This window comes from Talpa europaea, assembly GCF_964194135.1.
Source record: "Talpa europaea genome assembly, chromosome: 5".
In the NCBI taxonomy this organism is placed as follows: Eukaryota; Metazoa; Chordata; class Mammalia; order Eulipotyphla; family Talpidae; genus Talpa; species Talpa europaea.
Window position 1 is genome coordinate 101,490,623 of NC_140071.1, and position 72,089 is coordinate 101,562,711.

At 38.9% G+C, this 72,089-nt stretch overlaps 1 protein-coding gene and 1 pseudogene across 2 annotated transcripts; both read right to left on the bottom strand.

The window, feature by feature from the left end:
• Positions 1–5,981: 5,981 nt before the first annotated feature.
• On the bottom strand, positions 5,982–17,767 carry LOC311170587 (cytoplasmic 60S subunit biogenesis factor ZNF622-like; annotated as a pseudogene). The gene is made up of 5 exons: positions 17,678–17,767; positions 9,295–9,448; positions 8,844–8,979; positions 8,626–8,708; positions 5,982–6,520 (listed from the first exon to the last, which is right to left on the bottom strand). The product of its transcript is annotated as a cytoplasmic 60S subunit biogenesis factor ZNF622-like (transcript).
• A 3,426-nt stretch (positions 17,768–21,193) lies between these two features.
• Positions 21,194–21,803, bottom strand: LOC311170588 (C-X-C motif chemokine 6-like; the record flags this gene model as incomplete). Its single annotated transcript, XM_084232982.1, has 3 exons — positions 21,194–21,284; positions 21,426–21,561; positions 21,698–21,803. 3 exons carry the CDS (start codon positions 21,801–21,803, stop codon positions 21,194–21,196), a joined length of 333 nt encoding a protein of 110 aa, XP_084089108.1.
• Positions 21,804–72,089: the final 50,286 nt, after the last annotated feature.

A 72,089-nucleotide genomic window follows, 5' to 3' on the forward strand; every position in this document is an offset into this window, starting at 1 on the left:
AGGAGGGTGAGAGAATTCACCAGAGCCAGAGCGGGGAACAGAACAGACAGATCAACCGAAGTACACTGCTGAGGTCTGCGCGCCATCTGCGACCCTCGCCTGGTGGCCGGGGATCGAACTGGTGCTGCAGAGGCTGCAGGCAGCTTCGCAACCCAGCGCTCAACCACTGCGCCACCGGGGAGGCCCTCTTTCCCAATGTCTTGATGGCTTTGGTCTGGAGTGGGGGTGGAGTCCACAAAGCCTGTATGGAATTAGCTCAGGACATCCTTTCTGCCTACCACCACCACCACCTCACCTGTGAACCTTTACCACAGTGCTTTGTGCACTTGCCTCCCCTGTTTTGACCTCTCTCCCTCCCAGCTGTATGCCTCAGATCTAAGGTTTGGCTTATAAGGGGAACATAAGGAACCTCAGAAAGTATTTCTGAGTAGCGAGTAAAGGTCACCGGGCAGCCCTTGGCACAGTACCTGCACGCTGGCAAATGCTTAATAAAATATAGCTGGTATGAGGCTTCAATACTCCGGCCCAGCTCCAAGGATTCCTGGACATTCTGCCCCATCCCTCCAGGCCAGCTTCTTTCTGTTCTTACCTCCAGGGAGGGCCAGTGAGGCTGGCAAGAAGAGCAGGCCTGGCAGCAGTAGCCCTGGACTGGGCCAGGAAAAGGAGGCCATGGAGACTTCTTGAGGGCTCATGTCCCAGGGAGCCAGCAGGAGCCGAGAGCAGCTGGGCTGGGGCTCTATAAGCGGGTGACTCCAGAGATTCTCCAGGCTGGTTTTATCCCCACTGTCGGCCTAGTGTGGAGACAGGGAGAGAGGGTGAGGAAATGTGGTGCAGCTGCTGAGACACTTCTGGGAAGAGTTGGGTGTAGTCAATATTAGAAAAAAAAAAAACCAATAGCCTGTGGCCAGCTCTCTGGCTGGGAGCTGGTAGTAGGAGCCACATGCCCTTGCTAAATTCACATATCTGCACATTTGTACAGTTAGAAAAGTACTTGAAGCCTGTAAAATATATGTTGTCTTTGTCTGTGTAATAGATTCCCTGCAGTCACCATTTTGCAATTTATAGTTCTTTAGGACTGAGAGTCTGGTTTCCTTGCCAGCACCCAGCTGCCTTATCAAGAAGGGTGCTTTGGCTCCTGCTTTTCTTGTTGATTGCCAGGGAGTAGCATTTGGCAATTGTGTGTTTTAGGTATGTGGTATCATTACTAAATTAAAAAACTGAGCCCCTACTCCTTGCCCAGCAGGCAAGTTTGGGAGGCTTGAATGGGTAGAGGGAGTGAATGTGACTGCCATGGAAACCTGGGCATTAAGCTGATGATCTGAAGACCTGATTATCTGATCTGCTATTCTAATTAAAATCAGTCAGGACACACCCAAGAGTCACTCTAACCAATCAGTGATGCCTTGAGTATAAATAGAGCCTGGAGACCTTCAGTGTACATAGATCCCCTTCCGTCTTGTCCTCTGCTCTTCTTCAAATGTCTTTCAATAAATCTTTTGTCCCATGCATTTGGCCTACACCCAATTCTTTCTCCACACTAGGGTGTGCTATTCCTTTTTAAAAAGGGGCAGGCCAGGGTCTCACTGGTGGCACAAGGGGTTAAGATACAACCTATGAAGTGATCCACAGCCACTGTAGCATGAGTTTGATCCCTGGGTTGTGGCCAACATATGGCGCAACAGACCTCTCCTGACTCACCCGCTGCTCCCCCAGCAGTGTATTTCAGTCAGTCTGCCTGTTCTGTTCCCCACTCTGTCTCTGGTGAATGTGTTATAGGACAGGGAGAGGGGCAGTCCAAACCCCGCAAACCTGCCTATTCTAAATGGGTTCTGCCATCCGCCGCATCAACACAAAACATAGGAGACTTTAATGGGAAGGAACTTTAATAAAACTAGGAAACAATACAGGTAAGGCAAAGAATCTAGTTTCTAAATGAAGCACCCAAAGTTACCCGTCCCCTCGTGGGTAAAAGTCCATCCATATGGGATCGGCCCAGAGCAAGGCCCCAAAGCCTGCCACAAGTCTAAAGCATCTTCCAGTGGGGACCCACAGAAAAGGGTCACAAACAACCGGACAAGCCCGGAAGGAAAAGAGCAAAATCAACATCAAGATAAAAGCTGCCATTGTCACCTCCCCATGGGTCTCACCCACATCTGTGTCACCCAGTCCACGACCAAAAGACAAGCGCAGTTTCTTTACGTGTCTCTAGGCTCCATGTGCCTCCTCCAGGTCTCCTTCTGGCTCCATCCTGCTTCCTTCCTTCCTCAGTCTCTTCTGCCGCTTCTCCTCTTCCTGCTCAGCTCCACCCTCCCTTGGGTGGGGCAGGGAACCTCCCCCTTTCCTGGGGACCACCCTGTTACAAATGCTCTCACCCCCCAAAACCTCTGGCCAAAAAAAAGCAGGCCCATAGTGGAGTCATTTATTCCAAGTCCTACTGGGATTTAATACCTACCTGACTAGCCTTTCTCCAAAGTGGGATTTTTTTTTGAAGATTTATTTATGCATACAAGCACTGGGATACAGGCCAGAGATGTGGGAGGTGAGAGGATCTGTTATAGGACAGAGAGAGGGGCAGCCCAAACCCTGCAAACCTGCCTATTCTAAATGGGTTCTGCCATCCGCCGCATCAACACAAAACATATGACACTTTAATGGGAAGGAACTTTAATAAAAACTAGGAAACAATACAGGTAAGGCAAAGAGTCTAGTTTCTAAATGAAGCACCCAAAGTTACCCGTCCCCTCGTGGGTAAAAGTCCATCCATATGGGATCGGCCCAGAGCAAGGCCCCAAAGCCTGCCACAAGTCTAAAGCATCTTCCAGTGGGGACCCACAGCAAAGGGTCAGAAACAACCAGACAAGCCCGGAAGGAAAAGAGCAAAATCAACATCAAGATAAAAACTGCCATGGTCACCTCCCCATGGGTCTCACCAACATCTGTGTCACCCAGTCTACTACCAAAAGACAAGCGCAGTTTCTTCACATGTCTCTAGGCTCCATGCGCCTCCTCCAGGTCTCCTTCTGGCTCCATCCTGCTTCCTTCCTCAGTCTCTTCTGCTTCTCCTCTTCCTGCTCAGCTCCACCCTCCCTTGGGTGGGGCAGGGAACCTCCCCCTTTCCTGGGGACCACCCTGTTACAGATCCACCAGAGACAGAGTGGGGAACAGAACAGGCAGATTGACTGAAGTACACTGCTGAGGGGAGCAGCGGGCGAGCCAGGAGAGGTCTGCTGCACCATGTAGGTAGCTCCCTGGCTGGGGATCAAACTCGTGCTGCAGAGGCTGGGGACAGTTTCACCGTGCTGTACTCAACCCCTTGTGCCACCAGGGAAGCCCCCAAAGTGGGATCTTAAAGCAGTCAACCTGGAATTTCCAAATCAGCACTAGTGAGGTCATCTGCATAATAAAATCCCCTCCCCTCCCCTAAGGGAAGGTGACCTTGCCTGAAACAATCCTCTTCTTGTCCCACCTTCTTTTTTTCTACAAAAACTTTAATTTTGTACAACTCCTTGCAGGACCTCTCTGCTTGCTAGAAGTGATGGTGCCTGATTCATGAATCTTTTAATGAAGTCACTTCATTTGGATAAATTTTTGCTTAAATTAATACTTAAAAGTGCTTTTTGATATTTTAAAATGTTAAATTTGGTCTCTAGGTTTGGTTTTGAATTTCACCTGAATGAGAATGAATCCTTTAGTGTCTGCATGGGGTCCGCCTGGCTCTATCAACAAAACTCCAATGGACTGTAAGAAGCAAGGTCTCTTAGCCTCTAGTTAAGGGAGCTACCACCCTCTCCCCTGCCTCTAGATGCAGCCACCCTGGACTAGCTTCCTGGGAGCTGTCAGCAAGACCAAGCAGCCAATGAATCTATAGAATACAGAAGGCAAGTGGGCTAAGAAAGGGCTCCTTTCTCCAGCCTTGACTTGCACCAGTGATACCAAAATTGCAGGTTTTCAGGCCTAGTCCCCGAGGCAGGAATGGACCCCAGGCTACAGGGGTGGCGCTGAGTCCCAGCCGCTAGAGGTTGGTGTCTCCCGAAGCCACAGTAGGAACTTCGCAGACGCTCAGGCAAGCAAGCAAAGAGGCAGATTTATTTAGAGAAAGAAAAAGTTTATAGAGGAGAAAAGGAACAGAAATAAAGTGGAACTCCCAGGCCGGTGGAACCAGGCCTGGGAGGGGCAAGGGAGCCGAAGTGGAGTCCTGCCTCAGGGAATATACACCTTCTTTCCCTAATTATTTTAAAGCCCCATCAGTCTCTTTGTGATTGATTAGTTTCGGTGTTCTCACTCACTGCCTAAATGTCTCTGTGCCCAGAATTAATCTCTGTGTCCCAGGCCTTATCTTTTTTCCTCATTGTCCTTGATTTGGAATGTCCTGTTGACCTTTGTCCTGGGATATTTGATTAGTCCCCATTGGAATTTGTTGCCCTTATCTCCGGAGCCTTCCTTAACTCTCCGAAAGTCCCTGCACTGCCCCTGAGGCTACCTAATTATTCCTAACTTGCCCTCGGACTCACCAGGAACTTGAGGGACTTGGTGGAGGTGAAGACAGACAGCTTAAATATCCCGTCCTCAGAGGGAACTTCCTGACATCTAAAGCTAAAGCTAGTGGTGTTTCCTGTTGTCATGCCTTATAGCACTCACTTTACGTGTTCTCACAGATCTTACACACACACATAATATCTATACACAGATATATTTGTGTATACATGTGTATATATATTTAGAAGTGTTTTAAAGTGTTTTTTCTTCCCAAGTGAAAAGCTCTAAGAAGTGTGAGACCATGTTGTTTATTACTATACTAGTGCACTGGTAAGGACTTAATATTTAAGTACTGCATTGTGAAGATCATACATGTTGAAGATGATGATAATGAGACTGACTCATTCATGTGTCTGTTTCTTTAAGCAATTGAACCTTGGAACATGTGTCACATGAAGTCGTGATTGTCAACTTTTCTGCCTTACCAATCATATGGTGACAATTCTCTGTGACTTCTATCTTATTGAATATCCAGCATCTAACACAATGGCTGGTACAGAACACACTGTATGTAATTCATGCACTGAAAGTTTTTGGAATTGAAATTTGAGAACCCAAATCAGGTTATCAGTAGGGGAAATGGGATGAAGAGTTGGCTTTGGACTGGATGAGCAACATACTGAATTTGTACAACCTTATCCCCCAGACTTGGATATCCATAACGTAAGAGAATCCAGGAATTGGTGAGTAGCAATTAAATTAATTTTTTACTTATTTTAATGTATGCACAGAAGAATAATGACATTTGCATTTTAGGAAGTATTAACCTGGTGCAAAAACTGGGTCATATCTCAGCTGCTGCCCTGTTGGATTTCAGGAAGAAAATTAATGAGAAAGAAAGAGGTGTCTGAACAATTTTGAATTATTAGAGAAAACACAATGAAAATGACAATGACACTTTAATACCCATTTACTGATTTATCACATTTAATAAAATATTACGGATTTTTTTGGTTATTAGTTAACTATATTTATTTTGTAGACAAAACACCTTACGACATTAGACTTATAATGGTGAAGAGATAATAAAAGAAGACCTTAATGTGCAAAGTCTGTGAACTAAATGCTTAACACATGAATGTTCCCCAAAGCCCATCTATAAGTTGGGGTAGGTGAACTTACTTCACCTTTTATAATCATCATAGTATATGCAGTTTTTATTTGTGCATCAAATCTTATTTTGTGTGTCAGTACATGTGATATAAAATGTAATCTTTCCTTAGAGAAAGAAAAATTAAGGTGTGGCACCAGAATACAGGTTTTTTGTTTTGTTTTGTTTTTTTGTTTTTGCCAGCACGATCCTGACTTTTACTATTAGTTAGACCGACCACGACGACGGGTGCAACGAGCAGGCACAGGCTGGTGCACAGGCTGGTGCACAGCCCGGCGCCAGCCAGCCTCGGGCCAGGACTCCTGGAGGCGGGTGGCGCACTCCACCTGGGGCCTCAGAATCGCACTTGGGCCCTGAAGTGCATCTGCTTGGTGGCGTTGTTCTTCATGCCCGTCCTCAGCATCCACTTGGACTTCATCCTCTGCACGTTCTGCATGTCCCGCTCTCGTATCAGCGCCGCCCCTGTGCTGCCAGTCCACCCCAGGGCTCTGTAATGCCGCAGCACTCCGCCCACGGCCTTCTGATTCCTAGCGACAGCCACGGCTCTGGACATGCCAAACCGCTGCTTGTAGTATCACATCAAGGAGCGGTGACCCACTCTGGCACCAGAAGGCAGAATTAACTCCATGGTTTCATCATCATTTTCCAGGGGCTTTTCTGAGGATAATTCCTCAGTCTCATCAGGGTCCTCGCCTTCCTTATAGTCTGGGTAGCTACTCCTAAAATCACAGAAGTGTGCAAATTCCAAAGCAGCATCCCCATCTGTGAAGAGCTTACAGTGGCTTTTGTCGTTCATGTGTGCCTGGACAGCCTCCGTGGAGTAAAAGGATTTCCCTTTCTCATTGCATCAAAAGCAAATGTTCCCAACACCAACTTTTTTTTTTTAAAGAATATAGTTTCAAATTCCCATACTCTCACCTACTTATCAGATCTTGGGACGTATTTCCTAATGTCTCTGAGCTTCAGTTTGCTTCTCTGTAACACTGGGGATGTTAATAGTAATACTAATAATAAGTAATCATATAGTTATATATGGGTCAAATAGTTATATATATAGTTATATATGTATAATATTCAAATAGTTATATATGGGTTATTGTGTGACATGAATTATTTTTTGTAGTTTGAATTTATAGATAAGCATAATCCCATTTTAGAGATGAAGAAATTGAGGCACTGCGAGTTACTCAACTTGTCCAGTTTCATAGTTAGTAAGAGGTATAATTAAGTTAGGCAGTTAAGTTACCATTCTTCTTTCTCCAGAGGATATATTCTTAATCAGGTCATAGCTATCTTGTAAGAATTATTTAATTTTGCATGCAAAACAATATTTTGCTGCGGACCAGCACAGCAGTGGATGATGAGGCCGTCTCAGGGTTGAGAGATTGCGTGGGGTGGTCAGGGAGTCGGCGAATAAATGACACACAGACACACTTCAAGAGAGTGAAAATCTGAGTGCAATTTTATTTGAGTCAGTGGTCAGTATATATATGTTTTTCCAAAGGCATAGGATCGGTTATCAGTGAATTAAACCAGCTGGCTCATAGTTTTAGCTTATCATTGACAGGGCACTGATCTATGTCCGAAGTTACATCTGGACCTAGTCATTTTCTTAAGTAGTCAGGCTAATAATTTTTCTTTTGTTCTATGTAATTACTTCTTCGTTTTAATAACTACTCACTAACTTATTTATTAATTAGCATGGGTGAATATACTTTTCACAAAGTAATATTTTTTCATTAAGATCAAAGCTAACAAAGCCAAGGACACAACAGAGAAATCATAAAACTAACAATTCTATTATTACACAGAGTTTAGTAATGTTTCATTATCTCTTAACAGGCATCCGGCCTATCTAAGCTTTAGGGAGTTTGCTGTTCTCCCCCTGCGCGCATGGTTCCTTGCCCACGCCGGACCTCAGGGACCATGGCAATAGCCATTAGCCCTGAAGGTCACTGCAGGGGGAGGTGCAGCAATATTCGGCATATTAAAGTTACTAATAAAGTTCAATTATTACTATGGTACATTAAAAATGGCTCAGATTAACACTAATGACTTTTGTTTGCCCTATTATGAAATGCCAAAGAGTAAAAACAAACAACTAAACCATTTCCCTCAACACTTATGATAAAATTAATAACATGTAACACAAAGAAACAGCAAATTTTAGTTTTGTGTTAGTGCTTCTATCTAAATAGAGTGAGTATAAATTTAAGGGATTAAGTATGAATGAAAATTCTATTGTTAATAAAACAATAATTAGTAATCTGGTAAAATTTAAATTCTCTGTTGTACATATTTGCAAGGCTGATTCTAGTACCAGAATGATAATCATGCAGATATTAAGTAAATGCAAGTATGCATAAACATACCAGAGTAAAACATTTAACACGAAGCAGAACTTATATTATTATTGTGGTGGTGGTTATAGTTGTAGAAAACATTACTTAAAATGACTTTTATTACAAAAGAAACAAATTTTTTTCAGACACCCTAGAACTAGGACAATGAAAAACTCTCATTAAATTCCTAAATATATTAATAAATATTTGTGAACTGGTGCTTTATGCTGGGCTGCTAATATCACTGATTGTTATAGAATCTATTAACCATCAAGAGCATGTCTAGGCTAGTAGTAAAGCAGAACAAAAGAAGTTAACATGAATGTGATAGGAAAAGATTTTTTTAATAAATAATGCAATGTTTAGCCAAGAGTTAGGGAGTAAACCACATATTATAGTTTGAAACTAGGCTTTCTTACTTTCTTCTTTTCTCTGTCATCTATCAACCAGCCTTCTCAGAATAAAATGTGACTATTTGAGACAGAATTATAAACATTTCCAAAGTTTAATATCACATGACTAGGTGACCTGGACAGGTAAGAACTCTAGCAAATCAAAGCTTCAATATCTTGCTCTTCCTGGGAAATGGTTAAAAAGTTGACAGAAAGTGAGTAGATTAAGCATCTGACCCATCACCTTTCAAAATTTTCTGCATTATTTTCTTGATTCTGGGAGATTCAGGGTCCAGGCAGAGTTTATTTCCATTTTTCAGTGTGGCTCTGCAAGACAGAATATCTGTGAGTGGCCTGGCCTGACTCTCAGAAGGGACCCACAGTGCTGGGTAAAATAGAGTAGGTACAGGTAGAGGTGGAGGGTTTCCCTATTGAGACGGTAATACAGACACAGGGACTTACATCACTTCCACTTTGGCACAGTGGGGTCCAGCCTTGATCACCTCCAAATTTTGGATGTTATTGGGGCGAATGCCAGAGATGGTCCTCAGGCACATGCAGCGAAGTTCTAAGAACAAGTCGCTATCCACATTGTTAGCTAGGGGAAAAGTAACTGTCAGTGCTGATTATTTTAACGATCTTACCTATTGTCTTGTTTCCTTCTTTGTTGATTATACTTCCCTCAAAAGATTATTGTGCATATGACCTGCAAACCTTTGGTGGAATCCGCTAGCACAATGCCTGGCACAGTTTAAGTAGCTGCTAAGTATATCTCCTCCATTTAGAGTTATTGGTAGAAAGAGGCATTACCTGCACCAGGATAAAATTCTTTCCCCCAGCCACAGTCCCAACAGAAGCAGCCACCGCTGCACGAAGCAGAGACACCACCTTCAGCATCCCTAATTTCTCTTACTTTTTCCCATGGTGGAGGGGACCAGCGAGGTCAGGAGCAGTGACAGCAGCAGCAACATCTGTAGCACACAGGATGGGCTGGCCCTGGAATAAGAGAAGGAGAGCGTTGAGGGAAGACTGAGCCGGGAGACCTCAGCGTCAGGGTGAATGGCTGCCTAGAAATCCGCAATGTAATGGTTTTCAGGCTTTCCTGGTATCTTTTATACACACGCCTTCAAAGTTAATAAGGAGAAAAAGGAAAGGGAAGGGGGAAGTAAGGGCATGTGGTGATACATTTATAAGAGTTGCCAAGTGATGAAAACACAGATAAACACCAGGAAGTCAAAGTTCCAGATAAATTTTATTTATGGATCATTTCATGCTCCCATTTCCCGCCTTCTCAATTTCCCTTATGCATATATAACACTTGATACAAGGAGGTAGGAACTGAAGTACAACATATATAAATATTTTTTTAAAGATTTATTTATTTATTTATTTATGCATATAAGAGCTGGGGCACAGGCCAAAGATGTGTGTGTGTGAGAGAGAGAGAATTCACCAGAGACAGAGTGGGGAACAGAACAGGCAGACTGACTGAAATACACTGCTGAGGGGAGCAGTGGGTGAGTCAGGAGAGGTCTGCTGCGCCATGTGGGTTGCTCCCTGGCCGGCCGGGGATCGAACTCGTGCTGCAGAGGCTGGGGATTGCTTTAGTGTGGTGCTTAACCCCTTGCACCACCAGCGAGGCCCTGGACATATATTTTCTTGGTATCACTCATTAATATGCAATTTATAGGTTTAATAGACATTTTATTCCTACATAAAAGCATAGATATGTATGTGACCCTTGGAAAAAAAGAGTTATTGTCACTTTCCAGTTGCCAAAGATGGTCTTATCCCAGTTGTTGATAAATGTCAACATTAATTTGGAGTATATGGATAAAATATGAGCCAATTACCATCAAAGACTCCCTTTTCATATTATTTATGGCCTTTTTTTCTGTTTCCAAATATCTTTTGTAATTTGTCCAGAAACTAGAAGCAACACTCATATTCCCTTTTCTTACGAGGCAAACTCTTGTTTTGAACATATGAGCTTATCCTAAAAGGCAAGACACAGCATATTTATTTTTGCTCTTATTGTTATTTTAACAGGGAAATATATACCTTATTGCAAAAGATTCATATACTGAAGATGAATTTGCAATAAAACCTGCAAGCTCTTCTTTATCATTACTCCACATTCCTGCTTTCCAATGGTAACCATTGGTAACAATTTGGCTTTAGTTTTCTGTCTGCAGAGTGACACACATAATAATAGAGATACACAGGCTTTCTGACTTTCCTCTTTTCTCTGCCATCTATACATCACAGTAGGACAGACAGACAGATTCATACATATAAATGAGATCATGCTGCTACTATCTTTAGTCCTTTGAAAATTGTCTTCAGCATCTTTTCATGCTACCTCAGTATATTTTTGCCCTATCCTTTTCAATAACTGCATGACATCCTCTGGCATAGGGGAATCACTGTCCAACCCATGTCGTACTGGTAACCTTTCAGTTTTATAGGTGTCTAACCTCTGTCTTATTAGTGTTTCAGTTGTGCACAATTACAAATTTCAATAAAATCTTTATACCTCATTTTTAGACCCTAATTGAAGATCATGATCTCAAACCTCACCTGATACAAAGCCCCACAGAGATTCAGAGGTGAACCTACGTATCACCTGCTGACTTATATGCTATCTAGATCTCTGTCCCAGCTATATAACTTGCTATGTGTTTTTGAAGGCAAAGCCAGTCCTAGCATCTTTGAATGCCTCATGTACCCAGTAGCACATAGGATAATGCAATATATGATGGACTTAAACTGTGCTAGTGAATAAACAATGGGTATATATCACATGAAGTAACATTTCTCTTTCCTTTTTATCCAGCCACAATTCTCAAACCAAATGGCCCAAAGTACCTTTGGTGTAGAAAGGTGATTTGGATGAGGCCCTGGCTACAGTTGTCTTCCTATTATAACTACTTACAAATCTTACATATTACACTTTCATTTTCCTTTTTTATTTTTCATGTGCTTAAATTTCTAGAAGAAACTCACAAAAATAATTAAATCTATAAGTTTTCTTTTTATCAAAAAAGTGAATAATTTCCCAATTTTTTTTGTTTAAAATTTAAAACCAATTTTCCCTATTGTTTGATAGCTACTGACTGTACCTACTTAAGTTCTTAGGTTTTGTTTATTAATATTTTCCTTGTTTTTTCCTACCTATTTGCTTTCCTCATGTAACTTCTAGTCAAGCAACAGAATTTTTGAGATCAAAATTATTTTCCATTTCTCTCGCTCAATCCAAAAGTTTATAGTCTAAAAGCAAGTTTAAGAAAAGATTAAATGGAAAATAAGTATTTACCCTTCTAAGCAAGAACCGAGATGTGGAATGAATTTTCAGATTCTCTGGAGAGAATAGAATTAAGGAGACCAAACTTCTTTTCAGTTCTTCCTGAATGATGACTTTATAGTCTTTTCTCATCATTGTAGTTGAAATACTGTTAATTCACATGTCAGATATATTTTTATTTAATAAAATATATTTCCCTAGCAAGATATAAAGTTTTGTTTTTTTTTTTAAGATTTATTTATTTATTTATACAAGCACTGGGTACCATCAGAAGCGTGGGAGGGTGAGAGAATTCACCAGAGCCAGAGCGGGGAGCAGAACAGGCAGAAGGACCCAAGTACACTGTTGAGGGGAGCATCAGGTGCGGCAGGAGAGGTCTGTGAGCGCCATGTGGGACCCTCACCCTGGGGATCAAACCGGCGCTGCAGAGGCTGTGGGCAACTTCGCAGCCCAGCGCTCAATTGCTGTGCCACTGGGGTGGCCCAAGATTTTTTTTTTCTTTTTGCATTTATTCATAGTATTCTTCCTTTTCTGTCTACCACAACCACCAACATACAATGTTTGCTATATTTACCGGCATCACTGGGCCTTCTCACTCCCAGATTACATACTATCCAAATATCTTTCCAGATTCATTTAATAACAGGAAAAAGGGAGGCATGTAACACAGTATCACCAAGTCATTGTCTTAATCAACCTATGTGTTTTGTCATAAAAGATGCATCATCAAGGAAGCGTTAGTTAAATGAGGAAATTTAACTAAATGCTTAAATTTAGTCACCAAATTTCAAACTGCCACTTCCAGTACAAGGTAAATAAGTTTTGCTAGTTTTCATTTCTCAACTGTTGACTGAGCATTTCCATGAGCCAGGCACTAAAGTCCTCTTTGTTATGTGACTTTGTCGCTTCACTATTTCTTTTTAAAAACTGAGACCTCAAATATTTGTGCAAAGCAATGTGATATAAATACTAACCCACGATAATTGCTCCTGTTAACTGCAATTTCTATCATTTGCATCATTTTCTTTGATTTCCACAAAGAAAAAACATTGCAGACACCAATAAACTGACTATACAAGAAAGGGTAAAAGATATTTTTGAATCAGTGATTCAATGAAAAGAAGACAGCATATACTTCTAAGTATACTGTAAGTACAATATGATACAGTATGATAGTATACTACAGTACAGTACACTACACAATCCCATATTCTACTATACTACATGATGTTATACAAGGGTACACATTTAAGTGAATGCTAGGAAAATTAGACTCAGGGTTCTTGGGTTTTAAAATAGTCTGACAGCCTTTTTTGGAATCATATTGTCACCTTGTTTTGGGGAGTGGACTCTGCGTGTGTGTGTGTGTGTGTGTGTGTGTGTGGTCAGTTACTTTATCTCTTTCCTTTAAAGTCATTATATAAGTAGGAAAGTCATTCAGGAAATGAGCAAGTGTTTTAAGATTCAAAATAGAATTAGTCTGTTAGCTGTTTTCAAAGAAACTATCTAGAGACATTGGGGGACTGTTACCCATGAAAATTAAGGCCTGTATTAACTCTGTCTTCCATAGGACATTTTGAACTGACAGACCTTAAGAATGAAGCAGTAAGCTAACACTTGCTAATCAGTCATAAAATGAATTGGTTCACAAGATCCTAGGGATAAAATGATTTTAGATCTGTTTGTTAAAGCAATGTGGTATAAATACTAATCTACTATTACTAAATGCTGTTAACTACAATTTCTATCATTTGCATCACTTTCTTAATCAATCAATAAATTTAAATACTAACTAATAAAAGTTTCCTATGAGCCCCAAAGTCAAATGTGTTTGCTATAGAATTGAGATGACAAGATCTAGACATGGATTCTTCTGTCATGCCAGTCAAAGAGACCGTATACTGCTCACAGACACTGGGTGTGGGTGAGGATGAAGGAGTTGAGTGGGAAATGTCTTCCTGGATACTATTATATGGGAGCACTACAAAGCTTTGCAGGCCTGAGAATTCTCATTTTAATTATTTATTGATGAGTCTCAATCAGTTGAATATCTAATGCATGATGATCCTCTTCTATTATATAACAAACCAACTTCAAATATAATGGCTTCCACAACAATTTACGATTTTTTGATCATTCCATGTGCTAATAAGAGCGTATTCTGCTGTCAGCTGGCCTGAGCTCACTCAGGTGAGTGTAGTGAGAGGGCAGCTGAAGCTACTGAGAAGAGCATTAAGGCTTCATTCACAGGGAATGTTGCTGCTGCTGAAAAATTTCTGCTAGGGCAGTTTGGTCCTCCTGCACCTCCGCCCCCCCCCTTTTTTTTTAAAGATTTATTTATTTTTATACAAGAAGTGAGATATAGGCCAGATGCACGGGAGGGTGAGAGGATTCACCAGAGCTAGAGCGGGGAACAGAACAGGCAGAGTGACTGAAATACACTGCTGAGGGGAGCAGCGGGCGAGACAGGAGAAGTCTGCTCACGATATGGGATTCTCGCCGGCCGGCCGTCTGGGATCAAACCCTCACTGCAGAGGCTTCGGACAGCTTCACGGTGCGGCGTTCAACTGCCTGCGCCACCAGGGAAGCCCCTTCCCCCCTTTTAGGTAGCGTCATTTTGCTTCTCAGGAATAAATGAAGAAAGGAAGGGTAGAAAGAAGGAGTAAGGGAAGCAAGGAAGCAGAGGGACAGGCAGAGAGGGAGGATGAGAGGAGAAAGGAAGGGAAGAGAAGGAAGGAAAAATACAGAAGTGTTTGTGGCTTTTCTTGTTGGCGATGAATCAACTATCTTTCTCTGTCCTACATTTGAGTGGGGTCAGAAAGTCATTGCAAGCTTGTGAGGCAGAAGTATATTAAGGATGTGGATTATTCAGGGGAAGTGGTTCATGCAGTTTCTCAATATTGAGGAAACAAGACCCTAGACTTAGTAGTAGAAACAAGATTTTACAACTAAACTTTAGGTTTTTCCCTGTCATTATTTCACTCTACTATCTGATGTGTCAACAATCCTTTTCAGGAAAATAATATTAAAATGTGTTGACTAAAAGCAAGCTCAGATCATCAGCCAAAATTGAAATCATGTGCATTCTCCTTGACTTAGTCAGGGAAGCAAATTGAAATCCCTAGGTGCTCCTTATGTCTAGTAAATTTCTCAATTTGTATCATCCAGGAAGGACTTTTAAAGTTATGTACAATATGAGTTACCCACAACAATACATTCCTTATGCAAGAATTAAAACTACGACAGAAAAACAAAACCACTAGTCATATTTTATCATAGACCATGTCATACATTCAGGAATTAAAGGATTATATGAATGTGTCACACCCAGATGCAAGCAGGAAAGTCTGGTAGAATGAAAGCCATTAATTATTCATTGAAAATTGTCTAGATTGGGACAATGGCAGAGTAGATTTTAGCTGACCGTGAGCTTACAACTGGTGGGATCAATAGTAAGAGGTTATTCTATGGTCCACCAACAAATTAAACGTATAAATCTTGCTTCTGGGAAAAAACAAAGAACTTGAGTGATGATAAAGAAAATGTAATCCACAACATCGATTTATTCACAGAATATATATTTTGCCCAGCCAAAGGGCATTAAATGTACTTTTATTATTATCAGGCATTTTTTTCAATGCATATTTGTTGTTGAAATGACAAATCAGGGATTATTTAAAACAGTGAAGTCTATACTTGTTGGGGGGCAGGAAGACATGGAGCAGGATCTCTATGCCCCGAGCAGACGGGGTGAAGGAGAGAGTACTAGAGCCCTTGGTAGCTTTTGCAGGCTTTTATTGGGATTTACCAGGTACACGGCAGGCAGGGATGCTGAGGGGTTGGGGGGCCAGAAGGCTGGCAGGCCTCCCAGTCCCCAGCAAGTCTTCACTCTTTCTGGTCTTTCCAGCGTTCTCTTCTCTCTCAGCTTCTGCTGACGTCCCCATGATGCCACCCTTATAAGCACAGTCTCTCAGCCCAGGTGAATCCCATCTATGCATGCCCACATCCTACTCCAGGTGCCCACCATCAGGCATGCATTCAGGACCGCAAGGATCCATCATTAATCCTAATGGTGGGAGGGCAGGAAAGCCTGACACGTTTTACCTTACCCTACAATACTTCAAACATGTATAGTGATTTGGTTTGTTTATTGTTTCCCCAGGATTAGTGTACAAATCATAGGTTCAAAAGAAACTACTATGTGAGGGTAAAAAGAGGTGACAGATGTTTAGAAGTTCCGTGGTTTTTAAATATTTTTTTAAGAATACTTTTTTTTTTAAGATTTATTTTTATGCAAGAGCTGCTGAAGTACAGGCCAGAGGCGTGGGAAGGTGAGAGGATTCACCAGAGACAGCGTAGGGAGCAGAACAGGCAGACGACAGAAATACACTGCTGAGGGGAGCAGTGGGTGAGATAGAAGTCTGCCGCACCATGTGGGATTCTCACCGACCGGGATCCAGCCAGCACTGCAGAGGCTGCTGGCAGCTTCACAGTGCAGTGCTCAACCGGTTGCACCACCAGGGAGGCCCGGTTTTTAAATTTTTGAAGCATTTTGTGCTTTTCTATATTGCTGAATTTACTCTAGGTTCTCCATATCTTTGTGCCTCTGTTTCTGTTTCTCTTTCCCTCTCTTCTATTGTAAGGGCAGGAATGGACACAGTGCAGGTTTTCTGATCCCATGAAGACTGGGTAAAGGAGGAGTCAGAGTCCTCAGTGGTTTTTTGCAGGTCTTTTATTGGGATTACCAGGTACACGGCAGGCAGGGGTGCTGGCAGCCCCCAGCAAGTCTTCACTCTATCTGGGCTCTCTGGCATTCTCTCCTTCTTTCTCGGCTTCTGCTACTTCTTTCTCGGCTTCTTGGCTTCTACTGGCATCACCGCGATACTGCCCTTAAAAGCATAGTCTTAACCCAGGTGGATCTCATCTACCTATGCCCACACCCTACTCCAGGTGCCCGCCATCAGGCATGCATTCAGGACCGCAAGGATCCATCATCTATCCTGATGGCGGGAGGGCAGAAAAGCCTGACATTTTTCCTTTACCCTACAGTCCACCCCCTCAGGGTTTTCTGCCATATAGTCTTCATATATACAATTTTCCTTAACAAACAAACAATGCAGCCATGGCCCACAAAAGCAAATACATCACAATATAACAAAATACAACAGAACACAAATAAGTCCAGGCAGGGCATCAACCTAGTGGCAAAAGACAATTATTGGTACCAACAGATGATCCACCACTTCTGCTGCCAAAGGCACTGCTCATACGAGGGAAGGGAACCACTCACGGCATCTACTGTAACACACCAGGAGCCGTCAGGCTTCCTGGCCTTCTCTGGCTGTAGTCTCGGCTACAAGCCACACATAGCATCCACCCCCAGGATGCACTCACTCTGGGATTGGCGATTCTATTCTGTTGGGGGTAATTGCCAACCCTCAGGGTTTCTGTCTGCAGTCGCTCCAACATTCAGCCTTCACAGCCACCAATGTGACTTGCAGACCCCTGCACTCAGGCCAACCCACTGCACAAGCACATGGGTTGGAGATCCAAACTCTACATGCGGCTTGGGCTCAGGTTCCCCATGTTCACCCCAAACCACGTTCCCCACCTGTCCCCCAAGGACGGGTTCCTCAGCTCCTCACCCTCACTCGACAACAAGCAGGGCATCACCCACAGGTGATTTTACGAGACTCACAGGTCTTCAGCATACTCATGCTGCTTAGCAGCTGCTCAGGGCTTCCCAAACTTACATCAGCACCAGCTTTTGCCTTCTCAGTTGGCTTTTCTCCTCTGCCTGGCTGCTGGGCATACACAGGCTGCTTTTGGCCATCAAGGCCCACTGGCCACCCCCAGATTCCTAAAAAAGCATAACCTGCCAAGGTCCTCCACCTTCTGGTGGGATTGTCAGTCCAAGTCCATTAGGCCAAGTTCATTGGCCTCTCCCTGAATCAGCACGGGCGAGCTCCAAATTGTAGTCCTCTCTTCTGACGATTCTTGCTGCCTCAGGGGTCATTGGCTGGTCCTCTCGGGTGTCTCCTTCACTCAAGGTCTCGTCCTGTAGCTTCTGGACCTTGTCCATCTCCTGTGCCGCTGTGGTGCCTCCAGTGTTGTCACAGGGAAACACTCTGTTACTCCTTAGTCCCTCCAGGTCTTCGGAGGGCTCCATACCCGTCTGCATGGATCATCTTGCCGACTTACACCAATTGTAAGGGCAGGAATGGCCACAGTGCAGATTTTCTGATCCCATGCAGACCGGGTAAAGGAGGAGTCAGAGTCCTCAGTGGTTTTTTGCAGGTCTTTTATTGGGATTATCAGGTACACGGAAGGCAGGGGTGCTGGCAGGCCTCCCAGCCCCCAGCAAGTCTTCACTCTATCTGGGCTCTCTGGCATTCTCTCCTTCTTTCTCGGCTTCTGCTACTTCTTTCTTGGCTTCTACTGGCGTCCCCGTGACGCCGCCCTTAAAAGCATAGTCTTAGCCCAGGTGGATCTCATCAACCTATGCCCACACCCTACTCCAGGTGCCCGCCATCAGGCATGCATTCAGGACTGCAAGGATCCATCATCTATTCTGATGGCGGGAGGGCAGAAAAGCCTGACATTTTTCCTTTACCCTACATCTATGTAGATATATCAATATATAATAATAGGACACATACAAATCTAATTGATATTTTGTACATTAGGGGATAAATGACAGGATGTAGAATAACTTAGGTTAGCAATAGATATATTAATAATAGAGAAGCACATGTTAATAAATACAAATACATGCAAAAATCAGTAAAAACAATATACTTCTCTAATTGTATATGGTAGACTTCTTCCTTCTAGATTTTTATAAGAATAAGCTATTTACATGAAATTGCTTTTTTAAGTACTAGACAAGCAGTGGGATTTGTTTAGTCTAGACCACTCATCTGTTTAGGCACCTACTATTTAATAAGCAGTGTCCTAGGAACTGAGATGAACATGATAAGCATTGACCCTGCCCTCCTGGAGTTAACAGTGAAGTTAGAACACACAATAAATGACCACATGTGTATACTTTCAGAAGACTCTCTGATCATATCAGTGATAAAATGTTAAGAAGGAAAAAAATAAAATTTTATGAGAGGAAATTTTAAAAAGGACTTAATCTGGTGGAGGGAAGGGTCCGAGAGGTCCACAGTGGCAAGTAAGTTGACCCCAAAGAAGGATGGGAATTAGTTCGGTGAAAATGAGAGGTTGGTGGTATAGGTTGAGAGGATTGCCTATGTAAAGGTTCTTGTTGGATTATTAATAAAAAGGAAGGAGAAAAGAATTACGATCTACTAAACACCTACCAGGAGTCAACTTATTGATTTAGGATACTAAACAATCTGAAGTTCAGGATAATTTATTAATTCATTAAATCAACTGGTGTCAGATGTTGGAGATGACAGATGAGTGAAATAGGATTGATGTCTTAGTAGAGTAGGGTAAAGAAATGTAGAAGCAAATAAAACAATGTAATATTTATTATTCAAATAAATCCAAATATCTAAAATATCATATGGGAAATATAAACCATAAGTTTTCCTGGGAATTTCATGAAGTTTCTGCAAAGGAAACTTCATGAAGGAGGTATTGTTTGAACTGGGATCTGAAGCTTGAATAAATGTCTTCCTATAGGCAGAAAACCCATGAGGTCCTTCCTGGTAGAATAAGGCCTACCAGATGCAAAGGCCTGAATCAAAGAAAGAACTCACCAGTAAGCAACTAAATTGACTGCATAAGTGTGAGCGAAAAGTGAAGCTGAAGGAGAAATCAGGAGTAGGATGACATAAAATCTTATTTGGCAAGCTGTACATCTTTTATGTCTAGGATATAGGGAGCCAATTAAGGATTGATGATAGAGAAATCTTGCCTATTTGCATTTTGTAAAGAACCAAGGGCTGTTGGTATTATGAAGGAGTAACTGGAAGGGGAGTGAGCTTGTAGAAAAGTTGATAATGCAACAGCATTGAGAAATGAGGGTCCACTTTGTTTCCCAAAGGGAAACAAAGTTATTTTTTAAATAATGCAGAATTAAAAATAAATAAATTTTGTGGTATTATAAAAGGGAAGAAACAACATGAGTAAATTTCACAAATCTTTTATTTTTTTCCAAAGAACAAAAGCCAATGAGACATGCAATAAAAATACATAATTTTAACATAATAAATGTGTTGCATATATAATTGTTAACAAAAATGGTTAAAATATTAAAAGGATACATCTACAGACATCTAAAATCTTAACAATTCTGTGGTTTTATTGGACACTAAATACTGACTTTATATTCAAATAGCCAAAACATGTTCTTAAAACTTTTGGAGAACAGATCATTAGGTTTACTTTTATTATTTAAAAGATGAAAAGACTGCATTTCCATAAACATGAAATAAGGAATTCATCTATTTCCTAGCTTCATTTATCCAAAACATATATGTAATGACTGGAATTATAGTATTCCTAATACAATAGCTCATAAATACCAAATAAAATCAAATGTGAATGAATAAGTCATGACACTATGCCATACCAAGAAGACATCAAATGTCTAAAGTTATAGGAAAAGAATATATCAGCCCTTATAGAACTTATACATTTAAAAGTTCTAAATAAGGAACATATTCTACAGAGATAATTATGATCTACCCAGTTTTTTAATGTGATATAACTTAAATAGCATGCCAGGGTCAAAAGTAACGAAGTTCTCTAACATTCTCCAAGGAACTGTTATTGTTTTTCTATCTCAGAAGAATATGGGTAATGGTTTATTTCAAATACAGCATTCCAATAAAATATTTATGCATCAAATGCATACCTGTGGCAGTAACACTGTAAGGAATATATTTTAGATATAAAATAATCACCCTGAAAAATTAATGGCTGGTGATTCTTGATTCACAATTCAATCAATTGTCAAAGATGTCAAGCAACACAGATAAAATAACAGCAAATAAACAGCAAGAAATACTATGCTCAACCCTTCATAAGCTGAGCAGAAAGCTTATGATCCTTTCCTCTACCCTCTCTTGAAAGCTGGGAATTCATGAAGAACTGCCAGGTTTCACTGAAGAAAATTCCTCTCAGCAGAAAACCTGGGTGATTTTCAACGCATGGTCTTTCTCTTCATTTTTTCTTGTTTCCACTGTTGAGAAAATAATTTTATAAGTTTAACAAAATTTCCACACTCCTGTCTACTCCAACTTGTTTTCAAAACAGAACTTAAGATCACTAACAAAGATGAAGTCAAGGACGATAGCAACAAAAATCCCCTACATTTTAGTAATGATCTCTGTGTAACCTCTTTGGGAATTACAGGTAAGATTGCTTCCATGAATTTTCCCAGGACATTCCAGATTTCTCCCCTCTGTTCCTGAACAATCTCATTCTAAATATAGTCTAGACTGTGGTAGCCAAATCCTATGCAAAAAATAAGGACCTAGAGAAATCTACACTCTCCAAAGAGACTAAGAAACCATGAAAATCATAGTTTGGGTTACCTGTTCAAAATTTTTTGGATGATTTTCTTGATCAAAGGGGCTTCTGGGTCCAGACACACGGATCCTTTCCGTTTCTTCAAGGTAGCTCTGCAGAAAGAAAAAAGAAGAAAAAGATAATAATGATAAAGGAGAGGACGAGGTCTTGAGCTGCAGAGGCTGAAGACCTAGGCTGAGGGACATCCCTCTTGCCAAGCTCAAAAGAAATAATCACAGTTTAAGAGGACTTACACCACTTCCACCCTGGGGCACTGCGGACCTGCGGCGATCACCTGCAGAGTATTGATCATTTTGGGATGAATTCCTGTTGCGGTGGTTAAACAACTGCAACGCAGCTCTCGCACATTAGCAACTGCAACAGGACCAGCTGCGGGAAAAAAGAGACGTATCGTTACAGGCAGGTTCGTGGGAGAGCCCTTTCTCCCGCCCCGCCAGCACGCCAGGCTGGACTAGGCTGGCGCGCCGCTCGGCCCCGGTGCGCGCCGCGTGCCGTGCGCTCTTACCGCTGGCTACAGGCCGGGCCGGCGTTAGCAGCAGTAGCGCGAGGAGCGCGCACAGCGAGCCGGACAGGTGGGGAACGCCGGCAACCTGGTTGGGCCGGAGACTCATAGCCGCGGAGAAAGTGGGCGAGGCTTGAGCAGGCTGGAGGAAGCGCGAGGATTTGAAGCCCCAGAGCACTGGCGTTCCCGAGTCCTCTGCATCCCTTTTATCTGCACTCAACCCTCCACGCTCCCTCCCCTCCCCCCGACAGGAAACTCAGTCTGTGGGATGCTTGGGAAATTCCCTGCACTGAGGGGGCCGGGGAAGAAGGGTAGGGTGGAGGGGGCTGGGTAGTGGGAGTAGCTGCCTGCACCCGGTTCTAGGTGGACGCTGTTGCCTGGGGCGGTGGATGGAGCGGCTGGTCCCGCCAGAGGTGAGGCACGCCCTGCCGGGACTCTAGACCCAGGGCCAGCCAGGTCTAGAGAAGGTCTGCTTCTCCTGAGGAGCAGAGCCCCATGGCAGGTGCCCGTTCTGTCCATCTAAAGAGGAAGAGGACCCAAGGTAGCAGGAGGTTGGAATTTAGAAAATTTCTAATAATAATAACTTGTTATTAAATGTAAGCTGTGAGAACTACATAAACGAAAAGCCCTTCCTCTCCTGCTTGCAGGCATGCCGTTCTAGGGCCATGGAGTTTGTTTGATTTTCTCTGGAATTCAACCAGAGAAGCAACCTTAAAAGCAAGTATGATGAAATCTCTCTATCGTCATACGGAGAAGTCAGTGACAAGAACAGCTTCCAAAATCAAGTCTGCTTATTGGGAATCTTAAGACTTATAATTTTGAAAGTGCAAGTATGTTGAGGTGGTTGGAAAAAAAATCTCTTCAAAAATCACCCAGCAAATTGCCCGGGAGTTCAATACACTATTGAACTGGATGAGGTATGGTATGTATTGGCGGTGGGATGGAATAGGGTAAGTTCAGCCTATAGCAGTGCCAGGGAGCCAACCTGCTCTAGCTGTGGCTCCAGACGCTAGACAGGCATATATAATTGACCGAATTTGGAGAAGCTGAGGGAGGCTGGTATGTCTGAGGGATTCATATGGAAGTTTGGTTTAGGGATGTGAATCAATTATTGGGAGGGGAGAATGCCACACACAAGCTTCTGAAGCTATCCCACTTTACCATGAGTGGTGTGGTTAAGGCTATTTCCACAGACCTGCTCTAGGGAGTGAATCCAGAACTATTCCCTGAACTTGAGAAATGAGGTAGCTTCCAGCTTTCTCTACCTCTCTCTTACCTGTGGAACTACCTAGAACACTGAGGATTTAATGGTCAGAACTGCGCATGTGGGAGCACAGTTCTGTGGGAGCACAGCTATGATATTGGAAGGCACGTAGGCTTTCTTTCATGAACATCTAATAAGTTGTTCTGGATTGTTCTCAATACCTTTGTCCTCACAGTAGGCTCCAAAAGGCAACGGGTCATGACAATGGGAAACCTGTTATGGAATGAAATTCTTTTCCTTGTTTCTGTGACCATGGGGAATTTTATTAGCTCCCTCACACATCTTCTGTGACAGAACATCATCTCTATTGGTGAGCAAGGAAGAGGTGTCATAGATTTTAGAATTTTTAGTCTGAAAGGAAAATTAAGAGATTTTCTTCAGAAAGACTGGGAGTTTTGAACTCACTCTGTGGGAAGCTGCTTAAGAAGTTAGTCCCGCACAGCTTCCTGTTACTGTCCGCATCATACCTGACTCAGCTAATGCAATCCTTCATCCTTCTGGGGAGTGGTAATCTGGGAATAAGCTTAAAGATTTGATTCTTTAGAAATTAGAATATATTAAAAGACAAATGATAAACATCACTCATGTATAGTAGCAATACTTCAAAAATGAGACTGAAAATTTTGGCGAATAACTTAAACTTTACTTCAGGGACTAAACCAGTGTAAGATGACCGGGGAGGGAGGGACTTTAATGAGGTAATTAAGTTTGTGTGTATGAGAGTGTGTGTGTGTCTGTGTGTTATTTCCAAAGCAACTATTTTAAATATAAATAAACATATGAATTAGTTCTGGCACCAAGTCAGAGATCAGAGAAGGTGATGAGGTATGATTTCTAGTTTCTACTGACACTCCTACAGAAATGCACGCTTCACCTGGTTTACACTCTGCATCAAATTACTATGTATTGTTTGTAATTACAGAATATACAATTACAGAATATAAGACAAAAAACATTTTTCACTAGCAGGCCAGGAGATAGTAGAAAGTCCCCATTAGAAGTGAGTAGCTGGATTACTTAACCTAATCAGGAATCACTGTGTACACTTCACCTGGTTCTCATTGAAGTCATTCTAGCTAGTTGCTCACATCCGATTCTAGCTGGACAAATAGGAATGTGGTGGTGCAAAGATTCCCTGCACAAAATGACATCAACAGACTGATAGCCTGAAAGTTTTGCTGTTTGTCAAAAGCAATAGAAATTCAATCTTAATACCACAGAATAACAATTAGAATTACCCATTCTTAATGGCTTGCATCTTCCAAAAACATCATCATGTTCATTATCTTTGAGTCTCATATTGATTCTTTGAGACAGATTCTCCTGTCCTCATCTTTCAGCTGTGGAGAATAAGGCCAGAAAAAGAGTTAAGTGCAAAATCCAGGATTGGAATCCAAGCACTAGAGAAACTGCCACAGGAATTTTTAATGGTTTCCAGATTCCAAACCACTTTCTTCACAGTCACTGGCAAACACCCCAGAGCTCTCCACATCTGGTTAAAAATTTTACTTGTATTGCCCAACCACCTTAATTTAAGCTGTTGAAATCCTCAGTCTATCTACTCCTGGTCTCTGAGGCCACAATGATGTCAAACATCCAAGAAATGTGTAGGTTAATCAGTCTGAAACAGTCACCTGCTTTCTAAATCCCCCTCCTTCTCTTTAAGACCAGTGAAAGACTTGTCTTCTCTGGGAAAGTGTGTTCTGACAAGTCAATTGAAATGTAGCCTTCCCACCTTTGGTCTTTCAGCATGCAATGTACTTACATTAACTAGCTCATGAGACAGAATTTTTTTATTATTCCTCAGTCTAAGTCAAGTCTAAGCTCTTTAAGATGAACATTGATAGCTTATTTTCTCGCATAATCACCCACAAGTTCCAAGTTCAGTAGCAAACAATCAGAACATCAGATGGCAGATAACAATAATTTTCACTTTGAGTGTTTAAGTTACTAGTGGATCTTAAAGTTAAGGAGGAAGGATTGGGTGTTTTATTGTCTTTAACCATTTATTTTTTTTTTTTAAGATTTATTTATTTATTTATACAAGCACTGGGTACAGTCAGAAGTGCGGAAGGGTGAGAGAATTCACCAGAGCGGGGAACAGTACAGGTAGACCGACGAATTACACTGCCGAGGGGACAGTGGGCGGCAGAAGAGGTCTGAGCGCCATGTGGGATGCTCACCTGCGTGCGACTGGGGATCGAACCAGTGCTGCAGAGGCTGTGGGCAGCTTTGCAGCCCAGCACTCAACTGCTGCGCCACCGGGGAGGCCCTATCTTTAACCATTTAAATTCCTCTGTTTAAATTGGCTTTCCCTTTTGTTGGATATTGTTTCTCGGTTATTCTTAGGAATAATTCAAGTAATATTTTCAGTCTTTGGGCTTCCCCGGTGGCGCAGCGGTTGAGCGCTGGGTTGCAAGGCTGCCCACAGCCTCTGCAGCACCAGTTCGATCCCCGGCTGCTCCCCGGCCACCAGAGGAGGGTCCCACATGGCGCGCAGACCTCTCCTGCTGCCCGCTGCTCCCCTCAGCAGTGTACTTCGATCCTTCTGCCTGCTCTGCTCCCCGCTCTGGCTCTGGTGAATTCTCTCACCCTCCCGCACTTCTGACTGTACCCAGTGCATGTATAAATAAATAAAATAAATAAATAAAAATAAATCTTTAAAAAAAATATTTTCAGTCTTTGAAATCTGAATTATTCAGAAGAATATTCAGAAACCAATAAGATTATTTGATATTGAAAGAAAATTCTATAACTAATATAGCAACCAAGCTTCATTTTTTTCTGCAACATACAGATTGTTGGAGGTAAATAAGGGAAAATTCTGATTAAGTTATACAATGTAGAAATGTTTCTCTAAATTGATCTCTTCCCACAAATCAGACTTTTGTTTGATTTAGTATAGGACCTAAGTCTTAAAATCTGTTTTCTATTTCTAAGTTTCTATTTTCCTTTATATCTACTATTCTTTATATTATTTGTAAGCATCACTCTTAACGGTAATTGGAGGTATAATTACTAGATTAAAATATCAAGGATATCAGTTTAAGAATGTATCAATCAGTAAGCATTAAGTGGAGGATAGAATTATTTGCTTGTATGCAAAAGGAAATGAAAAATCAGTTACTCTCGGGTTAACTTTGCATATCAGTGCCGTTGATCTCCTTCCACACTGGACTTGGCAGTCCAATGAAGTGACAGCGTCATGTAATGAATAACTTGCCTTCAGAATTGCCTCCGCTTTACTGTAAAATGTGAAGTCTGTTTTCCCTCTATTAGCTAATTTTCTTTGTTGTCCATTATGTACTAAATCTGTTTGAGAAAGAAGTAGATAATGAACTGTGATTGAGTCCAAACTGAGCTAAGCTTCAAGTCACCATAGATGGGCTGTTCCTTGTCACCTCCTGGATGAATGGAGTTGCTAGTTACTTTGTTGTGCAAGTCTGTGAAAGGTTTTGTTGACAAGAGATGATACATATATAAAAAATTAGATGATTAAAATTTTAAGTGTTTCCCTAAACCTGGGACTTCTCAGAAATAGGAAGTATTCATTATTATCTTAGGCAACAGCACCACCACCACCAAAAATAAAATCTTAGAGCTTAGCTAATTTTTTGAGAAGCTGCTTGTCTGATACTACAGAGGTCCTCTGTGGAGGTTAAACTTCTAATGCTTTAATGATGGTTACTTAATGTCCTGTTTTTGACCACTGTCACCTTCACAACTTCTTTTTTAATTTTGGTTCATGTGTGCATGAACTGAAAAATGGCTGTCATTCTCATTTAATGCATATTAGAACCTCATTGATTGCTGTTTTAATAGTAATAATTGTGACATACTGACCATAGATCTGAGGCATATGACAAGGGCGGGGGAGAGCTTGAGGGACGGTGGTGATGGATCATGAGTGCTGTGGTAATAGGTGAACTACAGAGACTACACCTGGGGGGTAGAAATCAAATACTGTCCAAAATTGGACAATGATGTAGGAAAAGTACTTTATGTAAAAATAAACCAAAAGAAAAAAAAGAGAGAGAAAAATAGGAATAGAAACTTGTAGTTGATTTCTTGTCACAACTCTTTTCATAAATTTATTAATTCCAGTGAATTACTACTTATATGCATTTTGGAAATATCATAGTATTTAAGAATTGGGAATTAGGAAAATGATCCTGTTAACATAAGAGGTATTACAATGCCAAGCCTGAAGTCACAGAATCCTAGAAATTTTGGCTAATGTTGAACTGTAAGTATTTATTAACTAGTTGGGATATTAAATCTTGGCTTCCTCTAGAGCATAAACTGTCCCAACCGCTTCAATAAAATGTTTTTCTTTAAATTATTTTGGTTTCAAAAAATTCAATATTAATAAACCAAATTAGAAGTCATCTTTGGAACAGAATGTTCTTGGGAACAGCTTTTTTTTTTTTTGTCCCTAGTGTGAATTTGAGAACCAGACTGATGAATAATACTATTGCCAAAGATAATGTCACAGAAAAGACAAAAATAGTAGAAGCTAGTGAATTAGAAATGGACCAAAGTTGGTTTCTCTCACAATCTGAATATGAAAAAGTGAGTTCTTTGTAACAGATGTAAGTTGTGAACATTTAATATGAAATCTATCAATTATTTTTTCATGTTGATTTGAAAATGAAATAATAAATTAAGGCAGTACAAAATCCATGAAGTACATGATCACAGAACATCATGCCATATTAAATTTTATGAGTATTTTAAAGCAGTAGTTGTATTTTCTTCCTTCATATTTACTGCCATATAGATATTCGGTTATTCTTGCAACATTTTTTGAAATCTGTTTCCATTGAATTTCCTAGGAGCCATTGCCAAATTCAATCAATGTGTATTTATTTCTGTACTTTGTATGGTTTCATGGATCTATTAATCTTTCCTTACACCAATCCTACTGTGTCCTTATTAAACTGTAAGTCTTGAAAACAGATAGTGGGATTCTTCCAATTTTGTTCTTCTCTTTCAAAACATGGGTAATTATCTATATAAATGTTATAAGGGACACACAATTTTTTTCCAAAAAGAGCTTGCTGATATTCATATTTGATGATGCATTGAATGCGTATGTCAATTTATGGAAAATTTTCATCTCTACAGTACTGAATCTCCCCATCTATAAACATGGCATAGATAACTTTTCATTTATTTGGAGATTTTACCTCTCTGATATGTTTTATACTACATTGTGTAGTACTTTCACAATCTTTTAGTGAGATGTTCAATTTCTATTTCTACATCTCTAATGAATTTATTAAATATTTTATGATTTTGATGCTATAGTAAATAAGTTTTTCATTTCCGATTATATGCTGCTAGATTAAGAAATCAAGTTAATTTTTATATACTGATTTTATATCCTGAAATATTACTATATTCACTTACTAGTTTGAGTAGATTTTAAGAACTTTCTTCCTTTTTTTTTTACTTTCTCTTCTCCTCCTTCTTGCTGTACATTAGACCCCCCCAAACTTATTTATCATATAACTTAATAATGTCTCCCTATATTCCCAGCCCCTAACTCCTAGCATTCACCATTCTTCTATTTGTATGAATTTGACTTTGTCATTGATACCACATATGAGTGATATCATACAGTATTTGTCTTCTGACTTACCTCATTTAGCATAATGCTTTCAAGATCCATCTATGTTATTGTAAATAGTAAGAGTTCGATCCTTTTTTATGATTGAATAACCATTGTGTGCCTACCTGTATCAGATTTTTTTAATCCATTCATCTATCAATGGACCCTAAGGTTGTTCCTTAGTCTAAACTATTATAAATAAAGTTGCAATGCAGATGAACTATGCAGATATCTCTTCCAGATACTGAATTCATTTCTTTCAACAGAATTGAGATTGTTAGATCATTTAGTAAGTTTATTTTTGAAGAACCTCCATACCCTATTCCTTAGTGTCTGTACCAATTTATTTCCCACCATTAGCAAGTGTATAAGGCTTTCCTTTCCTCCAAATCCTTGACAGCTCTTGTTATCTCTTGTGTCTTTTTATTTTAGTTGATTTTTAGGTGATTTACATGGAATGTAATTATTGATGTTGCTAACTTTAAGTCTGCTGTGTGTTTACTAACTATATATTCTTTGTTCTTTTTTTTTGGTATCTGTGCTTACTTTTCAGTCCTATTCAGTGAATTTTTTATTTCTAAAGTTGTACTTTTAAGTTCTAAAATTTCTACATTTTTATAGTTGCCATTTTGTTACTAATGTGTCATCTATTCATCTTATTTTATCCTTTAAATCCCTGAAAATATTAATAGAAATATTAGTAGATTAATTAATCAATATTAGTAGATAATAATATCAGTAGATTAATTTTCAATATTAGTAGATTAATTTTCAGTAGCTCTAAATCCTTGTCTGTAAATTCTAGCATCTGACTTACCTTAGGTCTAGTTTGAGTGACTGCTTCTTTCCTTAAATTTGGGTTCTATGTGCCTGTTTCATTATGTGTTTACTGATGTTTAATTACATTGTATATGTAACCTTGTTTGGAGTTGGAATAATGTTTTTTTCTTTGAAAAGGATTGACTTTTGTTCTGGAAAGCATTATACATTACTGGTAGATTATTTTGGCCCTGTCATAATGGATTATTTTTCTATTTCACTTGGAATTTTATCCTAGGGTATATTCATTGTTTTGGGGACACATTATAGGGTTCTATTTTGCATCTCACCTGAAAACTGGAGATATTTACCAAGCACTCTTTACTCTTTCTATGCTATAACGGCAGCATCTAGCACTGTATGACCGCTGGTAAAATGATCCAGCTGTTAGTTATACAACAAGCAATTTTTTCTAAGTCTCAAGTTTCATTTTGTGCCTGGATACAAGTCCAAACTTTGACCAGAGAACTGTAGTGCTACATTTTCTCCAGTATTTTGCCTCATTAATTGCATCTACTTTAGTAGCCTGCTCTACTGGAGTTTTATTTGGGTTCCTTTTACTCACAAGTTTGAAGATCCTGAATAATGCTAAAAGTAGGTATTCCATGGTGGCAAAAGGAAGGAAGTTTATAATTTTTCAAGAAAACGGATAGATAGTACACATTTGGTTTTTTTTTTTGTTTTTTTTTTAAATAATAAATTTTATTTTTATATCCCCCATACAATTGCAGCCACCCCCATTCTGATCCCAATCCCTCCCCTCCCGCCCCCGCCCCCCTAAAAGTGTCTCTGGTTCATAGTTTTTTGTTGATTTTGATTTTCACTTTCTTATAGTTATTCATTTTCCTGGTCCCTTATTTAAGTTTTCTAGATTCCTGCTATGAGTGAGACCATCCGGTATTTTTCTTTTTCTTTCTGGCTTATTTCGCTGAGCATGATCCCTTCCAGCGCCATCCATGTTGCTGCAAATTGCATGTGTTTATCTTTTTTGAATGCTGAGTAATATTCCATGGTATATATGTACCACATCTTCTTGATCCAGTCATCTATTTTTGGGCATTTGGGTTGCTTCCAAAGCTTAGCTATTGTAAATAGTGCTGCTATAAACATAGGGGTGCAGGTGTTCTTTGGAATGGATGTTTCTGTGACCTTTGGGTAAATACCTAGGAGTGGAATTGCTGGATCCTGTGGAAGCTCTATGTTTAGTAGGTCCAGAAATCTCCACACAGCTCTCCACAGTGGTTGGACCAGTTTGCACTCCCACCAACAGTGCAGAAGAGTTCCTTTTTCTCCACACTCTCACCAACATTTGTTGTTGCTAGTTTTTTTAATATGTGCCATTCTCACTGGTGTAAGATGGTATCTCATGGTAGTTTTGATTTGCATTTCCCTGATGACAAGTGATGTTGAACATTTTTTCATATGCCTGTTGGCCATACACAAACAATAAATCTGAAGAAGAAGAAATCAAAAAAACATACCTTTTTTTATTGAAACAAAAAAAATCAAATATTTGGGAATAAATCTAACAAAAGAGGTAAAGGACCTATACAAAGAAAACTATAAAACACTGTTAAAAGAAATAGAAGAAGATACAAAGATATGGAAAGACATCCCCTGCTCATGGATTGGAAGAATAAACATTATTAAAATGGCCATCCTTCCAAAAGCAATATACAGATTCAATGCTATTCCAATCAAAATTTCAATGTCATTCTTCAAAGAAATAGAACAATTATTGATGAAATTCATATGGAATCACAAAAAACCCCGAATAGCCAAAGCTCTCCTGAAAAAAAAAAGAAGGGCATGGAGGCATCACACTCCCAGACTTCAAACTATACTACAAAGCCATAATCATCAAAACTGCATGGTATTGGAACAAGAACAGACATACAGACCAATGGAATCGAATAGAAAATCCAGAAATAAACCCACAGATTTATGGTCAACTAATCTTTGACAAAGGAGCAAAGACTATGCATTGGAGCAAAGAAAGTTTGTTCAATAAATGGTGCTGGGAAAACTGGGTCGCTATATGCAAAAGAATGAAGCTTGACCACTACCTCACACCATACACAAAAATCAACTCAAAATGGATTAAAGAACTAGACATAAGACCTGAAACCATAAAATATATAGAAGGAAATATAGGCGAAACACTACGTGATTTGCACATCAAAGACATCTTTACAGACACATCACCCAAAGCAGTGATAGTGAAGGCAAAGATAAACAGCTGGGACTACATCAAATTAAAGAGCTTCTGCACAGCAAAAGAGACAATAACAAAAACAAAGAGAAACCTCACCAACTGGGAGAACATTTTTGCACCCAACACTAATGATAGTACACATTTGAATGGAGATGATTTGCAGATTTTAGGTTAGGTACAATGAGGCTCCCTGGAGTAACAATGTCAGAATCTGCTGAATCTGTCTGGTAAGATTGAAAGGAAACACATCAGTTAGTGTTTCAGAAACAGTGTCCTATTGCATAAACCTGTCCCCAAATTACAATAGCTTACCCTATTAATTCTTCAGCTTTAACTTAATTGTACATGACATGATTAACAAGGTTTGCAATTCAGTCTCTCTGGTTTTATATTCACTGGGTATGTCTCTCATTTGCTTTGGATGTCTTCTGCCATTTGATGTCAATCAACCAATTAAATTTAGACTCATCTCAGTTTTAGATTCCGTTCCCTTCCTGGATTATTAAAATTGTATAGCAGTACTGCTAGAATTAAAGATTATACTTGGGGAAAAATTGGTTCTGTTTAATCTGTCTAAAATTTGGTTTTTCTAGAATGATTAAATTTTTATCCAGCTCAGATGCTTTTCTCTATTCTGTTTTCCCTATTCTGTTTTGGCTCAGATTCTTTCATTCTGAGTTTCCTTGGGAAAAAAAAAATTAAACTGAAAAACTCTTCAGTATCCCTTTTGCCATCATCTGACTCATAGTACATGCTGAAATTCCAATCAGTAGAATTGTTAATACATTTATCCAATTGTGCTTAAGTGGGACTGGTAGACAGAGGTAAGGAGAGAAGTTGCTGTCACTTCATATTTGACATAGTCTCATACTGGACATTTTCTCCCAGAATGCATTTGTTGTTACTTTTCACCAAGAAATTATGGAATGGTACACAGATGTTTTTGGGAAAAATCCATAAAATCTCATTTTCTTTATCCTGATATAATAAATTTCTCGAGCCCCGGTGTTAATATTCCTATTTAAGCTAAAGGAAATGTTTAGAACCAATCGATGATAGCCCAGTATGCACTAAAACTTTAAATGTTTTAATGTCTAGCCACAAACATCCTTTTACTATGCTATAAGGTTTGAGGCCTTAAAAATATTCTGCCCAATTGACAAGCAGATATCAATTCATATGAAAATGTATGAGACCCAGAATAGCCAAAACATTTCTGGGAAAGAAAAAAAAATTGGGGCACACAGCTTTCCTGATTACAAAACCTTTTTTTTTTTTTTTTTTTTTTTTACCACCCACAGTAATAAAGACTTTTTAATCCAAGGCTTTCTTTATGTATTATTGGCATAAGAATGATAGATAGATCAGTGCAGTAGAATTGAGAGTCCAGAAAATAAATCCAAACATTTATGATCAATTTATTTTCAATGAAGATGCCAAGATAATAAAATGGGCGGAAAGAATAGTCTTTTCCACAATTGAGACTGGACGACTGGTGGTGCACAGGCAGAAGTATTGAATTATGTCCAAAGTTAACTAAAAATGAACCAAAGTCATAAATATAAGTACTTAAAACTATATAACTTCTGGGCAAAAAAATAGATGTAATAGATGTTACACTTCATTGCTTTGAATTATGCAATATTTTTCTTATATGTGAAACCAGAAAAATAAATAACCAAAGGAAAATATAAATTGAACTTCATCAAAAGTAAACACTTTTGGGCCTCCCCTGGTGGCACAGCAGTTGAGCGCTGGGCTGTGAAGCTGCCCACAGCCTCTGCAGCACTGGTTCAATCCCCGGCCGCCAGCAAGGGTCCCACATGGCGCGGACCTCTCCTGCCGCTCGCTGCTCCCCTCGGCAGTGTATTTCATCAGTATGTCTGTTCTGTTCCCTGCTCTGGCTCTGGTGAATTCTCTCACCCTCCCACGCTTCTGATTGTACCCAGTGCTTGTATAAATAAATAAATAAATCTTTTAAAAAAAATAAAAAGTAAACACTTTTGTGTTTCAAAGTACATTGTAAAGAAAGTGAAAAGACACCCTGCAAGATGGGAGAAAATATTTTCAAATCATATAATAAGTATCTAGTTTCTAGAATATATAAAGAACTCTTACAACTCAATAATAAAACGACAAACAACCCAATTAAAAATAGACATAGTAGGGCCTCCCCTGGTGGCGCGGGCAGTTGAGCACAGCACTGTCAATCTGTCCGCAGCCTCTGCAGGGGTGGTTAGATCCCATGGCATACCTCTCCTCTCTCGCCCGCTGCTCCCCTCAGCAGTGTATTTCATTAGTCTGCCTGTTCTGTTCCCTGCTGTCTCTGGTGAATCCTCTCACCCTCCCATGCATCTGGCCTGTACCTAAGTTCTTGTATGCATGAATAAATAAATCTTTAAAAAAAATAGACATAGTATAAAAATAAATATTTCAGATTGGTTGAAGAATTTAGCACATCTGTCCTCAATATTCTAAGTAAACTTGGTTTACTAGAATCTGCCCTTTTCACTGTCCTCATGAAAAATTTTTATCTTCAGCACATAAAATATTTACATTTTTTGTTGCTTTTGGTAGATACTAAAAATTTAACATAAATATCCTTTTCTCCCTTTTATGTCATTTCTTTTCCCTTTTCTTGTCCTTTCTTATCCAGATTCCAAATATCCATTTGATAGTTTTTAATAGTAAGGTCACAGTCTTAGGGCATTGAAAATTTTTGGTCTTTTTTTTTAAATTTATTTATATATATTCACATCATTTTCATTTTTGTACAATATTTGCTTTCTCTCTCATGTGTAGTCCCCATAAAACTCCCACCACCAATTCACCCATGAACCATCACCATAGTACCATAGTCCCTTGTGTTCTTCCTTCCCCTGTTTTGATTCCTTTTCCTCCCCAGCAGAATGTCTCTGATTTATAGTTGCCAGTTAATTTTGTTTTATTTATTTATTATTATTTTTTCCTGATTCCTTTTTGGTTCACCTATATTTTTCCTAAAAATGAAACCATCTGATGTTTTTCTTCTTCCTTTTGACTTATTTCACTGAACATAATTCCTCCAGCTCCATCCATGTTGCTATGAATGGCATGAGTTTATCATTTTTGATTGCTGAATAGTATTCCATTGTGTATATATACCATATCTTCTTGATCTAGTTATATATTTTTGTTCTTTGAACAACCTGTAGAGGAGAACTTTGTTGTCAGATTTTCACCACTCTCCTCTTTTAATTGATTCTTTTCCTATATTTCTCCAGGATGGCTTAGCCTATTTCCAGAAAGGTGTAGTCCTTAACTACCACCATGACTTTTGATATGTGAAGGATTCTACCCTCTCCAATTACTAGTCTTGAACTATAGCCCAAACTTCAGAATAGTGTGCCTAGAAAGCTAAAGAAGTCTAAGCATATAAATATTAGATAATGTGGCTAAGATATTTACCAATCTACTAAAGACAGAGTGGTGCTTCTAACCAGAGAAAAATATCCTTTTTTTTTTTAAATTTGGTGCCCATAGGTACTGACCGACGAATTAATTCCCTGAGATGATCCTCCATTGCCACCTTGGACAGTTCCCACAACTCTTAGGTCTCCCTCCCTTTCAAATAAGTATTAATCTAAGGGTTCTGATATAGAAAGAAAGGCAGTCTAACTGCTGTCCCATCATCTCTACATGGAATGGTCAGACCAGCAGGCATAGAAGGGCTCAATATAAACTCTTCAGTCCTTTTAACTCACAGAGCATCTTGGTTCACACTTTGGCAGCCATAGAAAGGGTGCTTCCACTAATTCCATGTAGGGCTAGTGATACTTGAGGTAAGGAAATGTGTCTTCCCTTTCCTCCTCTGTGAGATACCATACAACCCCGAAGTACACAATGTTTAAAACCTTAAACATAAGTGTATAGTAAACTAGGTGGGCATTAGGTCTATGAAATGCCATTAAATTACAAAATCTGTAATCTCCTAGAAATGACTCATGACATTATATGTTACCTTATCCTAAACTACTTTTTATAGGCTTCCTTATTCTAAACTATTATCATGGGTGTTAGTTTCCAGGCAGTCAATAAGTTGACCCATTATATTTGTTGTATCAGGATCCAGATCAGCATTTCATAGGGATGATGTGCTGTGGTAGTGTGCTTATTCTTCACGTTTGTCTTGCCTTCCTCAGTGCTAGGCCCATGGTTTTTTTTTGTTTTTTTTTTTTTTCATGATCTAATTTCTTTTTTTTTAATTAATAAATTTTATTTTTATATTCCCCATACAATTGCAATCCCCCCATTCTGACCCCAATCCCTCCCCTCCCGCCCCCCACCCCCCTAATAGTGTCTCTGGTTCATAGTTTTTGTTGATTTTGATTTTCACTTTCTTATAGTTATTCATTTTCCTGGTCCCTTATTTAAGTATTCTAGATTCCTGCTATGAGTGAGACCATCCGGTATTTTTCTTTTTCTTTTTGGCTTATTTCACTGAGCATGATCCCTTCCAGCGCCATCCATGTTGCTGCAAATTGCATGTGTTTATCTTTTTTTGAATGCTGAGTAATATTCCATGGTATATATGTACCACATCTTCTTGATCCAGTCATCTGTTTTTGGGCATTTGGGCTGTTTCCAAAGCTTAGCTATTGTAAATAGTGCTGCTATAAACATAGGGGTGCAGGTGTTCTTTGGAATTGATGTTTCTGTGTTCTTTGGGTAAATACCTAGGAGTGGAATTGCTGGATCCTGTGGAAGCTCTATGTTTAGTAGGTCCAGAAATCTCCACACAGCTCTCCATAGTGGTTGGACCAGTTTGCACTCCCACCAACAGTGCAGAAGAGTTCCTTTTTCTCCACAACCTCGCCAACATTTGTTGTTGCTAGTTTTTTTAATATGTGCCATTCTCACTGGTGTAAGATGGTATCTCATGGTAGTTTTGATTTGCATTTCCCCGATGACAAGTGATGTTGAACATTTTTTCATATGCCTGTTGGCCATTCACATTTCCTCTTCAGAGAAGTTTCTTTTTAGCTCCTCTGTCCATTTTTTGACTGGATTATTTTCTTTGTTGTTGTTGAGTCTCATCAGCTCTTTGCAGATTTTTGTGATCAGTCCTTTATCATTAGTGTTGTGTGCAAAAATTTTCTCCCAGTTGGTGGGGTTTCTCTTTGTTTTTGTTATTGTCTCTTTTGCTGTGCAGAAGCTCTTTAATTTGATGTAGTCCCAGCTGTTGCTAGGCCCATGTTTTGCCTTACGTGAGGAGTGAACATGCTCTGAGACTTTTTCTTAATCATTGAAAGCAATCTCTTTCACTTTTTCCTTTTTATTCTTCTTATCACAGGAAGACTTGCTAATAGAGCTGATCCATTCAGCTGTAAGGCTCTTCTTGCTGCAACTTTAGTTGACTTGTTGATGGTTCTTAAGCTACAGCTGCCCACACAACCAGGCATGTTGTTAACCCTCTTTCTCTCAGATGATCTATACAAGACCTTCATTCCATTCCTCTTCAGAAGAGATATCTTTCCCCAGATTCCCACAGCAGATGTGGGAATTGAAGCACTTTTAAATTGAAGCACTTTTTTCATGTTTAACATGAGAACTTTCTGCTGTGGTGTGTAATTTAAGGATTCCCTTGTTACTGATCAACTAATCCAACATCAGGGCTTATGGAAAACCCCTGATATTTAATGACAGAATAATGGGTTGTCTGTTGATTTAGCAGTATGTGATGTTGAGTCCCAAACTGGAGATCCCCAATGAAAGCAATATTAATGCCCAAATGCGCATTTCCATGTTTGAGAGCTGTCATTTCTGAGCGGTTTTACCAACCTGGTTGCCTTAATCATGCTGATACCTGTGATACAAAACTTGTATTTAATGTTTGGTAAATACTGAAATTATGAACTAGCTTCAAATCTATTCAAGCACACTTATGAATCATAGAAATCTTAGATGGTGTGGTTACAATATTTAAACCAATCAAGTAAAGGCACATTGGGGAAATGGGAAGAATACAGAAATAACACAGCAAATATATCAAAACATTTTCTTAAAGAGTTTTTAATCTCATTATTATAGTTGAATATAAAATATAAATCTTTATTTTCATAATGCTCAAATTCATTTATTGTTTCTCCACTTTTTGAGGTTACAAGATTTCTCACTTGTATTTATCTTCACCATTTGATGGCTGCATTGACAAATGCAGGGATATTACCTCTGGCAATGGTTGCTGATATTGAGTAAAGTTAGTCTTACCTCTCCTTATGCTTCTAGGACACATGATACTGGTTAATGTCCTGCAGAAATAACAGGATGTGGTGTAACATGACGCACTAAATCCTCTGCTGAATCAGTCTTTTCATTTTTTTAAACTGTCTTCCTCTTTTCATTTGGCACTTGATCTGGTTAGGACTTACCTCTCTTCATGAAACTTAAAGGTCTAACTAGGTCAACACTGGAAAGACTGTGACCGCTGGCATTATATTTTCCTCTTATGCTACACAAGCCTTTTAATCAGTAAGAAGGACCTTAGTTATCTAAATATTTGGTGCAGACTAAGCTCAATGTCTTGGCTCTTTCAATCCTATTCTTTCATTAACCTACCACTAACCACTCCTATCCTATCATATAATAATAAACAACAGCTAATATATGGTGACAGCTACATTTAAGAATTATTCACATTTATGAATTATCTTTATTTAAGCTCACAATTAGAGTCTCAATTAGTTCATTTCTGGATAAGCATTTAGAGTTTTATAGAGGTTGAATGGCTTCTCTAAAATCACATAGGAATGTGGTGGAAATGGAGTTCAAAATCAGCCCATCTAACAGTAGAGTCAATACAGGTAACTACTGTCTCATAATCTCTCTTGCCTCTTAGGTCCACTTCACATACTAAAACTTTACCTGCCAGGAATGATGGGATTTAGCTTTTCCAGTGGCAGAGCAGGTGTGTCAGAGGTGCCACTGTGTATGCTTACCATTCATCCCCATTCATTTCTTCCTATGTCTCACCACCTCTTCTCTCCCTGTGCCATTCATTCATTCATTAAATATTTTTTTTAGCTTCTCCTAAGTACTATACAATTCTCCCAGTAATAAAATTGGAGCGATAATTCACTTGTTGCCCCAATGGCGTACATATTTTCTCATAAACTATATTTTCTGAAATTACATTCCTGCATTACTTAGGATAAAAATGTTCTTTCCCACACTGCTTTACTAAAAGTTTCATTTGTGTAATTTGTGATACCAAGTCTAAATTCCTTTATAAGTGATTACTAGACTATAAGTTGTGCCATTCACATTTTATACACAACTTATAAAACATTATACAGTGCTTTACATTGAAGGAACCTTGACTTTTGTAGGGAGGCATCTTTCTTGGGGCTAAAGTAGTACCATCCTGTTCAGGCCCCACATTTTACCTTTTTTCTTGGGGGTAGAATATTTTAGTTTTGAAGTTTAACTGCCTTGAAATTGGGATCAAAAAGGGTTTTTTTTTTTTTTTTTTGAGGAGGGAATGAAGAGAAAGTTCTAAAGAACAGTGAGAGGAAAGAGATCTTAAGTTCCCAGAAAGATTAGTTACTCAAGTTATAGACTCATGTTATTATTATCAAAATACACTTTTAAATTATTTTAAAATAATGACTTATATATATATAGCTATATAGTCAGAAAGTGTCAAATGAGTTATTTAATTCATTATTGAGGGATCTAGAGGGGTTATAAAACTCATTCAAAGGAAGAAAATATGAGATATAGGTAGACAGTGGGAAAAAAATATAATGGAACTAGTTTGTAAAATTAGATAAAAATTGATTAGCATCCCATGGGATAACAAAATTGTAACACATAATGTTATTTTATTCTATTGGACAGAAATCATTTGTATGACTAATGGACAAAAATGATTTGCACATATCCATCCTCCACAAATTAACATCTAACTTCACAGAGGCTGGACAACATCAGTAATAAATAGACACAAAACAAAACAAAATGTCATTCCCTGGGGAGAGATTTAATATATGGGTTTGTTAGGTAATATTCTTGTATGGTTTTGAAAAGTTATGCAGAAATCTTATTTCCAAATTTCAGAATTTTTTTTCCATAACACAATAAATTAACAAAGACCTCTAAATACCAAGGCTGGAATGGGATAAATAAGAAAGGCTATTTTCAGCTGTTAGAAATGTAAGAATTTATGTGTCACAAAACAGGAACAATTGAAAGAATAGTTGCTCTCAGTTTCTGTAGCTTCGGCCTAAAAATTTTGTAAAGATATCTTATCAGTTGATGTGGGAAAGAATAGAAGCAGTCTTGTTAGGTGGTTAACTCAAACTTTATCCTAACCCATTATGGTTTTTCTTATCTAAAGACTTTAAAGTCATAAACCCACACTGTAAGAAGGTGGCCTAGAATCACTCTGTGGCCTGCCTGACAAAGCAATTTATGTTATTGAGATATGCTCTAATTTGTCATCCGTCCACAACATTGCGGAATAAAGAGGTTGGAGTCACCTTCTCCCTTGAAAACAACTAGAGAAAAAACACTAATATTTGCTCCTAGGAAAATCCAGATGGTTGACCCAGCTCTACAGTTCCAGGACGTCTCCAGGGAGCTTCCAAACTAAGACAGGTGGCTGCTAATAGGAAAGAATAAGAGGAAGCGAGGGGGGAACATACCTGGGCTGGGGTGCACTTCCCAAACCACACTGAGGGAAACCCAGGGCATTATGAAATTATGTTGAAGTTTGCTGATAAGAGAGTAGGCCTGGCCTATCTAGGGCAGTGGGAGCTCGGCAGGCTCTGACTCAGGAAATTGGGGTCCCTACAACTGTAATGGCTTAGCCACCGTAAGTAGGTGAAGCCAGGCCAGACTCCATAATATGCTCTACACCAGAAAGAAGGACTTTAGCGTGAACTCACAAATGCCCCAGGAAGGGAAACCAACAGCTCTTATATATCCCAGCCATATACAAGAGGCAGCTAAGGCAAGGGCAGAGATGTGATGGCCATCGTGGGCAGTTATAGTGTTAAGTGTGCAATATCTCTGATGAATGTAGATGCAAAAATTCTCAGCAAAATCCTAGCAAACTGAATACAGCAACATATCAAGAGAATTATCCACCAGAATCAAGTAGGCTTCATTCCAGGGATACAACACTGATTAAATATACTAACTCAATCAATGTCATCTCTTAGATCAACAAAAAAGGTGGACAAAATCACATGATCATCTCAACAGATGCTGAAAAAGCATTTGACAAGATCCATTTATGTATTTATGATTAAAAAATGGATCCAATATCCATTTGCAATTTGACAAGATCCAATGTCCATTTAGCCTCCCCCAAACAAACGGAAACTATCTAAAAATTATGAAAGTCATATATGGCAAATGTACAGTCAATATCATACTCAATGGTGAAAAGCTGAAAGCATTTCCACTGAGAACAGGAAAAAGACAGGGATGTCTACTATTATCACTGTTATTCAACATTGTCCTGGAAGTCCTTATTGCTGAAGCAATAAGGCAAGAAAAAGACACAAAAAGAATCCAAATTAGAAAAGAAGAGGTGAAACAGTCATTTTTCATAGATGACATGCTAATATATGTAGATAAGCCAAAAGATTCTACAAAAAACTTCTAGAAGTAATTAATCCAGTAATGTGGCAGAAACCAATATACAACAATCAGTGGCATTTCTATATGTAAACAATGTATCAGAAGAAATAAGAACAAGGAATACAGTTCCATTTACAATCACAAAAGAATGAAATACCTGGGAATAAACTTAACGAAGGAGGTGAAGTACTTGTATAATGAAAACTATAAAACTATCAAAGGAAATAAAAGAAAACACAAAGAAATGGGAAGACATCCTGTGATCATGGGTAGGAAGAATTAACATCATAAAATGGTCATATTACCCAAAGCAATTTACAAATTTAATACAATACCTATCAAAATATCAGTGATTTTTTTAAGGAAATAGAACAATTAGCAAATTTATATGGAACCACAAAGGGTCCCAAATAGCTAAAGTAATCTTAAAAGTAAAGAAGAAAAATGGAGGCAACACACTTCCTGGCTTCAAAGAATGTTGCATACTAACAGTAATCAAAACAATATGTTACCGTAAAAAAAAACAAAACAAAGTTAGACCAATGGAACAGAATTGAAAGACCAAAGACCAGCTATCTATATCAATATAGATAGCTAATTTTCAACAAAGGAATAAAGATCACACAATGAGAAAAGATAGCCTTTTTAATAAATAGTGTTGGGAAACATGGATAGCCTTAGGCAAAAAATAAAGCAAGACCTATATGTGAAAGCCCACTCAAAGTGGATTAGAGATTTGGATGTAAGAACTGAAACCATAAAGTAATTGAAAGAAAATATTGAGGACACACTACGGGACATCTACTACAAAGATGTATTTGGGAATACAACCCCAGCAGCAAGGGAAATGAAAGCAAAAATAAGCAAGAGGGGCTACATCAAACTTAAAAGCTTTTGTATCTCAAAAGAAATCATCACAAAAACAAAAAGGCAACCTTCAGAATGGGAAAAAAATATTTGCGTACCATACAACTGATAAGGGGTTAATTTAGAAAATTTACAAAATATTTACACAATCCAACAACAAAGAAACAAATGACTTAATTAAAAAATTGGGCAAAAGATCTCAATAGATACTTCTCTAAAAAATACATTCATATGGCCTATAAACATATGGAAAATGTTCAACATCACTTATTATAAGATAAATGCAAATTAAAACCACACCAAGGTACCTTAGCCCTGTGAGAATGGCCCATATAAAAAGAATGGAATTATCAAAATTTCAATGTCATTCTTCAAAGAAATAGAACAATTATTGATGAAATTCATATGGAATCACAAAAAACCCCGAATAGCCAAAGCTCTCCTGAAAAAAAAAGAAGGGAATGGAGGCATCACACTCCCAGACTTCAAACTATACTACAAAGCCATAATCATCAAAACTGCATGGTATTGGAACAAGAACAGACATACAGACCAATGGAATCGAATAGAAAATCCAGAAATAAACCCACAGATTTATGGTCAACTAATCTTTGACAAAGGAGCAAAGACTATGCATTGGAGCAAAGAAAGTTTGTTCAATAAATGGTGCTGGGAAAACTGGGTCACTACATGCAAAAGAATGAAGCTTGACCACTACCTCACACCATACACAAAAATCAACTCAAAATGGATTAAAGAACTAGACATAAGACCTGAAACCATAAAATATATAGAAGGAAATATAGGCGAAACACTACGTGATTTGCACATCAAAGACATCTTTACAGACACATCACCCAAAGCAGTGATAGTGAAGGCAAAGATAAACAGCTGGGACTACATCAAATTAAAGAGCTTCTGCACAGCAAAAGAGACAATAACAAAAACAAAGAGAAACCCCACCAACTGGGAGAACATTTTTGCACCCAACACTAATGATAAAGGACTGATCACAAAAATCTGCAAAGAGTTGATGAGACTCAACAACAACAAAGAAAATAATCCAGTCAAAAAATGGGCAGAAGAGCTAAAAAGAAACTTCTCTGAAGAGGAAATGCAAATGGCCAACAGGCATATGAAAAAATGTTCAACATCACTTGTCATCAGGGAAATGCAAATCAAAACTACCATGAGATACCATCTTACACCAGTGAGAATGGCACATATTAAAAAAAACTAGCAACAACAAATGTTGGCGAGGGTGTGGAGAAAAAGGAACTCTTCTGCACTGTTGGTGGGAGTGCAAACTGGTCCAACCACTGTGGAAAGCTGTGTGGAGATTTCTGGACCTACTAAACATAGAGCTTCCATATGATCCAGCAATTCCACTCCTTGGTATTTACCCAAAGGACACAGAAACATCCATTCCAAAGAGCACCTGCACCCCTATGTTTATAGCAGCACTGTTTACAATAGCTAAGCTTTGGAAACAACCCAAATGCCCAAAAATAGATGACTGGATCAAGAAGATGTGGTACATATATACCATGGAATATTACTCAGCATTAAAAAAAGATAAACACATGCAATTTGCAGCAACATGGATGGCGCTGGAAGGGATCATGCTCAGCGAAATAAGCCAAAAAGAAAAAGAAAAATACCGGATGGTCTCACTCATAGCAGGAATCTAGAAAACTTAAATAAGGGACCAGGAAAATGAATAACTATAAGAAAGTGAAAATCAAAATCAACAAAAAACTATGAACCAGAGACACTTTTAGGGGGGCGGGGGCGGGAGGGGAGGGATTGGGGTCAGAATGGGGGGGCTGCAATTGTATGGGGAATATAACAATAAAATTTATTATCTAAAAATAAAAAATAAAAAAATAAAAAAAATAAAAAGAATGGAATTAACAAATGTTGGTCAGGTTGCAGTGAAAAAGGAACTTCCAACATGGTGGGGATGCAAAATGCTACAGTCCCTGTGGAAAACAATATGAAGATGTCTCAAGAAAATAAAAATAGAAATTCCATTTGACCCAGTAATACTACTATTAGGTATCTATCTAAATAACATGAAAAATTTAACACAAAAAGATCTATGTACACCTATGCAGCACTTTCTACAGTTGCCAAATCATGGAACCAACCTAAGTGCCCTTCAACAGATGAATGATACATTTAATTATGGAGCATATATTCAGTGGAATATTATACAGCTGTGAAGAAAGAAATGCTGGCATTTGCCACAAAATGGAAGGACCTTGAGGTTATTATATTGAGTGTAATCAGCCAACAAGTGAAAGACAGATTTCGGATAGTTTTGCTCATCTGCAGAATATAAACACCCCCAAAAAACCAATGGCATGCAAACAATAAAAGAAAAAAAAAATGAACTGAGCAGAAAAGAATTAATGGTTACCAGAGAGAATAGGGGAAAGGGGGGAGGGGATGGAGCACAGAGAAGATAGGGTTTGGGCATAGTAGTTTAGGGAGGCAGTAAAAAAAATCTCAATCTAGTTGAAGTTTTAAATAGATTAACAAGTGTCTATCAGGTTTAATGCCTGTTATAAAAAAAATAATAATTTGGGGCCTCCCTGTTGGCGCAGCAGTTGAGCACTGGGTTGCGAAGCTGCCCGCGGCCTCTGCAGCGCCGGTTCGATCCCCGGCTGCTCCCCGGCCACAGGAGTAGGATCCCACATGGCGTGCAGACCTCTCCTGCCGCCCGCTGCTCCCCTCAGCAGTGTACTTGGGTCCTTCTGCCTGCTCTGCTCCCCGCTCTGGCTCTGGTGAATTCTCTCACCCTCCTGTGCTTCTGACTGTACCCAGTGTTTGTAAAAATAAATAAATCTTTTTTAAAAAATAATAATAATAATAATAATTTGTCATCTACACAGAGACTTCCAAAATGAAGGTCTAGTGAATCAATAACAGGTGAATGAGAGAAAATAATTAAAGCCAGGTTGATGGGTGAAAGCCCCAGTCATCTGTAAATTGTGTAACTAGGGTAAGTTGAATCCATATACAACATAATCTCTGCATTTTTACATGCATGGTTTAATGGCTTAGAAGCTGTGGAACCTGGCTCTTTCTGGCTGAAAAATGAGTCATGTTTTCACCATATTTGTGTCAGTGTCTATACACCGACTTGGTGTTTTCTCATTCCCATTCCTACTGAAGCCTTGCCTGTTTTCTTTTGAGTTTAGTTATTTCCTCAGGGAGTTCTAAGAATCCAGCTGCAGAGATGAGTTGTGATTCAATGTGTAACCATCATCATATATCAATTACAAAACCCACCGCCACAATCTCCATTCTTGCAAACCAGTCTCAAAACAACAAAAAGATGTTATAACTATATCTAATGTTAGATTAATTTTTTAGGAGATGGCGATTCTAATAAAGATCTTTATTATCTTTTTGGGGATATGGTAAATCAGAGTCTACTCTTCAGTGTATCAATTTGATAGTTCTCCTGGAGAAATTTCCAGAATGATAGCCCCGATATTGCGGAAATATACATTTATTTGTTTACTTTTAAAAATAACCCTGTGATTTATTTTAAACAATCGGAAACTATAAAGTGGAAAATAAAGGAACATACAAAATGAGAATTTTGATAGCCAGTCTGGCATCTTGGGTCACAAAGATTTTTTTCTACTGTCTGGCTCACATCTCAAGATTTTGCTCAATTTCTTATTGTCACTTTGCCATCTTAATCATATGATGGACTGTCCTGACTTCCAAGAACAGTACTGTCTGGCGTTTTCTTTGAAAACATGGATGAATAAGCAGTGTATAAAAATGTCTAGGAGTTTCCATAGAAGAGTTTCTCTTTCTATGTTCTTATAAAAACAAAATGCTCTACCATAAAGGGTAGGGAATATATGGAAGAGGTGAGAGAGCCAAAGCACCCAAAATGTACTTTTAGGAACATCAATTCTTTACTACTATTGAGTAATCATAGAGAGAAAATGGTATGTCTTCTCAAAGAGTAATATTCCAGATTTCTGCACTGAGAATTACCATAAAAGGAGACTTCCTTGCTTAAGCAATCTATTTTCTATATGTTCAGTCAGTAACAATTATAAAGCAAAGCCATACCTGCATTTTCTATCTGCTTAACTGCTTTTAATGATAGAGTTGAATATGTTTGCCTTTAAAAATGCTAATGGTGCTCTTTGGAATTGATGTTTCTGTGTCCTTTGGGTAAATACCTAGGAGTGGAATTGCTGGATCATATGGAAGCTCTCTGTTTAGTAGGTCAAGAAATCTCCACACAGCCCTCCATAGTGGTTGGACCAGTTTGCACTCCCACCAGCAGTGCAGGAAAGTTCCTTTTTCTCCACAATAGCTAAGCTTTGGAAACAACACAAATGCCCAAAAATAGATGACTGGATCAAGAAGATGTGGTACATATACACCATGGAATATCACTCAGCATTCAAAAAAGATAAACACATGCAATTTGCAGCAACATGGATGGAGCTGGAAGGGATCATGCTCAGCGAAATAAGCCAGAAAGAAAGAGAAAAATACCGGATGGTCTCACTCATAGCAGGAATCTAGAAAACTTAAATAAGGGACCAGGAAAAAGAATAACTATAAGAAAGAAAATATCAAAATCAACAAACAACTATGAACCAGAGACCCTCTATGGGAAATGGGGGGCGGGGAAATGAGGGCTTGTCAAAATAAGGGGGTTGTAATTGTAAGGGGAATATAAAAATAAAATTTAAATAATAAAAAAAAGAAAAAAATGCTAATGGGTCTCCCTGGTGCCGGAGTCCAGCTCCGACCTGGGCGGGGTCCTCACCAGGATGAGACAGTGTTGGCCAAGTAGAGGGATGAGGGGAGGGGGAGATGAGGTAGATAAGGTAGTAAGGAGACACTGACACTTGATCAGGGTGCAGACATCTCCTGCTGATAACCTTAGTGGAGCTTTATTTATACATCAGAAATTGTTATTTGATCATTACATCATGCAATCATGATTGATTTTATTTTTACATTGTTTCAGAATTTATTAATGATCATCAATCAGTGCCCACAACCCTTTCTTAATTTTCCCAGTCTATGATTAACTTGGTTGCTTGGTTACATTAACTTGGTTACATATTTTCCTAGGTGATGTATGTTATTCAGAAAATAGAAACAGGTGCTATACACAACATGATTTATGTGTTCAAGCTAGGTAACTAAAACAAGGCTAAGCAGGCACTGTAAGATCAAGGACAGCTTCCTATTTTCTATATAGAACCAAAGGGTCCCGGTGCCATGGGAACAGTGTGTGGTGTGTTTTCTCAGACCATTTCGCCTCCGGGGGTGCCTCAGGGTCTTCTCTAGTGGGGACTTTTACCAGGCTTGATTCCATCAGTTCTATCAAGCATGGTTTGTTAGAGAACTCAGTGTTACTCATGGTAACTGAATTACAAATTGGAGGATGTGGAGAATTATTGGAAACCCTTTAATTATCAATCATTTTGGAAGGTACATTTTTTCAAACTACTGAGGTGTGCATTACCGAAACTGGCATTAATGCCAACACTCATTGTGTTATTCTAAAGCTTATAGAAAATTTCTATGGTTTCAATAACTGCCACAAACAAATGAAAGGAAGTAGCAGGAGCCAGCTGAGGAGTTTTCTGACTTTACAGAAACTTTCCTCATACCTGGACCTTGTCAGATAGCATGGGCTTCCTGACTTTTCAGGGGTTTCCTTCATGCCCAGACCTTGTCAGACAGCATGAGTAGCATGGCCTGCACCACCCTGGTAGTGCAGGGGTTAAAGTCTGAGTGCTATCAATCTAGCACCAGACACTAGGGCATGAGCTTGATACCCAGCCAGGGTGCTGACCCATATGGCACAGGAGAACTGTTCTGTCTCACCCGCTGCTCCCCTCAGCAGTGTATTTCAGTTGATCCACCTGTTCTGCTCCCCACTCTGGTGAATGCTCTCACCGTCACCCCCGCACTTCTAGCCTAGACCCCAGTTCTTATATGCATAAATAAAAAATAATCTTAAAAAATAATAAATAAAAATACTGATGATTTTGCTTCTGATTCTAGATAGGTCAATAAGAAATGGGTCAAATGTTCTTAGGGAGAAACAGGGCATTTACAGTAAAACTAAGGCATAAGTACACACAGAAGCAAGTAGTTGCTAATTGTCATGATCAAGCTAGGGTGGGTGTAGGAACTTCACTTCCCTCTTTTCCTAACCACTGTCTCCAAATCTCTTCTAGCACTTCTCTAGAAGTGCTACTATTGCAGTCCAGCACTTCCCCATTATGATATCACTTGTCTCTGAATTATAAATCAGACATCCTGCTGGGGAGGAGGAGGGAGGGGGTGAGAGGGAGGGAGGGAGGAGCAAAGGGGACTGAGGTGATGGTGCATGGGTGCATTGGGGAAGGAAACTCTATGGGGACTACACCTGAGGTGGGGGGGAGCAAATATTGTTTAAAAATGAATAATGTTGTAAAAAAATAAAATACAAAATAAAAAAATGATATCACTTTTCTCAGTGTATACTAAGATAAAAAAAACTGATCTCAGTCATGCACACCTTTCTGTAAAATTTTATCACTGGATGACAGAGCCATTGTTTTGGTAGGTGGATCCAAGTGTCTATTAGCGAATGAAAAGCAGTTATTCCCCCAAAAGAATTTCAGGCATGTGAGATGGGACATTTGAGGGAGAAAAGAACTTTCAGTTCGAACCTAAAATTGCAACAATTCTGCTAATAGAAAATTCACAAAGCCGGTGTTCTCAGGGTGCCTGGCCTGCTTTGGGTGGGATGTTTGAGACTTCAACAATCTTGCTTTGATTTTTAATCATTTTCTGAATTATTCTCAGGTACACTGATATGGTCATATTTACGTCCCACTTACATCACTATTTCATGATTAATTTATATTTTACTTTCCAAATGGCACACATTCTTTTGTCATTTCCACTGGAAGACAGAAAGCCATTTAAACTGTAAAGTCACAAGTTTTTCTGATCATGCCAAGCAGCTTTCTTTCTCTCTTCCAGCTATGAAGTAGGATCATTTAACTTTTACTCTTTAATTTTTTTCAAATATTTATTTATTTATGCATACAAGAACTGGGGTACAGACCAGAGGTGCAGAGGGTGAGAGGATTCACCAGAGACAGAGTGGAGAACCAGACAGGCAGAGTGACTGAAATACACTGCTGAGGGGTGCAGCAGGCAAGGCAGGAGAGGTCTGCTGCACCAAGTGGGCAGCAACCTGGCCGGGGATTGAACTCATGCTGCAGTGGCTGCGGAAAGCTTCATAGGTTGCGTCTTAACCCCTTGCACGACAGGGAGGCCCAAATTTTACTCTTTAAAACCACTGCCATTTCAAAATGATTATTCTCTATTCTACTGTCTTGGCAGCTGTTTTTCTATCATGTTACATTTATCAAGTTCCCTTTAGATCTCTTGTTTTCCTGTCAAGTCTGATATCATGTGTTGGCTACATCATTGTATGGTACATATCTGTTCTCCTTTAAGAGGCAATTTTTATTTTATCACATATTCCTCTCATGCCCTATTATAATACGCTCCTATAAAAAAGCGCCATTCTCTTCTCTGTATTCTAAGTAATTTACACCATTAAGTTTTAAGTTGTAGCTGCCCAACATATAATTGTTGGATTTAAATAAGTAATGGAGGGCTGAGTATCTTATAAAATACTTGTATCCAAAATATGCAAAGAACTCCAAAAACTCATCAGTAAGAGAACAAGCAATCCAATTAAAAAAAAAGGGGGAGGAGGGTAAAAAATCTGAATAGACACACCTGCAGGGTGAGTGAAAACAACAGTTTTCTCCGTTTCTCAGGCTGATTTTTGCCGCAACCTTCCAGCACAGGTGCCCTAGTAGGTAACATGCACCTTTGAGATGTAGTCTGCATGTGCAGAGAGCAAGTAATATGTGATCCTGATGTATAGTTCTAAGGCGCAAAAATACATTAGACTTGATGGAGGGGTGGGGGGAAGTGGGGGGAGGTGGGGGGATGGGGAGGTGGGGGGGGGACTGCCGCTGCTGGATGCTGCAGCTGTTGCTACTGCTGCCACTGCCACACTATTGCTATTGCTGCCTTTGCTGCTGCCCCTGGGGCCAAGAGAGAGCCCCAAGAGCCTTTCATTAACCAGGCTGCACTGAGCTGTCGCTACTGAGCCAGGCTGCTCCCACCAGGTCAGCAGACAGAAAATGTTGCTGTAATAAAGACTTGTTCCTGGCGCCACATGTTAGCTTCCTGACTTGTTTTCTCATCTGCTGCCATCATAACTGAGAAGCTTGTAGCAGAGACCCAACAACACCTTATTATAGAATACATCCAGCGGCAAATAATGATACATAAAGATGTTCATCATTTGTCAGGAGCGAATTGAAATTAAAGCAATAATGAGACACCAAATATATACCCATTAGGATGGCTAAAATCCCAATGACCGGTTGGCAAGAATATGGAATAATAGAAAATTTCACTCATTGTTGATGGGAATTAAAAATTTCACAGTCACTTTGGATTATAGTTTTTTATAACAGTAAACATCGTCTTCCCAAACTATCCAGCAATCATGCTCTGAGGTATTTATCCAAGTTATTCAAAAACTTATGTCTACAGAAAAACTTGCATAAGAATGTTTATAACACCTGTATTTAGCACTGCCAGAGTTGGAAGCAACCAAGATGCCTGTAATAAGTGAATATATAAACATTAATGTAGCCATATAATATTCTGCACTAAAAGGGAATGAGCTATTGAGCCACATAAAGATTTGGATAAATTCTACACGCATATTACTAAGTGAAAGAAGCCAATTTAAGTTTAAATATTCCTAGCTATCCCTTTTTATTTTTCCAGAGAATGTGCTTATCTGTTTGTTAATATTGAAGTGATGTGTCAACTGTAAAAGAGACCACTATTCTTGCATTTCTTACCTAATGAAGTACAGAAATCACTGAAAATTTTCAAAAGATGTTTGCTGTCAGAGTTCCAAAGGGTTCAAATAAATGTGGCTTGCCAACTCTTCAAACTTTGAGCTCTATACACATGTGTTTATTGCAGCACTATTACAATAGTCAAGAGGCAGAAGCCATCCAACTATCCATCAGAACATAAATAGATAAAATGTAGCATTCTGTACAATAGAATATTATTCAACTATAAGAAAGAAGGAGATACTGACACATGCTACAACATAGTTAATGGTGAAGACTATGCTAAGTGAAATTATCCAGTCACCAGGTTTTGGCGTGGGAAGATGAAAATTTTCTGGCATGGATAATGGTAATAATTGTATAACAATATGAATGTGCAAATGAGCTTAGAGGATGAAATTGTTCTCAGAACCTAAAGCACAAAAGAAAAAAAAAACTTTTCTAAACTTTTCTTTGAGATGTTTTCACCAATAGCAGCCTCAGAATGCAGACATGACTAACTTGAGGTGAGCCCCAAATCAGTCAGCACAGGGAAAGGGGACTCACAGAGTTGAGATGCCCAAGAACAGAAATTTAAAGCTCCAGTTGTCTGAAGAAAAAAAAATCTCTTTATACTTCTCTGTGTATGGGCTGCCCTCTAACTAGTCAATGAACTTCATCCCAGTAACCATTTCTTTGTCCCTACCCCTTCCTCAGTTATTAAAATGTAACTCCTTTATTCTCAACCCCATCGCCCCCAAATGTAACTCCTTCATCTACCTAGAGAGAAAGGTAAATTTTGAGTTTTCTCTTGCATGACCTGTAATAAACAATTTTCCTCTTAAAACCTGGTGTCATAATCAGTTCATGCAGCGAGTCCATTGCTGAGCAGCAAATGTGCTAAATCAATGATATTACACTTAAAAATGGTCAGATTGGAAAATTGTATGTTATGTATACTCTATAACACCCACAATTTAACTTTTTGTTATAAAATATGAAATCCTTTTGCAATAAAATAAGAACTTATTTAGTTATTTAAAAACTAACACATTAAATATTATGTAGTTCTTGCCTTAAATAGAATTCAGCATGTAAAACACCAGATATACTGCTTAGCAGATTGTAGGAACTTAATAAATGATTAAGCTGCATGATATGGCAGTCTGTCATGTGGAATTTTTGATATTATGTTGTTGCTGTATGTGTTATTATATGAAGATGAATTGTTACACCTAAAGGGCCAATATAAGTCTCCAAACTTTGTCGGTACCAATTGTGTCCACTCATTTTTCAAACAGAAAAACTGCAACTGAGTAGGAAATAATTTTGTGAGCTAATGACTGGGAATCTGCCTTTCTGGTTTTATGAAAGCTCTAAGTGCCTCAGAAGGAGCTCTTAGGTTTTACCCTGCAGGTAATAACTCACCTTCCCTGAAATGGAACTGGTTTTAAGAAGTACAAAATTCAAACAAGTCATTTTCAGGGTTATATAAGACTTGGCAAACTAAAGTATTTCTAGAACATTGTTTCTTGGAGACATTCTCTCTCTCTCTCTCTCTCTCTCTCTCTCTCTCTCTCTCTCTCTCTCTCTCTTAAAAACACTAAAAAATGTTTGATTACTTCTCAAATATATTAAGGAAAACCCATATACAGTAACTTGTCCATGTGTGGAGCTAACATAAAAGAGAACTCTCGGGCCCATGGAACCATCATGATAATAGTAGCGAGGGTCATGGTAAGAAGAATTCAATAAAGGGAAATTCAGGAATGGAGCCATGCACTTAGAATTAAATAACCACCTCTTTACACTTTGAACCTTAACCACTACTCAAAGAGGTTCTGTGGTTTGTTTTGTTAAAGGAGGAGATATTTCCTTACATGGCACTTAATCTTTGAAAGAGGGAAGTTTTCAAATTGCTTTAGCCTGATGTTCACATTTTTTTTAGATTCAGATATTTCAAATGAAAATTTTATTTTGCGGGCCTTCCCAGTGGCGCAGTGGTTGAGTGCTGGGCTGCGAAGCTGCCTGTAGCCTCTACAGTGCCAGTTTGATCCCCCGCTGCCGGTGAGGGTCCCTCATGACACCCAGACCTCTCCTGCTGCTCCCGCTGCTCCCCTCAGCAGTGTACTTCGTTTCAGTCTGCCTGTTCTGTTCCCCGCTCTGGCTCTGGTGAATTCTCTCACCTTCCCACGCTTCTGACTGTACCCAGTGCTTGTATAAATAAATAAATCTTAAATTTTTTTTTTATTTTGTAACCTCTTAAATACTTTGCTAAGACAAATTTGCTTCTAAGACATTTCATTTCATAACAACAGCATTTGATTTCATACAAAGAAGTCCTTTGTAAATTCAAAGAGAAAATTACACAGTGAAAGAGTAATTCTTAGTAAGAAAGGGTGTCTCAGATTCTTTTTTGTGTGAAATTCCCTGAAGTGACTCTTGATCTTCTGATCTGCTTTCATTTAGAAGTTTATCATCCCACAGATAGAAAAAGATGAATCATATTCAAAGAATCTGAAAGGCCATACTACTTCTAAAATAATACCACTCTATGCCAATTATTATTTAATGTCATTTATTTGTTCTGAAAACTGATAATCTGGATCCAATTTGAATTGGTTATCTTAAGCTATTAAATAATACAAAAGCAAAAGTGATATCTGAAATGAGCATGAAAATTCTGGGAATCTAAGTGAGTAATTTTAACTAGAAGATCTCTTATAGGAAAAGGCAAGATTTATTTCCATAAAACTGAAATGGCTCAGTAGGCTTTTCTCTCACATATAAGGTGTGTATTATGTGTCCCTTACTGTGTGTCTATTTCTTAAATACACCTGATAATGTATCAGATGGTTTCTTCTTTCTGTTGCCCATCCTTTCAATATTGAAAGGTCCAGGGCCTCCCTGGTGGCACAAAGGGTTAAGACGCAATCTATGAAGCTATCCGAAGCCACTGCAGCATGAGTTGGATTCCCCGCCAGGGAGCTCCCCACATGGTGCAGCAGACCTCTCCTGACTGACCCAATGCTCCCCTCAGCAGTGTATTTCAGTAGATTCACCTTTCTGTTCCCCATCTGTCTCTAGTGAATCCTCTCACCTCTTACACCTCTGGCCTGTACTCCAGTTCTTACATGCATAAATAAATAAATCTTTTTTAAAAAGTCAACTCGTTCAAGTGTCAGTATTTCCCCAAAATTACTAACAAAAGTTAGAAGAATTCAAGAATCAAGCCTTTTTAAGAAAGTCACTGTAGGAGTGACATAACCAAATGAATTCTAGGAGCCCCAGTCTCTGTCTCCCCACAAAGACCAACAATTAGACACCTAGGTATTCACAAACAAAAACTACTCTGGGAGGGTTCTTAAGTCCACAAGAAATTTCGGCAGAACAGAAGCCCAAAGAATAACTACACATAAAAAAAAAGAAGACAGCTTCCTGCATTTTGCCTGCATCCTCCCATCCCCAAGACAGTATCACTCAGTGCCAAGAAGGAACTCCCCAGATCAGAAAAGTCCCCCTCGTCAGGAAAGTAAGAGCAGGATCAGTAATCAGCTTCCTCAGGCTTTAAGGGCACTGCACAAAGGCTGTTTGGGTTTCACCCCACCCAGATGGGCAGAGATGAGACATGTAGAAATGAATAGGAACAAGGAAGAAAAGTAGGCACTATCAGCAGCAGTCACGTAGTAGAAGTCACAGTTTACAGTGACCTGTTCTGCGAACAAACCAAGCATGTTTTATCACAGATGAAACTAATGGCCTGCACAGCTGTTATAGACACCTGCAAATTTTACCACCTTTCACCTGTAAAGAATTCGTTTTCACTAATGCCAGCCACCTAAGTCCCTCTCCACTCTCCCCTGACCCTCGCTATAGCCCAGGTACCACACTGGCCACCAGCTCAGGCTTCTGTGTTTGTGAGAATGCAAGACACCAAGAGCTTCCAGAGCCCTGACTGACTTAGGACTAGTCTTCCAACTGTGCTCTTGTACAAGGCTGGCCCGATGCTTGTCACCAGACTCCAGTGCTGTGCATGTCCCAGGGGACCATGGTATAGTCATGGGAATGCATGTCTAAGACTCCCAAGTTGTTTGTGGACCTAAATCAGCTAGTCTGCACCACCATGGTTACCTGTAACTAGCTCCTTCCATTGTATACCTACATGCCCTTGACCCCTCACAGGCTTCTGTTGCTGTGCACTCCTGATGAGAAGTTACAGCCACAGTAGTGCACACAGATAATCAGGACCCCCTCAGTCTTCCAGAGTGCCCCTGGTTGACCCTGTTCCTTGCTGTCTGCCTTAATTTCCCTCCTCTATTTCCACGTGTGCCTATAGCCAGCCCCTATCATTATGGGGGCACCTGCAGAACACCACTTATAGCCACCACCACTGTTTTTCCTAATCTTTTGGAGCTGGAAGTGCCACTGAAGAACCCCCAAACCATTGCTATCATTGTGGGTCCCTTGCAGTGTTTCCCAAGGACCCTAAAATTTATCACTGAGGACCTCAATAGCCTAAGTAAAATCACATCATGCCTCCCTTAACTTGGGAGTTTGCCCCCGAATTTGCCCCTGAACTCGTATGCCCGTGCCCTTGATACCCTGGGCCCACGGTCATAGCATGCTCCCGAGTGTCCACATCTGCAGATCCACATTTTCCCTTACTGAATCAGTCCTTCCAGTCTGGGAGAGTGGCTCCTTCTTCAAAAAATTCTTCAAAAAAGAATTCAAAATAATTGTTCTAAAGATTAGAAATAGAAAGCTATATGAGTGGATAACCAATTTAACAATAGCAGGGAAACAATATAAGAACAAATGTGAAATTCAACAACAAAATAGAAAACCTTTCAATGACAGAAATTTTGGAGCTAAAGAATACTGAGCTGAAGAATTCATTCAAGAGCAGACTCAGCCAAGTAGAAGGAAAATATTGTTATCTGGAAGGCAGATTAACTGAAATTATCCAGAGTCCAGAGGAGCACAAAGAGAAAAAGAAAGAAGTAATTAACTAGGTCTATGGGACATCTGAGGTAGCTTTAAGAGAAAGTATGTACACATCATCAGAGTCCCAGAAGGACAGCAGAAGGATAAGGGGGTAGAAGTTTATTTTAGAAAATATTTAATGAAAATTACCCAAATCTGGGAAGAGATTTGAACATTCAAGTTCATAAGGTGAAACGATCACTTTAAAACTGCCAACCAAGAATGCTTTAGCCAGTAAACTTTTCCTTCAGAAATGGAGGCAAGAAAAGAATTTCCATAATGAACTAAAGATGAGGGAGTTAATCACCATTAGACCTGTCTTAAAAGAAATGGTAAAAGACTTTTCTCAACCTGAAACAAAAGAACACTAATAAATAGCACATTGGCCAAGGTGAGCACATAGATTCATAATACACTAGTACTATAATACGATGATGTGTTAGCCACAAAGCTATAATATAAACAATAAAGGAAAAATTATTAAAAATACCTATATACAATAATTTGTTAATGAATATACAGCATAAGATAATGCACATCATAACACCAAAACCAAAAAATGGGGAACAAAAGATGGAATTTTTATGTGTGATTGGAATTAAATTGTTGTGGCTGTAAAATAGCCTGGCACTTACCTACAAGTCTCTTAGCAAGTCTTACAGTAAGCAAAAAGTAAATCCTGTGGTCTTAAAAAAAAAAGATAAAGAGTAAATTAAAAGGATGAAGAGAAAGTCATCAAGCACGCCACTATAGAAAATCATCAATTCACAAAAGAAGGCAACAACAGAGGAACAAACTATAAAACAGGAACAAACTATAAAACAAACTATAAAACAAACTATAAAACAAACTATAAAACAGGCTAAATAAGAGGTATCAGGCTTTTCTGCTCTCCTACCATTAGGACCGATGATGGATCCCTGAAGTCCTGAATGCATGCCTGATGGTGGGGACCTGGAGTAGGGTGTGGGCATATGTAAGTGGGTACACCTGCGCTGAGACTGGGCTTATAAGGGCAGCATCACCGGGACAGCAGTGGAAGAGCAGAGAACGAAAGAGGAATAGCAGAACCAGCAGAGAACAAGAGAGAGAGAAGCAGAGGCCACGAGAGAACGCTAAAGAGCCCAGCAAGAGTAAAGACTCGCTGGGAGCTGGGAGGCCTGCCAGCCTCCAGGTCCCCCAGCACCCCTGCCTGCCGTGTACCTGGTAAAACCCAATAAAAGCCTGCAAAAGCAACTGAGGGCTCCAGGACTCCTCCTTTACCTCGTCTGCCTAATCATAGGAAACCTGCCCTGTGCCCATCCTCCTGCTACAAGGCAGAAACAGTGAATAAGATGTAAGGTGGCATTAGTCTTTATCAATAACTACTGTAAATGTGAATGGATAGATGTCTCCAATCAAAGATATGGATGAATAAAAAATAAAGCCCAAGTTTAGACTGCCTACTCTCTTTAGATTTAAAGACACACATAAACTCAAAGGAAAGGGATGGAAAAAGATGTCCCAAGCACATCAGCAGGAGGGGGAGTTGATGCACCTGGTGGCACTTGCTCTCCTCCCACCCAAACCCCTAGGGCTTCTGATGGCTCCCAGCCTCATGCACTAGGACTAGGACATGAATGGACATTTTCCCAAGGAAGACATACAAATAGCAAACTATGCATGGAAAGATGCTCAACATCACTAATCATCAGGGAAATGTGAATCAAAATCAAAGTGAAATACCATCTTATAGATGTTAGTATGGCTATCATCAAAATTACAAAAGATAACAAGTGTTGTCAAGGATCTGGAGAAAAGAAAACTTGTAGTGATGGTGAGAATATAAATTGGTGCAGCCACTATGTAAAGCAATATGAAGTTTCCTCAAAAAACTAAAAGTGGAAATACCGTTTGATCCAGTAATCTTGCTTCTGGGTATACATGCAAAGGAAATGAAAACAGGATCTCAAAAAGATATCTGCATTCCATGTTTATTGCAGGATTATTCATAATCATCAAGATATGGAAACAATCTAAGTGGCTGTCAATGGATGAATGAAGCTATATATGCATATAGTGAAATAAGTCAAACAGAGCAAAATGAATACTGTATGATATCACTTATATGGGATCTAAAAAAGTCAAACTCAGAAAAAGAGAGGAGGGTGGTATTTATCAGCAACTGGGGAGTGGAGGAAATGGGAAGATGTTGGTCAAATAGCACAAATTCCCAGTTATAAGATGAATAATGTCCACCATGATTATTATAGCTAATAATACTCTATTATATCTTTGAAATTAACTAATTAGATCTCAAATTTTCTCACCACAAAAGAATACTAATTATATGGCATGATGGAAGTGTTAACTAAGGCTGTGGTGGTAATCATTTTATACTATATAAGTGCATCAAATCAACATGTTTAACACATTAAACTTGATGCTGTATGTCTAGTATCTCAATAAAGCTGAGAAAAAAAAGTCAACATACTAGAGTTTAATGAGTTATGAACAGAAGGTCAAATGAGTGGATTCAAATCTAAGCTCTTGATACTAACTTACATGTGGAACCGTAATCAAGTCATGTTACTAAGGGGCTTTTGACACTAGCTCTTTCCTTCATTTCTGCCTGAAATAAGAAGAGAAAGCTGGAGCTTACAGTGATTAAGTTTCTTGCTCAAGCTCATCATTCTGTAGGGTTGAGACAGGATTTCAAATCAGAGAGTCTAATTTCAGGGACTGAACTTTTAAGCAAAAACCTCTAGAACATATATATATATATATATATATATATATATATATATGGTAAATTGATTTTCTCTCTTTTTTAAAGATTTATTTTATTGATTTGTGCATATAAGAACTGCAGTACAGGCCAGAGGTGCAGGAGTGAAAGGATTCACTAGAGACAGAGTAGGGAACAGAACAGGAAGATCTACAGACATATACTGCTAAGGGGAGCAGCGGGCAAGACAGGAGAGGTCTGCTATGCCCTGTGGGTTATCTCCCTGACTTGGGATTGAACTCATGCTGCAGTGGCTGGAGATAGCTTAATAGTGCTGAGACTTTAACTCCTGCACCACCAGGGAGGTCTTGTCAAATTGATTTTCTACACAAGTGCCAAGAAGAAAAGATAGTCTTTTTTTTTTTTTGCAATAGACTAATTTACTTATTAATGGCTAGCTAAACCCCAATAATCCTCAGAGTGATATTAGAAGGGAGATTGTGGATGCAGCTTAGACTTTTGACTTAAGAAAGGGGTCTCTGACTTTCCAATAAGATTATAGTTTCAGGAGTAGTCTTTTTAATAAGTAGTGCCAGAACCACTAAATATCCACATGGAATCAAATGAATCTTGATTTCTGCTTTGCATCAAATACATAAAGTTGACATAATATGTATGACATGAATTTAAAATATATGGCACAGGCTTAAAATAAATTTTCAAGTTTCTAGAAGAAAATTTTTCTAACTTGGTATATACAAAAGTGTTTTTTAGACAAGATAATAAAAATACTATTCATGTAAGAAAAAATTGTGAAAGTTGACTTCATCAAAATTAAAATAGAAACTCATGCAGTTCAAGAACAGGAAGATTAAAACTTCAATAATAAATAAAGTTTTTGCACAGGTACTTCATGAAAAAATGTGTAAGAGAGCCAAAAACACACGAAAAGATGTTCAACATCATTAGTGTTATATTGGTCAAAATCTTCTGAAAGGCATAATTCAAATAAATAAAAAGTTCTTGAACTTGTCATAATTTAAAGATGAATGACACCACTTATAAGTGGAAAGTTTAAAAAAGTGATTAATTTTTATAAGTATTTGGTAATTGTGTGTGATTATTAAATTAAAATGTGGTAAATTTAAGCCATAAAAAATGAAAGCAAGTCATAATTTATAATCTTTTTCCACTCAAGCTTAAAATACTATTCAGATGTCAAGGGTTTCTTTTGTTTTGGCTCAATATGTATTATTTCCTTAAAATTAAATATAACCAAAAAGCAAAAGTAATATACTTTCAATTTTTCTCTAGTGATTTAAAATAAACTTTCAAGCACTACTATTTACTAATCTTCCATTTTACAATAATTTACTAGAGCAGTTAACAAAATAACCACATCCAATTTTAAAGATACTGTGTAGAATAATATATACATTTTGCATATTGAAAGCTAGTTTTCGGGAAGCATTTCTTTGAATTACAAGTATCTCAAATAATACAAATTTGATGCCAGTTTTTATACCTATAAATCATACACTTTTATGTTTGTGTAATAAAACCAGCATGATAGTGAGCCTTAGTCCAAGTCTATGAAAAGGTATGAGGCCTTGCACAGAATATAGGTTTCATCATCTTTATGTATGGATAAAATGTCTGTTTCTCACACAAAAGTGCACACTTTTACACACTCCTGGTTTTTTTTAAATGTGCATTTTGTAAAATATAAATGTATTGCATATGTCAAAAAAAAAAAGCCACCATTCACCATACCATCAGCAGTAACAGATGACTGACAGATTGAGATAGACACTTGAAGAAAAATTTTGTACACAATTATGGAAACTTTGAGAACAAGTAAAATGAGTGCATTAAGAATTAATCCCAGGACATCATCTTTCAAGTTCTCATAATGTTTCTACTCTGCTCTGACAGCCTTTGCACCATGTGATGGGTGGGTCAGGACCTCATTTGGACACCACAAAGGGTCACATAACTTGATGACCAGTATGGCATTTCACCAGAAGCTGTGTCAACATTCAAATGACTTGGCTTTCCCCCTCAGCTTTGCCAGAGTAAAAGATTTCCTTCTATAGTGACTAGCTTAGAAATAGAAGCCTTCATCCAAGCCAGTTGAATTTCTTTTTCATAATGAAACCACAGAAGTAAATAGGGTTTGAGATTACTAATTCCCATAACAAGGAAGAAGGAAGTTTAGCAACACAAAAGCTCCAAGGAATTTTTCATGAAATATTTGAATTCTCTTCTTTTTCTCCACTAAGAGAAAAAAAAAAATCCACCAACACATTAAGCCCGTTCACTTTCAATTTTAAGACTTTCTAAACAAAAAAATATATACGTGTATATTTACATAACTTATTTATCCAATTCTGAGGTTAAACAAGACTAAAATTTCACTGTATTTGCTGCAAGTCTTTTTTAGTTAAAAAAATATAATTCTAAAACCCCACTGACCAATCCATTTGCCTCTTTATTGTTGAAATTTGGTGAATGCATCATTCTTATTAATATTCTGAACTTTACTTGATTTGCATGTTAGTACAAATAATAGATACCATTATTTGGTGCTTTAAAATTTAGATGGTTTAGGGTCAGGAATGACACAGGGCAGGTTTTCTGATCCCATGCAGACCGGGTAAAGGAGGACTCAGAGTCCTCAGTGGTTTTGCAGATTTTTATTTGAATTACCAGGTACACCGCAGGCAGGAGAGCTGGGGGGCTGGCAGGCTGGCAGGCCTCCTAACCCCCAGCAGGTCTTCACTCTGGGCTCTCCCGCCTTCTCTCGGCTTCTGCAGGCATCCCAGTGACGCCGCCCTTAAAAAGCATAGTCTCAGCCCAGGTGAATTCCATCTACCTATGCCCACACGCTACTCCAGGTGCCCGCCATCAGGCATGCATTCGGGACCATAGGGTTCTGTCATCTATCCTGATGGAGGGAGGGCAGAAAAGCCTGACATTTTTCCTTACCCTACAGTCCACCCCCTCAGGGTTTTCTGCCCTACAATCTACATATATACAATTTTCTTAGCAAACATAAACAATGCAGCCATGGCCCACAAAAGAAAATACACCACAATATAACAAAACACAACAGAACACAAATAAATCCAGGCAGGGCCCCAACCTAGTGGCAAAAGACAGTTATTGGTATTGTTTCAATTTCACTCTGTAAAATGGCATTGCTTATCCACTTGGCTACTGAAGGATAGTAAGTTGTTTTCGTTTCTTATTACCAATAGTGCTTATTTTGCAACCATCCCAGGCTAGGTAGCTTCGTTGGTGGTTCTAGAAATTTTGGAGCCCTTGGCACCATTTTTATAGATTTTAGTGGTAAGCAGAGAGGACAAGCTAGCAGGGAGACAGCATGCTGAGCCAGGTGATGCTGTCCTTTTATCCCCTCCCTCCTAGGCACAGGGGAGCACACTTGCACATGCGCACACACCCATGTTCAGGTGTCCAAAATCAGGCACATGTACCCCACACCCAATGCCTTTTATATTAACAAGATCAAAGCCACTGGTGATAGCCCATTGGTCTGAATGTCTATTTTTAGCTCAATAAATATTGTTTTTATTACTATTGACTTGTAGGATAATTTTAAGTCTAGGAGTGTGATACTTCTGTTCTTTTTTGTCCAAACAGTTAAGACTACCCAAGTTCTTTTGTGTCTCATATGTATTTCAGTAATTTTGCTTTTTTTTTTTTAAGAGTGTGTAAAGGCAGGAATGGCCACAGTGCAGATTTTCTGATCCCATGCAGACCGGGTAAAGGAGGAGTCAGAGTCCGCAGTGGTTTTTTGCAGGTCTTTTATTGGGGTTCACCCAATAAAAGGCAGGCAGGGGTGCTGGGGGGCCAGGAGGCTGGCAGGCCTCCCAGCCCCCAGCAAGTCTTCACTCTATCTGGGCTCTCCGGCCTTCTCTGCTTCTCTCCCGGCTTCTGTTCGTTCTCGGCTTCTTGGTTTCTCTTCGGCTTCTGCTGCTTCTGCTGGCATCCCCGTGACACCGCCCTTAAAAAGCACAGTCTTAGCGCAGGTGTCTCCACTTCAGGTGCCCACCATCAGGCATGCATTCAGGATCACAGGGTTCCCTCATCTATCCTGATGGCGGGAGGGCAGAAAAGCCTGATTTTTTACCTTACCTTACAGTCCACCCCCTCACGGTTTTCTGCCATATAATCCACACATACACAACTTTGTTTCTTAGCAAACACAAACAAAGCAGCCATGGCCCACAAAAGCAAATACATCGCAATATAATAAAATACAACAGAACACAAATAAGTCCAGGCAGGGCAAAAGACAATTATTGGTACCAGCAGATAAGCCACCAAATCTGCTGCCGAAGGCACTGCTCATACGAGGGAGGGGAACCACTCATGGCATCTACTGTAACACGCCAGGAGCCGTCAGGCTTCCTGGCCTTCTCTGGCTGTAGTCTCGGCTACAAGCCACACACAGCATCCACCCCCAGGATGCACTCACTCTGGGATTGGCGATTCTATTCTACTGTTGGGGGTAATCGCCAACCCTCAGGGTTTCCTGTCTGCAGTCGCTCCAACACTTGGCCTTCAGGGCCACCAATGCGACTCGCAGACCCCTGCACTCAGGCCAACCCACTGCACAAGCACATGGTTTGGGGATCCAGACTCTACATGCGGCTTGGGCTCCACCCCAAGCCACGTTCCCCACCAGTCCCCCAAGGACAGGTTACTCAGCTCCTCACCCTCACTTGACAATGAGCAGGGCATCACCCACAGGTGATTTTACGAGACTCACAGGGCTTCAGCATACTCAGGCTGCTTAGCAGCTGCTCAGGGCTTCCCAAACTTACATCAGCACCAGCTTTTGCCTTCTCAGTTGGCTTTTCTCTTCTGCCTGGCTGCTGGGCATATACAGGCTGCTTTTGGCCATCAAGGCCCACTGGCCACCCCCAGATTCCCATCTCCTGGGGTTTACAAACAAAACTGTTCCACCCCAGGGTCCCAAAACATATCAACCTGCAAGGTCCTCCGCCTTCTGGTGGGATTGTCAGTCCAACTCCATTAGTCCAAGTCCATTAGGCCTCTCCCGCTATCAGCACCAAGAGCTCCGAATCGTGGCCTGTCTTCCCGAAGATTCTTGCTGCCTCAGGGGTCGTTGGCTGGTCCTTTCGGGTGTCATTGGCTGGTCCTCTCGGGCATCTCCTTCTCCAGGTGTGGTCTTGTCCTGTAGATCCTGGGTTGTCCATCTCCTGGGTTGCCATGATGCCTCCAGCATCATCACAGGCAGTCTTTTACTCCTTAGTCCCTCCAGGTCTTCGGAGGGCTCCATACCCGTCTGCATGGATCATCTTGCCGACTTACACCAATTGTAAGGGCAGGAATGGCCACAGTGCAGATTTTCTGATCCCATGCAGACCGGGTAAAGGAGGAGTCAGAGTCCTCACTGGTTTTTTGCAGGTCTTTTATTGGGGTTCACCCAATAAAAGGCAGGCAGTAGTGCTGGGGGGCCGGGAGGCTGGCAGGCCTCCCAGCCCCCAGCAAGTCTTCACTCTATCTGGGCTCTCCAGCCTTCTCTGCTTCTCTCCCGGCTTCTGTTCGTTCTCGGCTTCATGGCTTCTCTTCAGCTTCTGCTGCTTCTGCTGACATCCCCGTGACGCCGCCCTTAAAAAGCACAGTCTATGTGCAGGTGTACCCACTTCAGGTGCCTGCCATCAGGCATGCATTCAGGATCACAGTGTTCCCTCATCTATCCTGATGGCGGGAGGGCAGAAAGCCTGATTTTTTACCTTACCTTACAGAGTGCTACTGAAGCTCTGATAGAGATTACATTGAATCTGTATATTGCTTTGGTTTAGATGGTCATTTTCACAATGGCCAATGGCATAAAAGCCTGATCACCTTCATTTACCTACAGTGCTTCATGGGCATTTTTATACATCTTGTTCTTATGAACATGGTTGAGGATTTCTCTAGGGCAAACACTGAGAAGGAATGATGATGGGGTAGGAAGTTCTTATCCTCAGCTTTAACGAGGTCTTGCCAAACTGCTTTCCTCCAGCCACATCCATATTCCTATTTCCTCACATTCTTACAGAATCAATGTTATGATATTTACCAATTGTCAGCCATCTGAAACATAGCACATTGTTTAAATTTTATTTTCTTGGATAACTAATGAAATTAAACATCTGTTACACTTATGTGAACTATCTATTCATAGTCTTACTTATTTTTCTAGTGGATTGTTTGTCTTTGTCTTATTGATACAAAGAGATTGTACTATATTCCTGAAACCAACTACAGAAGAATGAGACTTTTATTATGTTTAAAATTAATGTTATGCTATCTAGATGTGTCAATTTTATTTTATTATGGATGAGTCTGAAAAGAAAAGCTTTACAGCTTGTTACTTTTATCCCAAGCTGCAAGTCTTACTCAATATTATACACATGCTATCTTACCTATTTTAATATGCCTTGTTATAGCTCTCTATTATTTCAGAGACAGTTTCACATTATGTTTAAGAGAACAGGCAGGCTCTGGGCCAAATGGATACTTCCTAGCTTTGACTTTGAGCTCTGTAATTTCCTAGTTACACAATATAGTTACATTATACAACTTCTCTGTGTCTCAGTATTTTTACCTGTTAAATGTAGAAAATGACTAATTATCTTGTAGTTATTAGTAAAGACAGAAAGCATAGCACAATGCCTTGTACAAAGTAAGCACTCAATTTAAGCTAAGATTATTACCCAAAAGTAGTTTAATAAAAATAATAATAAAAAGTAAATGCCGGGCCTCCCAGGTGGCGCAGTGGTTGAGCGCTGGGTTGCGAGGCTGCCTGCAGCCTCTGCAGCGCTGGTTCAATCCCCAGCTGCTCCCCAGCCACCAGAGGAGGGTCCCGCATGGCGCGCAGATGTCTCCTGCCGCCCGCTGCTCCCCTCAGCAGTGTACTTCAGTCCTTCTGCCTGCTCTGCTCCCCGCTCTGGCTCTGGTGAATTCTCTCACCCTCCCGCGCTTCTGACTATACCCAGTGCTTGTATAAATAAATAAAAATAAATAAATAAATAAATAAATCTTTAAAAAAAAAAAAAGTAAATGCCCAAAATACATTATGCAATGCTTTCGTCTATGTTTTTTTGATGGCTTCAGGTCTTACATGCAAGTATTTAATCCATTTTGAGTTATTTTTTTGTGTATAGTGTGAGAAAGTGGTCTAGGTTCATTTTCTGCATGTTGCTGTCAAGTCTTCCCAGCACCATTTGTTCAAGATACTTTCCTTTCTCCAATATATACTTTTGGTCACTTTGCCGCAGATTAACTGTCTGTATAGATATGGGTTTATTTCTGAGCTTTCAATTCTAGCCCATTGGTATGCATGTCTATTTTTAGTTCAATAAATATTGTTTTTATTACTATTGACTTGTAGGATAATTTTAAGTCTAGGAGTGTGATACTTCTGTTCTTTTTGTCCAGATGGTTATAACTATTTAAGGTCTTTTGTGTCTCATGTATATTTCAGTAATTTCGCTTTTTTTTTTTTTTTAAGAGTGCCACTGAAGCTCTGATAGAGATTACATTGAATCTGTATATTGCTTTGGTTTAGATGATCATTTTCACAATGCTTATTCTTCCAGTATCAGCAAGGAATCTCTTTCCATTTCTTTGAGTCTTCCTTTATTTCTTTTAACAATGTCTTATAGTTTTCATTGTACAGGTCTTTTACCTCCTTTGTCAAGATTACTCCTAGGTACTTACTTCTTTTTGATGTAACTGTAAATTGTATTGTTTTCATGATTTCTTTCTTATCTACATTGGTTGTTTGCTTGGAGGAATACAGCAGATTTTGCAAATTGGTTTTGTAATGTTACTTCATTGTACTAAATTATTGTTTCTAATAGTTTTTAGTTGGATCTTAAGATTTTTATGTATGTCATCATGTCATCTACACATATTGATAATTTTACTTCTTTTCCAATTTGAATTACTTTTATACAGCTCTCTTAACTAATTGCACTAGTCTTCCGGTAATAGTTTGATTGTAGTGGTTGAGAGTAAGCATCCTTGTCTTGTTTGTGATCTTAGAGAGTTTTTTTTTTCCTAACATTGAGTATGATGATTTTAATATAAGCCTTTTATTATGTTTATAGATTTCTTCTAGCCCCTCCTTTTTTGAGAGCTTTCATCCTCTATGAATGTTGAATCTTGTCAAATGCTGTCTATGCATCTGTTCAGATCATATGATCTTATGATTTTTATATTTTTTTGTTGTTGAATTGGTGGATTATATTGATTTGTATATGTTGAATCATTCCTTGTGTCTTTGGAGTAAATCCCATTTGGCCATGTATGAACCTTTTAATGTATTATTATTGAATTGAGTTTATTAAGATTTTATTGATTATTTTTGCACTTAGATCTTGTCAATATTGGCCTCTAGTTCTCTTTTGTGTGATGTTCTTGTCTGCTTTTGTTATCATAGTTATGTTCGTCCCATGAAATGTATTTGGAAGTATTTCCTTTCTCCATTTTTGGAAGAGTTTAAGATAGACAGGTTTTTGTTTGTCTTTGAAGGTTTATTAGAATTTACTAGTGAAATTGTCTGGTTCTAGGATTTTGCTTTTATGGGAGACTTTTGATTAGTGTTTCAACATCCTTGCTTATAATTGGTCTGTTCAGGTTTTATATTTCTTCTTGATTCAGTCTTGGAAACTTTTATACCTCTAAGAATTTTTTCATAGCTTCGAGGTTATCCAATGACTAGCATGCAGATTTTCATAGTAATCTCATATGATCCTCAATACTTCTGAGATGTCGGCTACAATTTCTTCACTTTACTTTTTGATTTTATTTACTAGAGTTTACTCCCTTTTTTTCTTTATGAACCTAGCTAGAAGTTTTTCTATTTTTTTAAAGATTTATTTATTTATGCATACAAGAACTGGGGTGTAGGCCAGAGGTGTGGGATGTGAGAGGATTCACCAGAGACAGAGTGGGGAACAGAACAGGTAGATCTACTGAAAAACACTGCTGAGGAGAGCAGCAGGCAAGACAGGAGTCTGCTGCTATTGAATTTCTCTGCTGGCTCCCATGTCAGTTGTACAATGAAACACTAGGTGTATAATGAAAATCAACTGCTACCTCCCTACCCTATTCCCTTATTGGGGATCATAGGTGAGATCTCTTGCTCACAATCAATAGAGTGAAAATGAAATAGGCACTTTTTTCTTAACTGTCCCTTTCAATCATTTCAAATAGACTGTGCTACTTAAAGGCAAAAGACTCTTTTGTAACCCCATAGTCCCTGAGACCAATACCAGAGTGACCCAGTTTTTAAAATTTTAAAAATTTATTCATTATGAATTACTTTACATTTATTTTTTAAAGATTTATTTCATTTATTTATGCATATCAGAGCTGGGGTGTAGGCCAGAGGAGCAGGGGGTTGATGAGAGGATTCACCACAGACAAAGCAGGGAACAGAGCAGGTGGACTGACTGAAACACACTGTAGAGGGGAGCAGCAGGCAAGAGAGGAGAGGTCTGCTGTGCCATGTGGGTTAGCTCCCTGGCCAGGGATCAAACTTACACTGAGCTTGACAGTGCTGTGACTTAATCCCTGCACCACCAGGGAGACCCTATTTTTGTTTATTATTTTAAAGAGCCAGCTTTTAGTTTCTTTGATCGTTTGAATTTTTTTGAATTTTTATTTTTTTTATTTCCTTTCTAATTTTGAATTTTTCCTTCCTTCTTTCGGTGTTTGTTTTGTTTTTCTATTTCCTTAAGTTGTAAGATTATTATTTTCTAGTTCATTAAGTTGTAAGATTATTATTGGAACTCTCACATTTTTCTTTATGTAGTCCTGTATCTTTATACCGCTCCCTTTTATTGCTGTTGTTGCTTCTCATGAATTCTGGTAGCATATGTCCACATTTTCATTTGTCTTTTGGTATACTTTAATTTCAACTTCAATTTCCTCATTAACCCAATAGTCATTTTGTAGCACATTACTCACTGTCCACATTTTTTAGGGTTTTTTCCGCATTTTCTGCATGTGGTTGATCTAGTTTATTACCTTTGTGATCAGAGAAGATACTAGATTAGACTTCAATCTTCATGAATCTGTCACTGCTTGTTTTATGATTCAACATGTCATGAGCTAGAAAATGCCCCTTGAGTATTTGAGAAGAATGTGTACTCAGCTTTTTGAGCAAGTGGTGCCCTGTAAATGTCTTTTAAGCCCATCTAATCTAATACTTGATTCAAATTTATTGTTTCCTTGTTGATTTTCTATCTGATTGATTTATCCACTGATGTAAATTTGGGGTGTTGGAGTTCCCCACTATTGTTTGTTATGAAAGTTGTATTTTGGTGTGTTATTAAGTGCCTTATGTATTTTGATGCTACTTTACTTGGTGCATATATATTAATAAAAATCATGTTCTCCTCATATTTTGATCCATTAATCACTACATAATGTCCATCCCTGTTTCTTGTTAACTTTTTCAGTTGACTCTGGTGAGCTTAGTCTGAACGAATTGATCTATAAAGCTTGTTTTAATTAAGTTTATGCCAATATTTGCTATTTGTGACAGTCTCCATTGTTATTCATCTCCTCTGCTCTCTGATATACAAATATTTAAGTCTTATATGCTATACTTCTGAGTCAATATAAAGGTGATCAAATTATGTCAATAAAAGAGAAGGGCTATGTAATGAGGAAAGCAGAACTGGTCTCACATAACTAAGGAAGTGATACTTAAATATTTAGGTTATTGAACTATATATCTCATATATATGCCAAGGTTTCCCAGAAGACTCACAAGAAATAGAATTGTCTTGTCTAATAATTCTGCTAACCTAATCAAGAGAACATTCTCTCTTTGACAGCTTTTAGACATCATCTTACTTTTTCAAAGGAAAAAGAAGAAGAAAACTAAAAATTCTATTTTGCAAATTTTCTGAGGTTTTTGTCCTTGTAAATTGTGGCTTTGTTTTTGCTTGTGGAGAAAAGGTTTTTAGACTTTATATGCCAACTGATATTACTAAGAGTAAATTAGTCGATGTGCAGAAAGTTGCTTATCCACTAGTAAAACCATTGGTAGCTTGAAAAGCAAGATGATAATATTTATACTTCAGGAAATTGAAAATTCTGCAAATCAGTGCTTTTGTTTTAGAAAGCCTCTTGCCAGCACACCACTATCAAAATATTTTGTCTTCCTCATTGTGGCAATTATGAAAATATAATTCTTGGATCTATGACTGTAAGGAACTTAATTGACTATTGGCTTCAGCCACTATTCTCTGATACCTACTACTCTTTTGACCTCAAAACCATGTCTCCAAAGCATTGTTCCAGCTGACAATTCAGCATGGCAAAAATAATGAAGTCAGTCCCTTCTTGGAAGATGTAGGTGTCTTCTGACAGGTGATTTTGGCTCTAGCACCGACTTCCTTTGAACTATACTGCAGTCTAAGTACTTCCAACCAACTCTTATACTTCCAACCAATCTCTCTTCACTGACTCTTTACTCAGGGTCTGACCTGCATTATTGTCTTCTGGATCTCTCAACTTTCTCCAGCTCCCTTTCCATTTTCTCTCACATGAATTTACTCTAATAAACTTCTATAATATAATTATAGTTATAATTAAATAGCTATAATTAAAATTATAATTATATAATCTTTTCTCAAAGCTATCAACTACTGCTGTAGAGTATTCCATGATATAAGTATATTATATTTGGTTTATAAATTCTATAGTTGATAGACTTTTCACTAATTTCCAATATAGAACCACTACAAATAGGATTACTATGAATATTCTACCATATGTCTTAAAAAAAGTTTGAGCACATTTTTGTTGGTTTACCTAAGAAAGGACTTACTGGGTCATAAGTAATGTATGTGTCAGTTTTACTAGAGGCTACCAAACTGTTTTCTAAACTGTACAACTTACATTCCCATCAGTACATTCAAGAGTTCAAGTTATTTCATATTCTTACCAATATTTGGAATTCTCTGTCTTTAGTTTAGTCATTTTGATGGGTACTCACTGTTTATCTGCATAGTTACTTCAGGATTTAGATCTACAGTTGTTTTGTTTCTAAACCATTACATGGTTCAGAGAGAGTGACAGCTGCTGATTCTTATTCTACTCCTTTATTAAATTTTAGTTATCTATGCAGAAATGTTGCTAGTTTCATGTCTTTCTGGCATGGATAGAATAATAGTTATCTTCCATTTCTCCTCTAGTTCTTTGCACTCATTGGTGAATAAGTAACTAGTTAATTACATAATACTTTAGTATGGATCAGTGAAATAATTTTAGAAACAAAAGTAACCTTCATATGTTGGTTTGGAAATGATCTGCAATGACAAGTTCTTGTCTTATTTCCAGAGTTGCCACACACCAGGATGTGAAAGAAATGTTATATCTCTCATACTCTTTGCCCCAAGGCAACCCAAGAGAAGAAGCTTAAACCAGGTGCTTCCCAATTCTGCTGGCTTTGCAAGGATGAGTTGTTTCTCCTTTTCTTTCTACCCACAAACCATAAGGTTTTCACTATCCAGGGGCATAAAATTTAGTTATGTGTATAGTAAATGAACACTTTATTTTTCCAAAGGGGACCAAATTCATTTTATTTCATCAAACAAATCTGATATCATCACTTGGAAGCACAGATATTATTCCTAGCATTAGAATTTTATCTCCGGTAATGAAAGACTGAGAAATTGGTTACTGAAATAGCTTGTGTCCCAATTCTGTTTTTTCTTAGCGTATAACCAATCTCTAATTCTTCAGACATTGGTTTTGAACTCTCAAAAGGAAATCTGCATTTTGGCCATAGATTGCAAAAAGAAAAAAAAAAGAATACCAAAACAAAAGGAATAACATATACTATAATCAAATTATTACAAATTGTAATCAAATTATTACAGACTGAGTGCTACTTTTGTCCTGATTTTTTTTTTTTACTCACAATCTGCTTTACTACTGGATTAAATGCAGGCATTGTATTTGGAAAGGACTTTTGCAACCTGGCAAGAATAATTATTTTATCAAACAAATACATGTCATTCTTTCCAAGCAAGAGACAAATAATTGGCAAAGCTTCAGAGTTCCGTGTCATCAGACTGTCTTCCAAAGAAAAACTAAATGACTATTAATGACAGTTTCATCTCTATATTTTCATGATTCAGTGTTTAGCAAAATCCCCAAACAATGCAAACCACTGTCTTGTTTATTTTACATGTATTATAGTACTCACAAAATCTGTCACTTATCATTGGCTCTTTTTTTAAAAAAAGATTTTTTTTAATTTATTTATGCATACAAGAACTGGGGTACAGGTCAGAGGTGTGAA